Raw genomic sequence first — 53,245 nt, 5'->3', positions numbered from 1 at the left:
CGGCTGGTAAGCCATCGGCTCCTGCTGCTTTATTATTCTTCAGCCGGTTGATTGCTGTTTTTACCTCATCTTGGCCGGGCGGTATACATTCTGTACCATCTTCTGGGATTGGATCTGTGGTATCATCGTCTTCGCTACTATTGGATACCAGCAGATTGGAGAAATGTTCCTTCCATATCCTGAGCACGCGTCCTGTATCTGTTACCAGATTACCTTGCTGGTCTCTACAGGAGGATGTGCCTGTACCAAAGCTATCTGTTTGATGTTTCACTCTTTGGTAGAATTTTCGGACTTCATTCTGGCTCCTGTACATCTCGATTTTTTCACACTCCCGCTTTTCCATTTCTCTCTTTTTCTTGCGGAAAAGACGTTTCTCTTCTCTCCTTTTCTCCCGATATCTCTCTCGCGCGCTACGCGTTGCTACTGATTGCAAAGTAGCTCTATGTGCCGCATTTTTCTCTTCGGTAGCAGCACGACACTCCTGGTCATACCATGAATTCCTTTGTGGAGGTCTCTGGAATCCAAGTATGGATTTTGCGGCTGTTTGCATGGAGTGGGCAATATGTTGCCATTGTGTTGTTATGTTATCGGGACAAGGAGTGCTCGGGTTAAGCAATTGGGCTAGATGAGTGGAATATGATGTGGCTATCTGTTATTTTTGCAGCCTATCGATGTCCAACTTCCGCGTTGAGTCTGTTCGTGTTTTATTTGCAACGTTTAGACGGGTACGTACCTTTACTGCAACAAGGTAGTGGTCCGAATCAATGTTTGCGCCTCGGAACGATCGTACATCCAACACGCTGGATGAATGTCTTCCATCTATTACAACATGATCAATTTGATTACTTGTTCTTTGATCTGGAGACAGCCAGGTGCCCTTATGAATATCGAGATGATTAAATCTGGTACTGCTAACTACCATGTTTTTTGCAGCTGCAAAGTCTATCAGCCTCATACCATTGTCAGATGTTTCACTGTGGAGACTGAATTTCCCGACTGAGATTTTTCAGCATCCAAATATTCTACAAAAGTTGCTCAGAAGTACGGTTCTCTTTGACAACTTATCGATTTTGTCCCGTTTTCATTGTTTGGACTCATTTATTCGGACTTGGTTCAGAACTAAACTATGTTTTGCTTTCCTGTATATTCGTTATTTGTTATGTATAGGTATGTAGACATAACAATTGGTTATTGCTTATGTAGACATCTGGGGTGCTTCTGAAATATTTACGACAAATAGCATATATAGGAATGAAGAACTCACGATTCTGATTTATTTGATATATTTGTCGTGAATGTAGCCTACACAGCTTCAGAGAAATCTGTATCCAAATACGAAAATTTTGTGCGAACAAATTTCTAAAAATCATATATTTCGGGTCTAATTTGTACAATTGGCATTCGATTTACTCGTGCATGATTGCAAATTTTGGATTTTTACGTTGCGGATCTAATAAATCATTACTCGTTAAAATCCATCTACTAAAACGCGAGATAGGAGAAATTCCAAGGTAGGAAAATCACCTAATATTGTTTTTGAAAATATCGCGCATTTTATCGCGTATTCCGTCGGCCGTTTGCACTGCTATGAAAAAACTAGTGCAGCATCTTCCTTTTTGCGGAAACAGAGATTTAAAAACTTCACTGATAAGAGAACTACATTCATTTTATCCCAAAAATAGTGTGTGATGCTACATCCACGGTTCTTGACTGATTGCCTTGAAATAGGTATATGGGCAATATTATTGAAAATTTAACATCGTTGAAGCCAAGGTTTACCCCTTTATAACTCGCGAATAGTGGTTGTATATTGTACAATTTAAATGCTTTTGGATAAAATGAAATGTTTTTAGACTTGGCAAAAAATATTGGGTTTCAAAGTTGATTTGCGTGGAAGCTGTGGCTATATTTATGTTAAAAAATGGGTAAAAATGGGTTGAAACCAACGTGTCTTTTTTTATTTTCTCTCGATTTGTGATTAAACCACACTTTTCACGATTTTCCTGTTAAAGTAAAAGTAGAAGGCAACTAAATAAGGATCATCTCACTAGTGTATAACTTCTCAAAATTTGATCTGCGTCTACCATTAAATGATGCTGACATTTTGAAGCCAGATTTTAAGTGTTTTTTGAAATTTTCTTATAATTTCGTTCCGCAAACAGGTTTTTCAAAAAATCATATATAGGAATGAAGAACTCACGATTCTGATTTATTTGATATATGTGTCGTGAATGTAGCCTACACAGCTTCAGAGAAATCTGTATCCAAATACGAAAATTTTGTGCGAACAAATTTCTAAAAATCATATTTTTCGGGCCTAATTTTTACAATTGTCATTCGATTTACTCGTACTTGATTGCAAATTTTTGATTTTTACGTTGCGGATCTAATAAATGTATACTCGTGAAATTCCATCTACTAAAACGCGAGATACGAGAAATTCCAAGGTAGGAAAATCACCTAATATTGTTTTTGAAAATATCGCGCATTTTATCGCGTATTCTGTCGGCCGCTTGCACTGCTATGAAAAAACTAGTGCAGCATCTTCCTTTTTGCGGAAACAGAGATTTAAAAACTTCTCTGGTAAGGGAACTACATTCATTTTATCCCAAAAATAGTGTGTGATGCTACATCCACGGTTCTTGACTGATTGCCTTGAAATAGGTATATATCGATGCAGATTTTCATGGTGACACTAAAACCGGATGCGGAACGAAATTGTATGAACTTTGGGAAAATTAGCGATGTTTTATAGGTTTTTTAATGCTAAGATGCAGCCGATGCTACATCTTAGCGTCCAAATTATATTTCGAAAAATATATACAAATTACAAGATATGGTCTTGCTGTACATGAAAATCACATGCGGACAACACGATTTTGATAATTACGCGATTTACACATATTTTAATAATGCATATAAGTTAAAGCGGTTTATTTGAACTCTGTTTCCGTTTAAGAAGTCTAATGATTTATTTCAACAACCCGATAACTTTCCTCAATGGGAAACCTTCTATGTGAATGTAGATAAAGCAAAATCCACCCATTTTCTTGGGAGTTTCAAGAAAAATAAAAGAAGTACTCTTATAGAATTTTTCCAATATTTTCGACTTTGGAATGCGTGTGAAAACTATTATTCCAAACCAAAATTAGTTTTTTGTAACACAAATATGTGCTTATTTTGGCTATAATATCCTAACTACTATCCCGATGATTATAAGTTTGGTCTCAATTGATTCCCCGTGAAGTCTTTCTTTAAAACTGTTACTTTTTTGTAATTTTTGACGGGTAAATGGGCCTATATTTTCAAAAAATTCGGATTACATTTAAAATTTTGTCAATTTTTTGTAAATTCCGCGAATGCTGAGTAACATTTTACAAATATTATGCAAACTACTTAATGACGTCACTTCGTGACAACTTTTTAGTGACAATTGTGCTCAATAAAATAATTAGCGTTTTTATAATAATTTTTTCTTAAAAGCAGAAGTAAAACCGCGATAACATTTGTCCGCAACAACCAAAAATTTGCTCGCGAACGGATTTGTACTGGGGAATTTTTTCTTAACCTATGTACCAAAAATCGTTAATGTAGCGCGAAAAGAAAAAATTAAATTTTTTGGAAATGGAATATGAAATAATTGGCAGTTTTGCCCATATATCGATGCAGATTTTCATGGTGACACTAAAACCGGATGCGGAACGAAATTGTATGAACTTTGCACAAATTAGCGATGTTTTATAGGTTTTTTAATGCTTAGATGCAGCCGATGATACATCTTAGCGTCCAAATTATATTTCGAAAAATATATACAAATTAAAATATATGGTCTTGCTGTACATGAAAATCACTTGCGGACAAAACAATTTTGATAATTACGCGATTTACACATATTTTAATAATGCATATAAGTTAAAGCGGTTTATTTGAACTCTATTTTCGTTTAAGAAGTCTAATGATTTATTTCCACAACCCGATAACTTTCCTCAATGGGAAACCTTCTATGTGAATGTAGATAAAGCAAAATCCGCCCATTTTCTTGGGAGTTTCAAGAAAAATAAAAGAAGCACTCCAATAGAATTTTTCCAATATTTTCAACTCTAGAATGCATGTGAAAACTATTATTCCAAACCAAAATTTCTTTTTTGTAACACAAATATGTGCTTATTTTGGCTATAATAACCTAACTACTATCCCGATGATTATAAGTTTGGTCTCATTTGATTCCCCATGAAGTCTTTCTTTAAAACTGTTACTTTTTAGCAATTTTTCACGGGTAAATGGACCTATGTTTTCAAAAAATTCGGATTACATTTACAATTTTGACAATTTTTTGTAAATTCCGCGAATACTGAGTAACATTTTACAAATATTATGCAATCTACTTAATGACGTCACTTCGTGATAACTTTTTAGTGACAATTGTGCTCAATAAAATAATTAGGGTTTTTATAATAATTTTTTCTTAAAAGCAGAAGTAAAACCGCGATAACATTTGTCCGCAACAACCAAATATTTGCTCGCGAGCGGATTTGTACTGGGAAATTTTTTCTTAACCTATGTACCAAAAATCGTTAATGTAGCGCGAAAAGAAAAAAATAAATTTTTTGGAAATGGAATATGAAATAATTGGCAACATTTCCCATATACACTTTGATACGACCAAAAATGTGCCTCATCGAAATAATGGTTTTAAACCCCAAGTATGTTTGTACGATATCCGTTTCAGACAATTTTGAGTCGATCTAACAATGTCCGTCCGTCTGTCTGTCTGGCTGGTCCGCACTATATCTCTCGAACGGATCAATCGATTCGGTAAATTTTGGGTATCGAAAAATTTTGTCCAGATTTGATTTAAGTTCGAATCGGTCCACTCCTTCAGGTAACTCCCGCACAAAAGTTCAAAAATGTTCAGAAAAATTGTCCGCACGATAACTCTTGAAGGGAGTAACCGAATTAGTCCATACTCTGCACATCGTGACATTTCCACTCCTTCGGGTACCTCCCACACAAAATTTTGCTTAAGCGCAGTTTAAGGCCTGCTCTCGAATCGCTTTAATTTTTGTTGCGGCCACTTGTATTCACTACCCCGATTACGACGATATAATTTTTTTCAGGAACAAGTCCATACTTCTTCGGAAATCAGCACGAAATCTGAAAACAACCCATATAATACCATGTGTCGTAGTTGCAGCGCACGATAACTTTCGAACGGATCAACATATTTGGTTCAAATTTTGAGTCTTTCAATATTTGTCCAAACTTAGTTTAAGTTCGAAGATAGACCATATCGGTCCACTCCTTCCGGTACCTCCCCCACAAAGGTTCAAAATTTTTCGCCAAGATTGTGGGCGTGATAACTCTAGGAGGGAGTAACCGAATTGAGCCAAACTTTGCTATTGGTAATATTACTTTCAGGCATAGATCGGGTTCTAATATGGACTATATCGGTCCACTCATTTGGGTACCTCCCACACAAAATTTGGAAAAAGTATAGTAGAACAACTCCTCTCTGATCTTATTAATTTGTGATGCAACAGGTTGCACTTACGGCCTCTGTTACGACGTTGTAATTTTTTTTCGTGGGCAAGTCCATACTTCCTGAGATAATGACCCAAAAAGGTCCAGAAATCCAACAGGCACCACCTAAAGTGGCTAATGTGTAAAATAACCCTTTAAGAGAGGAATCGATTTAGCTCAAATTTTGTAAATCGTATTATTTCCTACAGATTTGTATTAGGTCCGAATATGTACTACATCGGATCACTCCTACAGGTACACCCTACCCAAAGTTTGGAAAAATGCAGTATAAACACTCGTCTTGGATCATTCTGAATTTTGTTACAATATGTAGTTTTTTGCGGCCATTTCCATCCTGGAAATTTTTCCCAACAGCTAAAAAACCTACAGAAGTATTGTATTAACTTTTTTTCTTCGGCTACGTGGCTGAGGGTATATCTCTGTCGGCTCAGCAGACTGATACTTTCTTACTTGTCTTAAACCGAGATCAAAGGCTGGGGAGTGAAAATTTCTTTTTGGCGATGAATGTCGATGAAGATAATGTGATGAACCCGGAAGGACAGTTATGCCGTAGGTCAAACTTCTGAGTTATAGCGAAATGAATTCTTTCTAGACAAACTATACATACCTACATGACAAAAAACCTAACGAAATTTGATCACATCATAGCTCAGAAGTTTGACCTACGGCCACCCTTGAAAATTATAAATTTCGGTAATCAGTGCAACAAGCCCAACCTTCGGACAAATTTTGAAAAAAAATCGGAAAGTTTTCGTTGGGGTCGTTCCCGTTGGGTTTTTGATTACACATGTAAATAAAACCCTTAAAATTTGACCTTTGACCCCGAATAACTTTTTTTGCACACATGGGATCGATGGGGACTTTTAGGACGTTGCTTCTAATGGCAAACCCTAGCTATCCACCAAAATTCAGCTCTGTGGGAATTTTTGCTATTTCAATGTCTATTTTGACTGTGCTAACTAGCAAAGAAGAAGAATGTGTGTGTTGCCAGGCGCCATTTAATTTTTTTTTTTTTTTTTTGGAAAGTTTGACAGTTTTTAGCCTTACTAGGCGTTTTCACACAGACAGCATTGGCAAGACAATAGCAAATTTACAAACCATTTTCACCAATACATTCATAATTTTCTCTATACATATTTAAAAATGTATAAATGTATTTGTTAAAAAGGTTTGTATTTTTGCTATTGTCTTGCCAGTACTGGCATTAGTAAACGTAGGGTTAACGTACTCAGGACAGTTTGACATAGGACCAAGTGTTGTGTTGTTTACAGTGACTTGAAAACATAAATTTTCAAAAAAAAAAATCAAAAGGACCATATATAGCACTATGCAAAACTGGTTGAATGAATGTCCAACTCTCGCTAAAAACGAAGGTCGTGAGGGTCGTCCAAAAACGGCAGTTATTCCAGAAAAAATTAAGCCGTGAGTGAACGGATTATGCAAGATCACCTTGTTATATACCGTGAGATAGTGTGCATTTCTTCCACCAACAAACATTTCACATTGCATGAATACCTAGCCCCAACAATGGGCTTTTCTCGTTCGATACAGCATAATTTGACACTCGCTCAAAAAAAGACTCTTATCCATTGCACAAGCGTCTTTTTGCAAAGAAATTGTGAATAAAAACGATCGCGGTGTCAAACGACGTTTATATGATCGTCACAGATGATGAATCTTGGATCTATGCGTATGAGCTCGAAACAAACAGCAATCGATCGTGTGGGTCTTCGAAGGCAAGCCAAATTCAACGAAAGTTGTTTATGGAAGAAACATTTCGGCAAAACCGACCCTGTGGCGACTATACGGCTGAAAGTAGTCGATTCAATTCACCGGTCAGATTACATCAAAAAATTTCAACGGTGTCAAAATACCCCTCAGTAATGTTGGCAAAATTTCCTAAGTATTTCTGCCATGTAAAACTTCTCTACAAGCGGTGTCTTAAGACACAGTATATCCCATATCATTGAGCTGATATGAATCGGCGTGCACTCATTGATATGAGAGATGTCTCCCTTGTCCCGTATGGGCTGTTTGTGGAATTATATATTGCACTACAATTTGTTTGCGTAAAGTCTCCAGATAAATTCGAAAAACGAACCGGAGAAGGCGAATCATTGTGCACCATCACAATGCGAGCTCACATCGGTTCAAAACAATGCCTTTTGACCGGACAAAACATGAAATTGATGAGCTCATTTGATTCCCGTATATCAACAAAAAAGGCGTCGTCAACGATTTTCGTCGCCATAATATGCTGTAAAAGCGTTTAAAACCCATGTTTTGGAGGTGTCTCAATCGGAGTGGAAGAAGTCCTTAACAATTGGGTTGAGCGCATGAAAAAGTGTATCATGCTGGAAAATACTTTAAAAACATTAAAACTATTTTTGATGTTAAATATTCTCGTTTTTATTGTTAGACCAGAAGGTTTTAGTGCAGCGCTCGTACGGGCACCTCTGAAGGAAAGGAGATTTGTTGAAATCGAAACATTTTTTACTGTCTGCACTCTTTGATGAAGCTTTACCAAGGACAGACACGGCAACATACACTCCGAAGGGAAAGGCCAAGAAACCACAGGAAGTATCCAAAATTGTTAGGCATCACTTAGGAAGAGCGGCAGAGAATCACCGAAGACATTTTAAGCTACGGAAATAATCCTGAAATATAAGAAACTTTGTTTTTTTTAAGCAACACCATCTGTCGAAAGCGGTGAAAGGTTTTGAAGCCAAGTTTGCACCTACATAAATATTGTGGACCCTATCAAGTGGTTTTGCCTGGGGCAGAGATAAGATCAGTCGCTGTAAGGGTTGACCTATGAGCGTTGTGCACAGTGCTGAGCGACGAGCTGGCTATAAATTTGGATCTCGCTTAGGGTATGGAACGTGCTAAGCACGGAGCGCTTGCTTAGATCTTGGAGCGTATTAAGCATCATGAGCATGCTAGGAAATGGTATTGAATGTGCTAAGCGCAGTGAGCTTGCAAAGAGCTGAGTTCGAAGTCTTGGATGATTTTACAACATTCGTGTTGCCGTTATTGTTCGCGTCCTCGACCCACTGGCGAACCCTATTCACACCACCCCCTAAAACCCTAACCCCCATTCCACCTTCGGTCATCTCACTAAAATTTGAATTAATCATGTATTTGTTGTTATAGTAGAATAGGTTTCATGCTGCGGGCTGGCAACCCCTTGCTGAAACACTTTTGATTTCAGGTCAATATGTTACAATATTATTATTATATATTACATATTTATGTATTTCTAAAAGGAGAGTTACACACAACTCGAGTGACAGAAACAATATCAGCCGAGTACGACGCACTATGTCGCGAGTTCATATAAAAGGTGGCCAAAAATAGGGACTTGGCGTAGGTGGAAAACATTTGGGAAGGTCGGTCCAAGTTTTGGTATAGCCCCCATATAACGGTAATTCCGAATATTCGATATTTGTAAATTTATGGACCAAATAGCCTGAATTTTGAGGAGCAAGGTTCCCAGTTGACACAAAAACTTTCCCGATAAAAATTGTGGACATAGGTCAACGTTCTGATATAGACCCCATAAAGCGGTACCTCCCTATTTTCGGTATTTTGAAGATTTTACCTAAGTTTCTCGACCAAATTGGCTAAATTTTTGCATTGAGGGTTCCCAGTGGAGAAAAAACTTTTTTGATAAAAAAATATGGGCATAGGTCCCCATTTTGATATAGCCCCCGTACCGCCCGATTTTCGATATTTTGAAGGTTTTTGCCACATTATCCGACCGAAGTAGCTGATATTTGGTATTAAGTCTTCGCCAGGACTACGAAATATTTCTACAGAGAATTGTTGGTAATGGACCACGTTTTGATATAGCCCCATGGAACGGTAGCGCCCGATTTTCGATATTTTGAAGGTTTTAGCCACATTACCCATCCGATATGACTGAAATTAGGTGTTCAGTCTTCATTAGAGCTCCGAATATTCGCTCGAATTCCACTCGCGAGTGAAACTCTTCTCGTCTTCCAGCAAGTTGAGGGGAGAAACTTGTCCCCTCCCCAACACCAAACAAAAACTGTTTCCACCCCAAAATAAACTTGCCCCAAAACCACCAAAAATATTACACCAACAATTTTTCATTCGCGAGTGAATCGGAGCTCTGGTCTTCATATGCTTTTGTGGGTTTATTGAATACATCAACATTTTGTCCTTAAATAAGAGATTTTTTTGACCAATTAATGGTCAAAAACTGTCCATTTTTGTTAAAAGTCGAAAATCCGATTTTGACTGTTCGCCATTTTTTTTAATTCCCTGATTTAAAGACAAGATTATTAGGTACATAATAGGCCTACAAAAATATATGAAGGTAGGTCCATTCGTTTTCGAGCTTTAGTCGACACCGCAAAACGCTTTGTTAAAAAATTGGGTAACCCTAATGAAATACATCTTTCGGACTGAAGATCCAATTTGTCAATGGTGTCGCCAGGGTGTGATGGCGTGATTGTGCACATCGACCACGATCCCAATCCACCTTTGTCCCAAATGACTACACATCTTTGTCAACAGACCGTACCCCTCACAGTCTACAATGAATGAAAACTCTACCTTAACGGAATTGACCCAAAGCTGGACCACTTCCGAGAAAGTGACAGATGAGACAAAATAGACGAGGTTTATTTCTGAGGGGCAGTTGCTCGAAAAAGTCAGGCGCGGAAGTCATGGGTACCGCCCTGACGGGTGAATACGTTGCTTACGGCAGGCAAATGATGGTTCCCCATCCACATTTCGCGGAAGGGAGCGGCCTTAGTACAACCCTGATGAGAAATGGTCTGTGTGAAGAGAAGGAATGGAGCATCGTATGGACATCAATATTGCAACACAAATTCCCTTACTCGATGAGCCACCTGGTTAAAGTAGCCGCAGAGAGGAGATGGCTGGAACTAGTCGTTAGTCACACGCGAACCTCTCATAGAAACCAGACGAAGTTCGTTGTTACACGGTCGGTCCAATTTTAACTGAGGTATGTGTATGCAAAAGGGTGTATACAAATTGAGACACAACATGGAATATCTGTGAAAGTACAGGGCTGTCGATGGTAATCCTACTATCGACAAAAATGTAATTATCGGTAATTTTAAGCCAATTTTTAATCCCCTTCTCTTACACTCAACGACATTCAATAGTGAGAAGCATCATTAAATTTTCATTAACTTTCACCACCTTTTTGTCCACTACAATAATTCAATATAAACAAGTGAGCCAAGGCTATAGTCGGGTCGGGGCCGACTATGTGATACCCTACACCACTTTCCCTGTGCATAAGCTTTTGACTGGAAAAATTCAAAATATTAAAATTGGGATAGCTTAGCGCCTTTGCTCTGAATGTCTTCATTAATACAGGTAAATTTTATTAAAAAGCGTTTAAGTGCATCGTCAGAATAACTCAAATAAAAACAATGGAAAAGTGGGATGTATGCCAACCATCAATCATCACATTACGACCCCTGAATAATATCCGACCATTACCAAAATCAATAGGTTTATTCCTCTGTGCTTTACATCATTGTAAAGATGGGATTTTCTACTTTCATAGTCGGACTTTGCTTCTGGAAGGTCCCCAACCAATGCTGTGCTATTCGTCATTATTATTAAAATCGCAAAAATGAGAAGTTGTGTTTTAATATCGGCTATTGCGATATCTTCATTGTTTTACCACCTACAACAACCTACGTTACATCGTTGCAAAGGTGATATTTTCTACTTTCATCAGCAGGCTTTTGATATACCCCTTATAGAAGCGGAGATATTCGCTTTGAAATAAAACGTTGACTTTTTCTCCAAATAAGTTGTTTGCCCATTCCGACCCCCTGAATATTATCCGACCATCACCAAAATCAATAGGCTTCTTCCTCTGTAGGACTCCCATTAACCCACAAAATTTCGTGACGATCCGATCAAAATTGCGACCTGTAGCGTGATTACAAAGAAATGGAAAAATGGGATGTATTAACGACTATTGTGATATCTCCGTTATTTGGCCACCTACGCCAACCTACTTTGCATCATTGTAAAGATGGGATTTTCTACTTTCATAGTCAGACTTTGGTTTTGGAAGGTCCCCAAACAAAGCTGTCATATTCGTCATTATTATTAAAATCGCAAAAATGAAAAAAATGTTCTATTAGCGGCTATTGCGATATCTTCGTTGTTTGACCACCTACAACAACCTACTTCACATCGTTGCAAAGGCGATATTTTCTACTTTTATTAGCATTTACTTTTGACATACCCCCTATAAAAGCTGAAATATTCGGTTTGAAAAAAAACATTGTCTTTTTCTCCAAAAAAGTTTTTTGCCCCTTCCGACCCCTAAATATTATCCGAACATCATCAAAATAAATAGACTTTTTCCCCTGCGGGACCCCCATCAACACCCAAAATTTGGTGACGATCAGATCAAAATTACGACCTGTAGCTTGATTTCTTTAAAAGGGGAAAAATGGGATGTATTACCGACTATTGTGATAACTCCGTTAGTTGGCCACCAACGCTAACCTACTTTGCATCATTGTAAAGACAGGATTTTCTACTTTCATAGCCAGGTTTTGTTTTTGGAAAGTGTCCAACAAAAGCTGTGTTATTCGTCATTAGAATTAAAATCGAATAAATGAAAAGTTGGGTTCTATAAGCGACTATTGCGATATCTTCGTTGTTTGACCACCTGCGACAACCTACCATACATCGCGGTAAAGGTGATATCTTCTGCTTTCATTAGCAGGCTTTGCCTTTAATATACCCCTTATAGATACGAAGATATTCGCTTTGAAATAAAACGTTGACTTTTTCCGCAAATAAGTTTTTTGCCCATTCCCTGAATATTATCCGACCATCACCAAAATCAATAGGCTTCTTCCCCTCTGGGACCCTGATCAACGTCCAAAATTTGGTGACGATCCGATCAAAATTGCGACCTGTAGCGTGATTACAAGGTTTAGATGGACAGACGGACAGACGGACAGACGGACGGACGGACGGACGGACGGACGGACTGACGGACGGACACACATAGCCAGATCGACTCAGCTCGTCGAGACATTCATTTTGATATATATAAGTATGGGTCTGCGATCATTATTTCGATGCGTTACAAACTTTTTGGCCAAAACCAACTTATAATACCCTCCCCACATAGTGGTGTAGGGTATAATTATGTCATTTGATACGGTTAATTGAATTCAACGGAAGTTCGAATAAACATTTCAATTTCATTGGCATGTCAAAGGTCCGAACAAAAAATACAATTTCCTTTAATGACATATTTATCCGGATCAATGGCAATGACAAATAAGTAGCAAGTCATCCTCCGGCATCGGTATCATCATCATTAAACCTCCCACTCCCAACGATTGCTCAGGTGCAGCAAGGACTAGCAAGCAGCTTTAATCGAGTAACAGTTCAGTATAATTAACATTTACTATTTCCTGGCTAATGACATTTTAATGGTATTCCCTATCAAAATGTACTTCCCCCCAATCACCACCCATTCACATTGCAACGCATTTTTGTTGAAGAGAGATGCACATCAGCTGCAGCTATAATGAACACAGCTTTACCCCTATTGCTTTTTGCCTCTTTCCCCTTGTACCACCCTCCCGTGGTTGTCATGGTTGAATGCACATCTTTTCTTCGGTCATAATTTAACAACTTTCATGGTAATTGAAGCACAACAATTTATCAAACCATCCTGAACTGAACTGAGTTGAATTATATTCTGCTCTGTTGCACTTGTTTGGCATGATGCTGCTGCTGTAAGGATGTGTTTGTTTGTATGCAACATTAACAATATCACAGCATGTTTCTGGTACTTCAATGGACTTATCATTAATATCATGGAATCATTTTAGATGATTTCACTTTCTATAAAGGAAGATAGCATCCACCCACACATGATATAATTGTGCCATACAACTCACATCAGTTGTTCGCATTAACCGATAAGCAAGACAAGTTAACAAATGATGGCCGATTATGTGGGATTTAGTTAACGTACAAACTCCTAGTCATTTTGGATTCTTAGGCAATCAACTTAGAGTTGATATTCTAATACAATTTTATGTAGCAATGGATGTCAGGATGTGATTTAAATTGGTAATCAAGGAGTGAAGAGATGCATGTAGAAATTGACAAGTGGTTGGCATATAAACTTTTGGATATCGGTCTAAAAGGGAAACGTAAGGGATAAAAGATAATTAGAGACTCTTGACACACGATTTTCGGGGCTAAAAGCCCAAGTATGTCACCACCGATTTCTAAATTATGTATACTAGCCGACCCGGTCCGCGTTGCTGGTCCTTGAAGCAGTTTTATGTTACCTTAAGTCAGCGATTGTATTTTTATAGCATCGCTAATTAGTCGGGATCTGCAAGTGATTATAAATAAAAAATCTTCAGATTTGTTTGTGTCGATATGTAATTTTAACATACAGCCAAAAAGCTGATGACTTCAGGCATGCATTTATTTCATCTGCAGGTTAAATTATTATGTGCTATTGTAAATTATATTTAATATTGCATATGTGCCCTTCATTCACATGAATGTTCAATGGCTTAAGGGCCAACTGTGTTGTCCTGCCACCTTCTTATGTACATCTTATATACCTGATGAAGCTATAGCTATCGATATGTTGCCTTCTAATTTAAATACTTGCTTTCCAATAAGACCAACGCTTCGCAATGCATAACATCTGGTATTTCCATTGATTTGTAACATATTTAAGAAAGTACGAGTGGTCGGGTCTTATGGTTTGTACATTTTACATATATAGCGCATTTAAAAAAATAACCAGCACCCCCGAAATTTAACAAAAATTTTTGGCATTTTTCCACCAAGGACCATCCCTGTACATCATCTGAAAATTACATGGAAATCGGTTTAGAAGTTTTGAGGATATAACGCATATAAAAAAGTGGGCGTGGCCGGGTCTTAAAGCCACAAATAAGTCCCTGGGGTCGGAGACACAACCACCATTGTCTATCGAATTAATTTTCAAACCACGCTCCGCCGAAATTCCACAAAATATATAGTTTATTTTCACCAAGCACCAGGTGACATATATGCAGCCTAATTTTACCAGGATTATCCCGGTATATTCCCTGAAATTTGTAGGAAAATCGGCTCCGAAGTTTCAGAGATAGAAATTGGGCGTGGTCGGGTCTTAAGGTCCCAAAATCAGTACCTAGGGTCGAAGAATCGAAGGGTGGAAGTTCGGAGCAGGGTTGTTCGTTGCAGAGTGGTTCGATATGTAGAAGTTCTGAGCGGGGTGGATGGGAGGGTGTGGTTCGGAGGGTGGAAATTCCGAGCGGGGTGGATCGGAGGGCGGAAGTTCAATGCGGGTTGGTTCGGAGGGTGGAAGTTCGAAACATGGTGAATCGGAGGGTGGAAGTCCGCAGCAGGGTGGAAGGTCGAAGCAGGGTGGATCGGAAGGTGGAAGTTCGAAGCGGGGTGGTTCGGATGGTGGAAGTTCGGAGCGGGGTGGTTCAGAGAGTGCAAGTCCGCAGCAGGGTGGTTCGGAACGGGGTGGTTCAGAGTGTGGTTGTTCGGAAGAATTAATTCAATCACTCGTTTCATTTTTGCTAAAATAGCGGTTTTATTAAATCAGACATAGTGGAGGTACCAAACCCCTCCGAAATTCACTTACTTACTTAGCTGGCCCATTACAGAACATTTGTTCCATAGGCCGAACTAAGAAAAGATCTCCAATTCTCTCTGCTTCGTGTTTCGCTTTTTGGAATACCGCGCCTTGTCATCTCTTCATCCACTTGTTTGCGCCATCTACTCTTTGGCCTGCCAATTCCGCGTGCACCGCCAAGCGGCTCATATATATACGCCTTTTTAGCGGGTTCATCATCGCTCTTTCTTATTATATGGCCTAGCCAACGCAATCGCTGCATCTCGATACGTTTAACTATACTGATGTCGTTGTATACCAGATACAGCTCGTGGTTCATACGACGTCGATATTCACCGTCAACGCAGATCGGTCCGCAGATCTTTCGAAGAATTTTTCTCTCAAACACGCCAAGCACCGCCTTATCTGCTTGCGCAAGTACCCAGGCTTCGGAACCATACATCAGCACGGGTAGTATCAGTGTTTTATAAAGCGTTATTTTTGTTCGACGAGTTGTGGCTTGGTTTCTAAAGTGCTTACTTAAGCCAAAGTAGCATCTGTTAGCCAATACAAGCCTCTTTTTATTTCACAACTGATGTCGTTTGTTGTGTTTACGGCGGTGCCGGGGTATACAAAGTCTTTTACTACTTCAAAATTATAGGAACCAACTTCCACAGTTGGTCCGAGCTCAATGGACACATTGCGCGTCGACACCATCAGCTTAGTCTCCTCGCCGTTTACCGCCAGACCCATTTTAGCAGATTCTCCTTCGACCTTCATAAAGGTATCGGTTACTTCTTTTACTGATCGTCCCATGATGTCTATATCATCAGCATAAGCAAGTAACATGTGGCTATTGGTGTAGATTGTGCCACTTCTTTTGACGTTTGCCTCTCGTATAACCTTTTCTAGCAGGATGTTGAAAAGATCACACGTCTTTTGGTACAAAACTCTTCGGAGAGGTTCTTTCCTACTTTAACTGAAGATCTTGTGTCAGTTAGAGTCATTTTACAAAGCCGAATGAGCTTTGCGGGGATACCAAATTCAGACATTGCTTGCAATACCTTTAAACGTAGCGGGCTGCCGAAGGCTGCTTTATAATCGACTAAAAGGTGGTATGTGTCGATCTGTTACCAGATTACCTTGCTGGTATCTACAGGAGGATGTGCCAGTTCCAAAGCCATCAGTTTGATGTTTCACTCTTTGGTAGAATTTTCGCACTTCATTCTGTCTCCTGTACATCTCGATTTGTTCACACTACCGCTTTTCCATCTGCCTCTTTTCCCTACGGAAAAGACGTTTCTCCTCTCTCTTCTTTTCTCCCCATACCTATCTCGTGCGCTACGATTTGCTCCTGATTGTAAAGTAGCTCTATATGCCGCATTTTTCTCTTCGGTAGCAGCACGACACTCCTGGTCATACCATGGATTCCTTGGTGGAGGTCTCTGGTATCCAAGTACTGATTTTTTTGTCATTGCCATTGTCCTGATATGCTATCGGGACGAGGAGTGCTTTGATTAAGCAGTTGGGCCAGTTGAGTGGAATATGCTGTGGCTATCTGTTGTGATTGCAGCTTACCGATGTCCAACTTCCGTGTTGTGTCTGTTCGCACTTTGCTTGCTACGTTTAATCTGGTACGTACCTTTGCTGCAACAAGGTAGTGGTCCGAGTCTATGTTTGCACCTCGGAACGATCGTACATCCAACACGCTTGATGCATGTCTTCCATCTATCACAAAGTGATCAATTTGATTTCTTGTTCTTTGATCTGGCGACAGCCAGGTGCCCTTAGGAATATCGAGATGCTTAAATCTGGTACTGCTAACTTCCATGTTTCTTGCAGCTGCAAAGCTTACCGATGTCCAACTTCCGTGTTGTGTCTGTTCGCACTTTGCTTGCTACGTTTAATCTGGTACATACCTTTGCTGCAACAAGGTAGTGGTCCGAGTCTATGTTTGCACCTCGGAACGATCGTACATCCAACACGCTTGATGCATGTCTTCCATCTATCACAAAGTGATCAATTTGATTTCTTGTTCTTTGATCTGGCGACAGCCAGGTGCCCTTAGGAATATCGAGATGCTTAAATCTGGTACTGCTAACTTCCATGTTTCTTGCAGTCTATAAGCCTCATGTCAGATGTTTCACTGTAGAGACTGAATTCACCGACTGTTGGGTCAAAGATATTCTCCTTTCTAATTTTGGCATTAAAATCGTCTAGTATAATTTTAATGTCATGGGCAGGGCAACGGTCATATGTTTCTTCTAAGTGCTCGTAAAATATATCTTTGGTCTGTTCGTCCTTGTCTTCAGTGGGAGCATGAGCGCAAATAAAGCTGATGTTGAAGAATTTATCTTTTATTCGAATTGCAGCAAGTCTTTCATTCACTGGGGTGAAGCTGGAGACCAGATGTTTTAACGCAACCAAACTCATGCTTTGTGTCATGGCAGCTATAATACAGTGCGTCACCTTTAAGTGTTGTTGTGACGCCTTTCCCGTTCCATCGTATTTCCTGTATGGCAGTAATGTCGGCCTTCTACTTTTCAAGTACATCTGCCAATGCGTAAACTGCACCTTCTCTATAAAGAGGGCGAACATTCCAGGTGCAGATTCGCTGATCATCGTCCTTAAAATGTTTTTCTTTTCTTTCGTTTTTTCATAGTATGCTGCTATTTCTAGGGGAGGCTTACTAGCCCGACGCCCAAACCCAAGTTTTTAACGTTCTTATGGGTGAACGCGCGGCACATGTTAGCTCACTACCTTTAACGGGTGTTAAAGGCAGTTCCCCAAATGACACCACGGGGAGGTCAGTGTCCAATTGAGATGAAAGAGGGACCAAGATAAATCCTGGGCTTTGCCATGTTAAAGCCGGTCCTTGGTATCTTCCATACCCTACGTTTTAAAAATTAGTTAAGTTAATTATAGTTACACTAAATTGTAATTGTATGATCGGGAACATCCGCATACGGATTGTCAAATAAAGAAGAAGTACTTTTGTTATTCAAGATGGATTTTGTCGGTCCATGTTTTAAAATAGACTCCATAGAGCAATATCATATTTTCGGTATTTTGAAGGTTCGGAAATTAGATGTATACCACTATGTTGTTGAAATTTGTCGGTGTAGGTACATAGTACCGTAGAACAATACCGTCATATTTTCGATATTTTGTTGGTTTTAGGCACATTGTACAATAGAAACGTATGCAATTTTGATCTTGGTCTTCGGTCCAGGTACAAACATTTCTTGTGAAGCTCCAGATTTCGGTATAGCACCCATTGAACGACACCATCCGATATCGGTATTTTTGAAGTTCAGCCTCCAAAAATGTTGATATTTGGTCTTTTATACATTTCTTACAGAAACAAATTGGTATAGGTCCATATTTTGAAGCACGAACTCTGTAAAATTTGTCACGGCGTTGCACTGTGGTTCCGCCGGTGGACAAAAATCGAAAAATTTATGGCGACAAATTACATTAAATTTTTAATATCCAATATTATTTTTGCCAATTGACAGCGGTAATATGTCATGCTAAGTCGAAGAAGTTGAGATTTGTATGCGGTGCCTTAAAAACGAAAAATAGATCCGCAAAGCATTCGTAGCTTATGAGTGAAATTATAAAAAATTGAAGAGGTAAATGTACAATTTCCAAAATGAAACTTATAGTTGATGGCATTGACTATGTTTTTACAAAGAAACATATTGAAAATTCGTTTTCTAACTTCCTTAAAAATAAATTCTTTGTAAATGACGTTTTGTGCTATTTTTAATATCATTACTATAAATTTATGTTGAGTTTTACTAATGTTGGCCCCGAGAGTCCATATTTTTTGTTTAAAATACAGGAGAAAGTCTCTATTTTACGATAAAATAAGATCCAGCTGCCACCCTGTAAGTTATTAACCTTATACCACGCCTGTAAAATCGCCAAAAAATCCGAAAATCGGGAGGTACGTTTATATGGGAGCAATACCTGAACGTGGACCTATATTGAAAATTTTTTGCACGGAGGTATGGCGTTCCCTCCGAAGTCCAAATACAAAATTACAGCCAACTCGGTTAGAAAATTTGGCTAAAATCGTCAAAATACTGAATATCGGGAGGTACGTTTATATGGGACCTATATCTAAACATGGACTTATAATGAACATTTCTTGCAAAGAGGTATGTTGTTCCCTCAGAACACAAAATGCAAAATTACAGTCAAATCAATTGGAAAATTTGGCTAAAATCGTCAAAATATAAAAAAATCGGGCGGTACCTTTATATGGGGGCTACACCCAAATGTGGACCTACATTCATTAAGATTGTTTTTCTCTTCTTTGGGTTCGTTATAAAACTATGTTTAAAATGTCGAGGCGGTAGCTCGATTATAATTTATTTTGGCACTCCTTTCCATACAAGAGGGACCACTGTACGTTGTATGTATTCTTGATCACGTATATACCATTGAATAGCGCAATTTTGAATATTCTGACTGGCGGCATTGGAATATGATAGAACATATCATAACTACATTAAATGCATTTTTGTCGTTACTTACGGTCACAAAATTAACACCGAAATGTATTTACTTTCCCAAATAATAAACGAAAAATAATTGCATCACTCGAAACCACTAATAACACTGTACAACACAAAAAATAATTACAAGATAACTCGGCCAGATTATGAAAGAGGACCGAAAAAAAGAAGACACGTGTATCGGTGTTCTGAAAGTTTACGTCGGGAAGTAACCTAAATAGGCATGCCAAGTTCCGCCCATTTATACCGGTTTTGAAATATTCGACATCAGATTCCTTGGAATTCTTGCCTTTTAGGTATAAAGTGTCTTTAGCAATATTACTGACAAAAATGCGGGGTATCTTTTTATGAAAAAAATTAACCCTCATGCGAGATATTTTATATTTCATATTTTATATTTTGTACCTTACATATTATTCTTTATGTGTAATAGTCTCCACTCCACTGTAAATAAAAAACCTTTCTACCTACATACAATATAAATATAAATAAATATAAAAATATAAAAATCAATTCATTTACGTACATATCTACGAAAATGCGTTATTTGTTCAGAAGCCATTGGACAGAATTTTTACATTTCTTTTATAAATGTTTCCAAACATTTTTACTTGTTTCCGTATTGATAGTTTAATATTGGCAGCGTAATGTAAACATTTTATCCGCAATTTCAGTATTATTTTTTTACCAAAAAATTCTGTAGCGAAAGAATGAACGGAATAAAATGGTAAAAAAAGGAAAAACATCAACTCGGTATTGAGTTTCCATTTTGGCCATAGCACAAAGAAGCGGATATAAATCGCATTTATACAAACACTCAATATCTACATCAGTGTATACATATATATTTTATACGTCCATACGTTCATATCGTCACCATAAATGCCGGAAGACGTAACCGACATGGAAATCGAAATTCGTTTTTTGATGGAATCTGATATATTAATCTAATATACATGCTCTGGCAAAATTTCAAGCTTCTACGTTTAAAAATAACGATCCTATTCAAGAAATGCCAATAGACGTAACAGCATACTGTAATTTTCATAGAACACAAAAGGCACAACCCACATTTTTAAAAAATAAACAGCAGTACAAACCATGTATTCTTTGATTTTTGCAGCAATTATAATGCCAGAGGGAGGGCTTATTGAGTTAATGTATAATTTCCACGGGGGCGGATTCGGTTAACCGGTTATTTGACCCGAAAGTCCAGGTTCAAAACCGGGTTAGACCCGGTTCTATTGAACCGATCACTACAAAATGGCACAGTGGATCCACTTGTATGGAGAAAGTGGCCAAAAATATTTAGAGTGTAAAAATCAAGCCATTGTGCCGTTCACAGCTTTGTGCTGCTGCGAAGAGTGTTTTAAGAAACCAGGAGCGTAACATTCTCCCCCCTTTCCCCTCTGGAGGGGGTATACGGTAAGAATTGCTTTATGCTGTTAATACAAAATGACATGAACAAAGGTCCCGATTATCTTGTAATGCAAAAATAGGCTTAGGGAAACAAAACCGTCTCCAAAACAACATAAAATCCAACCAATTTAGCGGATTAAAAAAAATCAACATTTTAGTCTGAAAATGTGTAAACTTTTTAAAATTGAACTTATAGCGTTCTTCCTGGAAGGCACGTATCGCCAACCTAAGACAAATTAGGAAGAAGATTTCTTCAGCTAGCCACTGATGCCAATTATGTTAATGTACGTGGTCAGATAACAGAGTTACACGCTAATATTTCCATAGAAACCCTATTCTAGGGCAGCTTTAGTCAGCGACCCACCATTTATAGTCTGGCACTAGATGGCAGCTGATTTTAATACTGAATAATCTTAAACCCATGACCTACTTTGGAAAATTATTCCCGAGGTGGGCACTGGTGGGCATCATGACTAAAACCTTAGGTCAAATTTAAGTATATAATCGAATTGGCATTACAAAATACACCAAGAAAATATGCAGATAACTAGAATTCCACAACACGCTAAAACACTATTTTTTAATGAAAATTACGCTATTACCTCCTCCTTCAATATTTTGAATATATTTACTTGCACTTAAAATAAAGGTTGTACTCACCAAAAAAATATTAGTCAAATGTTCAGACTTTTGAAGCTATTCTTAAGAAGATCGCGTTCGAATGAAACAAAAAGCAATATATATTTAAAAAGGTCCATGTCATAGCTGTCAAAGTTGCCATATGTTGTACCAAAATTTTGACATTCATTTTTTATTTTTGGCCAATGGGTGGATCCACTGTGAATGGGTAACGTATGAAAGCTTATGGAAATACCTATCACATGGAAATACCTCGGCTTATTTCTCCATATGTGTAATTTGACTCTTAGGTGACGATATCTCAAGAATGGTAGCTTTTTTCAAAAATCACAAAGACCATTCTTTTAGTTAATTTTTAAAGCAATAATTTTGACTTTGGAAGGTCTTTACTGGTCTTACAGAAAAAATCCATAATTGAAATAATTAAAGATGATGACAGAAGACCTATCTATGCCCTCATTTAGCATCTAAAAGCACATATGGAAAACAGTATGTTAACCGGACAAAAGGAAGTGGTTATTAGGAAAGCAATGCTCGTCTCGATATTGTTCATTTTTCCAAGAGAAAGAACGAACGGAGATATTCAAAATTTGAGGCATTGATACGAAAACATGTAAATGCTCAAAATTCACGTCTTTCTAGTAAAAAGATGTATTCTTTAAAGACGGATACGATTAGGCTGTACGTTTGCAAAAGATGGTCTTGTCAACCAACCCATGGTTTAATAGAGATCAACTGATTGTAGTTATCAAATAGGTCCAGAGAAAAACGCAAATTTTCTGTATTGGTTTACTTATACAGAAAGACAGGAGATCCTACAGTCACTGCGAGCATTGGCTTTTGATCCTATCAGTATAATCTTTTTTAAAATTGATATCAAAGACGACTGCCAGATTCTACCATAGAGAAGTTCCGGAAATGTTGAGGCAGTGGATCCTCCTCAGATGTACACACACAGGCTAAAAGTTTCAAAAAAGAAATTTCAACACCTGCAAGACTTAAAATGCTTAATTCCAAGTGATTGTCATTACTTTTATGACAACATTCCTTATGACAATTAAAAGTTACAGTTAAACTGTTACAGATCACTTAATTTATATGAACTATATTTTGTCCATAAATTGACTTAAATACAACAATAAATATAATATTCCAGATTTAATATCGTCTAATACAATTAAAATTATAAGTAATTATAGTGATGGTTGGAATAGACAGTTCACCTAATTGTGGTCCATTGAAATATTAACGTCAAGACTGGGAATTGAACCCAACACCGTCAGATTGCTAGTTTAAAGTTCGCTTAGCCGCGTAGGCCAATAAAATAATTCTAATTAAATTATAATTTTTCATTTATACTACTTTCTTCAAATGTATACTCAATAAATTGTGGGTTACGTCGTTTGGCATTTCAGAAAAATACAATACCAAAGACGTAACCCACACAGCTTCTAACATTCTGAAAAAAAAATATTTTTTTTCCGAAAATATATTTCTTCCCTGTGTTAAAACACGATACTAAAAATTTTCGATATTTTATAAAACCGTTTTCATTTTATAACGTTTTTTGCTTCTCCTGTAAAGTTTTATTTTTGTGGGTTACGTCTTCCGGCATTTATGGTGACGATATATACACTCCACGTCAGTAGAATAGAACACCTAAATTTTTGTTAATGTTAGCTTATTTATCCCAAAACGAATGAATCTACGTTTTTAATCTTGTAGATATTTAAAGTCTATGATTTTCCGTATCAAACACAGAAAAAAATTATGTTTCTAGCTCTTTGCGAAATGATTTTCTGATCCATTTTCCGATAGTACTATGAAAAATAGGCATTTATTTTTGGTCATCAGGATAGAACAGTCATTTTATTTTCGCGAATCTTTGAGATATTGACGCCGAATTTTCTTTCAGTCGATAAAACAAGGCTTTATAATTATTTCTCACAAAAGAAAACCCATCAATAATTCCGCGGACACCGAAATAACAGTGTAAAAGTGTTTAAAATGACAGATAATTGAAACATCTCGGAATATCAATAGGAGTCGCGCAGTAATGTCATACTTCTGCACAATAAGATAGATTATGACACGGACAAGCTCGACGGATGCAATCGAGTGCTTTGGATGCTGATAATATGGAATTTTTTCAAGATAATTATGAAAAACATCAAAATTTCTTATAAAAACTTAGATGTTTTGTTCAATAAAATGATTTTTCCGCGAAGAAGTCTGCCGTTTAAAGGCTTGGAAATATGCTCCACTTTTATAGGAAGATAATCTGATATGAAAACAACCGCTTTTTTAAAACACTGAGGGAAATTTTAGTACTTTTTAAAAGCAACATATGAAACATAAAACCTCAATTTTCATGACTGTGTTTTCCGCGAAAACGGGGCTTTTACCTATGCGAGTTCAGTTAAAAAAATACTAAATCGTAAAATCCGGTATGGTGAGCATAACCTGGTCCATTTATATTATAACATAACACTGTTGAGAACTGTCGCGGACACCGAAATAAGAACACATATAAAATTCAAAGTCCAAAAGTTGTGTTCAATTTGAAAAATATGCTAAAATTTCCCTCAGTGTAGCGGTTGTTTTCATGTCAGATTATCTTCCTCTAAATGTGGAGCATATTTCCAAGCCTTTAAACGGCAGTCTTCTTCGCGGAAAAATCATTTTATTGAACAAAACATCTAAGTTTTTATAAGAAATTTTGATGTTTTTCATAATTATCTTGAAAAAATTCCATATTATCAGCATCCAAAGCACTCGATTGCATCCGTCGAGCTTGTCCGTGTCATAATCTATCTTATTGTGCAGAAGTATGACATTACTGCGCGACACCTATTGATATTCCGAGATGTTTCAATTATCTGTCATTTTAAACTCTTTTACGCTGTTATTTCGGTGTCCGCGGAATTATTGATAGGTTTTCTTTTGTGAGAAATAATGATAAAGCCTTGTTTTATCGACTGAAAGAAAATTCGGCGTCAATATCTCAAAGATTCGCGAAAATAAAATGACTGTTCTATCCTGATGACCAAAAATAAATGCCTATTTTTCATAGTACTATCGGAAAATGGATCAGAAAATCATTTCGCGAAGAGCTAGAAACATAATTTTTTCTGTGTTTGATACGGAAAATCATAGACTTTAAATATCTACAAGATTAAAAACGTAGATTCATTCGTTTTGGGATAAATAAGCTAACATTAACAAAAATTTAGGTGTTCTATTCTACTGACGTGGAGTGTATGAAGGCGTATTTTTAATAAAAAAAATAAAGACCTTTAGGGCGATTTTTTTACAAACTTGGTTACTGCTACTGTTTTGGAACACTTTTTGTGCATTTTTTAAGGTTCACCAATTGTCGAAGTACTGTTTGTTTATGTGAAGTGAAGTTTAATTAACTTTGTAATTGGTTATACAAAACCCCAGTGCAATGTTCGGAAATGTATCATTGTATATTTGGAAATTCAGTGAAACACAGGTGTTACCATTTTGAAGGGTGAAACGCGAATACCTTTTAAAATTAAACTCGTAGCCAAATTTATCACAGCTGCTTGACGTAGGGGATGAAAGATACCAGGGAACGGTCCTGACCGGCTTTAACGTGGCAAAGCCCAGGATTTATCTTGGTCCCTCGTTTATCTCAAGTGGACACTGAACTCCCCGTGTTGTCACCTGGGGAACTGCCTTTAACACCCGTTAAAGGTAGTGAGCTAACATGTTCCGCGTTTACCCATAAGAACGTTAAAAACTTGGGTTTTGGCGTCGGTTAAAATTATATTAGGCGATTTTAATACCAAAATTGGAAAGGAGAATTTCTTTGGCCCAACAGTCGGGAAATTCAGTCTCCACAGTCAAACATCTGACAATGGTATGAGGCTGATAGACTTCGCAGCGGCAAAAAACATGGTAGTTATCAGTACCAGATTTAAGCATCTCGATATTCATAAGGGCACCTGGCTGTCGCCAGCTCAAAGAACAAGAAATCAAATTGATCACGTTGTGATACATGGAAGACATACATCAAGCGTGTTGGATGTACATTCGTTCTAGGTGCAAACATAGACTCGGACCACTACCTTGATGCAACTAAGGTACGTACCAGATTAAACGTAGCAAACAAAGTGCGAACAGACACAACACGGAAGTTGGACATTGGTAAGCTGCAATCACAACAGATACTCGTAGTCACAGCATATTCCACTCAACTGGCCCAACTGCTTAATCAAAGCACTCCTAGTCCCCATAACTTATCAGGACAATGGCAAAACATTGCCCACTCCATGCAAACAGCCGCAAAATCAGTACTTGGATACCAGAGACCTCCACCAAGGAATCCATGGTATAACCAGGAGTGTCGTGCTGCTACCGAAGAGAAAAATTCGGCATATAGGGCTACTTTACAATCAGTAGCAACGCGTAGCGCACGAGAGAGGTATCGGGAGAAAAGGAGAGAGGAGAAACATCTTTTCCGCAGGAAAAAGAGAGAGATGGAAAAGCGGGAGTGTGAACAAATCGAGATGTACAGGAGACAGAATGAAGTGCGAATATTCCACCAAAAAGTAAAACATCAAACTGATGGCTTTGGAACTGGCACATCCTCCTGTAGAGACAAACAAGGTAATCTGGTAACTGATACAGATAGTGTGCTAAGGATATGGAAAGAGCATTTTTCCAAACTGTTGGTATCCAATAGTAGCGAAATCGACGAAGATACCACAGATCCAATCCCAGAAGATGGTATTGAATGTATACCACCCGGCCAAAATGAGGTAAAGACAGCAATAAACCGGCTGAAGAATAATAAGGCAGCAGGAGCTGATGGCCTACCAGCCGAGCTGTTTAAAACCGAAATGGAACCCGCTGATAAGGTGTATGCATCAGCTAGTAAGATCCATCTGGCAGGAAGAACGCATTCCCGACGATTCGAACCTGAGCATCCTGTGTCCCGTCCATAAGAAAGGAGATAAGACTTTCTGCTCCAACTATAGGGGCATAAGTCTTCTCCCTATCGCCTACAAGATAGTGTCAGGGATATTGTGCGAACGACTAAAGCCCATGGTCAACGAAATAATTGGACCATACCAATGCGGCTTTAGACCTGGCAAGTCCACCATTGACCATATATTTACCGCAAAGCTCATTCAGCTTTGTAAAATGACTCTAACTGACACAAGATCTTCAGTTAAAATAGGAAAGAACCTCTCCGAAGAGATTTGTACCAAAAGAGGTTTCAGGCAAGGAGACAGCCTTTCGTGTGATCTTTTCAACATCCTGCTAGAAAAGGTTATACGAGAGGCAAACGTCAAAAGAAGTGGCACAATCTACACCAATAGCCACATGTTACTTGCTTATGCTGATGATATAGACATCATGGGACGATCAGTAAAAGAAGTAACCGATACCTTTATGAAGGTCGAATGAGAATCTGCCAAAGTGGGTCTGGCGGTAAACGGCGAGAAGACCAAGCTGATGGTGTTGACGCGTCCATTGAGATCGGACCAACTGTTGAAGTTGGTTCCTATAATTTTGAGGTAGTAAAAAACTTCGTATGCCTCGTCACCGCCGTAAACACAACAAACGACATCAGTTGTGAAATAAAAAGAAGAATTGTATTGGCTTAAGTAAGCACTTTAAAAACAAAGCCACAACTCGTCAAACAAAAATAACGCTTTACAACACACTGATACTACCCGTGCTGATGTATGGTTCCGAAGCCTGGGTACTTGCGCAAGCAGATAAGGCAGTGCTTGGCGTGTTTGAGAGAAAAATTCTTCGAAAGATCTACGGACCAATCTGCGTTGGCGGTGAATATCGACGTCGTATGAACCACGATCTGTATCTCCTATACAACGACATCAATATAGTTAAACGTATCGAAATGCAGCGATAGCGTTGGCTAGGCCATATAATAAGAATGAGCGATGATGAACCCGCTAAAAAGGCATATAAATTCAAGCCACATGGCGGTGCACGCAGAATTGACAGGCCAAAGAGTAGATGGCGCAAACAAGTGGATGAATAGATGACAAGGCGCGGTATTCCAAAAAGCGAAGCACGAAACAGAGAGAATTGGAGATTTTTTCTCAGTTCGGTCTATGGAACAAATGTTATGTAATGGGCCAGCTAACTATGTAAGTAAGCTTCACACATATACCGTTCTATTTTATTCATGCTGAGAGTATACAAATATGAGAATAAAGGATGTTATGTGCAGGATACTTAAAAAAAAACAAATGAAAAAAAAATACAAGCCACGTGTTGGCAATCGTCCTGTCAATTTGCGACCAGTAATTTGTGATTCAGTTTTTGACAGACATGTTTGAATAGGGTGTGTAATATTATGTACAGATCCCCTACTATAAAAATAAATATAATTTTTGTTGGTAACTAAAAAGTTTTGGAAGCTGTCTGTTATGATTGCAGCATTCTCTTCTTGAATTTTGTTATTAGAATAGCATAGAACAAATTCAATGCCACGGTCCGGACAGCGCTATTTTCTGCTATTGAAGATCAGGCCTATAAAAGATTGATGTTGAAAAATTGATGCAAGCCTTTATTCAGCGGAGTGAATCTTCAGACAAAATGTTTTAGCCTTGGGGTAACCCCAAACCCAAGACCAAACTCTAATCTTACATCATGGCAGCTAGCAAGTAGCATATCGTTACTTTAATGTAGAAAGGTCCTAAGGTTTTTCTTTCATATCGTTTTTTAGCCCAAGCGAGATAGGTGCTTTCCTTCTAGATTGTCTCTTGCATTTCTTTTCCATCCACCCAATCCTCCTAGCAAAACAAAATATTCACATAGTTCTTTGTAATATGTCTTGCATTTTATTGTCACGGAATTCTTGTGTCGTTTCCATTTGATTGCATACCTCCGTAAAACATTTCATTAAAGATTCTTACTCACAAAAAAAACTAAATAATAAGAAAATATTGGAAATGTTGTAATGTAAAATAAATGCATGTGCGTTGGTGGAAACACAAACACAATTCTGACAAAGATACAGATATGCAGCTGTATCTAACATAAAATATCTGACATACTTACATACAGCTAGCGAACTAAATGTATGCAAAGCTATAATAAACAAGTAAAAAAGTATCAGTAGGCTTTGTCGACATAGATGTACCCTCAGCCTGTGTGGACTGAAATACTTTTTTCCCAAAAAAAAAACGTATGTATTTGTATAACCCGATAAAAGTATGGATAGGATTAAATCTCAAAAATTTGCGGGGATATCGATAGATAGAGCTTTTTTATCACACTAGCCTATGAAAAACATAATATCGCTGTAAACAGGGCCACTAGGAAAACCTTCGGTAAAAATTTCCAAAGCATCCTCAAACAGACCCTTAACCACACAAAAATGTTGAACATTTGGGCTCAAATTTGAACATAAACTAAGTTTCGACAATATTTAGAGATCCAAAGTTTGGACCAAATTGGTTGATACGTCTATGAGAAATGGCGCGTACCATTTTAGCGAATATTTTCGAACTTGGCGGAGGTACCGGAAGGAGTGCACCTATAAGCACCACCTTCGTATTTCATCTAATATTCGAAGAAATATTACAATATCCAAAGTGTGGACGAGCGGTTCGGTTCGAGCTCTCAGGCCACTACATATGGTGCCATAGGGGTTTTTTTCAACTTTCGGGCTGTTTTCTAAAGAAGTATGGACTTGCCCCCGAAAAAAACGTTTACTGTCGTAATTGAGGCACCGAATGCAAGTTGCTTCAACAAAAATTTAAGTGATTCGAGAGCAGGTCTTAAACTGAATTTATCCAAAATTTTGTGTGGGAGGAACCCGAAGGAGTGGACAAATATAGTCCATATTCGAACCTGATCTATATATTGTAGATATATTAGAATGTGGACCGAATCGGTCACTCTCATCAAGAGTTATCGTGTGCACAATTTTTCCGATCATTTTTGAACTTTTGTGGGGGAGGTACCTGAAGGAGTGGACCGATATGGCTTATATTCGAACTTAAACTAAGTTTGCACAAAATAGTACGAAGGTCACATTTTGGACCGAATCGTCAGATCCGTTCGACAGTTATCTTGCGCTCCAAACACTACACACGGTGTCATAAGGGTTTTTTGTACCTTTCAGGATATTTTCTCAGGAAGTATGGACTTGCCCCTGATGAAACTTATACCGTCGTATGGGGGGCAGTGAATACAAGTTGCTACAACAAACATCAAAGCGATTCTAGAGCAGGTCCTAAACTGAACTTTTCCGAAATTTTGTGTGGGAGGTACCCGAAGGAGTGGACCGACTGAGTCCATATTGGAACATCATCTAAGTCTGGTAGACATTTCACGATGCGCAAAGTATGGGCCAAATTGGTTCCTTCCTTCAAGAGTTATCGTGCGCACAAATTTTCCGAGCATTTCCGAACTTTTGTGAGGAAGGTACCGGAAGGAATGGACCGATATAACCTATCTTCGAGCTTAAACTAAGTTTGGACAAAATATTACGAAAGCCAAATTTTCTATCTTAATAATAAAAAATATAAAGATTTATAATGGCTTAATTCTAGGTGATGGCACCCAACACTTTCAGCAGCCAGCTAGGACGTGGATCTCTCTTCCATCGATGAAAGACGTGCTATACACATTTTCTGTTTGTAGGATACTGCTTTCCACTAAGACAACTGCTGGCAACAGTTCCGGTTGTACTATGACATGATACACGACGTATAAATGTACGATTGGCACCATGTACACCGGCAACTTCTTCATCATAGACATTAAATCGCGATGTCTTTTTGCTATCGCCACTTTGCCATTTCTGTGATGTAATAAATATTATGGTTGATGGTTTATGTGTTGCACTCAAAATCAATTTTTGTACATCGCCCTCAACTTTTACTGAGCGATGGTAATTGACGTCATTCTCTTTATCATCGGCATTACGCTTGATTTGACGACCACAGATATGTACTTCTTTGGTACCTTTCGTCCAGCCATGATATAAATCTTGAAACTAAATGTAGATTTATAAATGCATATATATGGTCAACCTTACTATACGCTATGGAGGCATGGACAATAAAATCATTAGACGTGAAGAAATTAGAATCCTTCGAAATGTGGATCTATCGCCGAATTTTAAAAATACAATGAAGTGCTTCGAAAAATGAATCGAAATAGAGAGATAATGATAAACATCAAAAGACGAAAAACTGCCTACCTTGGACATATCATGAATAATTCAAATTCAAAATACAAGCTCTTGCAGGATATCATAAAATTAAGAATAGAAGGAAAAACTCCTAAAGGCCGAAAGGAATTGAATTGGATTGCGAATATTCAAGAATGGACTGGAATACGAGACTTGGGACACCTACCTAGTGCTGCCAGAAGCAGAGACATATTTGCCGATATTGTGAAAAATCTATGAATTTATTTGAATTTTTTTATTCAAAATCCATTTTTTCTTTGTAATTGTAATGGTCGCCAACATTCGTATGACGAATAGGCAAATAAAGAAGAAGAAGGTACCTTCCGTTTGTACTCTACCTCAGGATCACCTTTGAAAATGTTGATGTCACCCTACCCTCGGCTGATTTGGCTAATATCTTCTTCTTCGCCGCGCAATAGTTTTTCATAGGCAGCAAGCTCTTGTAGCTGTTGTGCCTATCATTACGGCATAGTTGCAATTGAGCTTCCAAATTGTCAGCATCAAAAGCATGATGTCTACGTTCATTGGCGAGCAATTTCTCCAAATCACAATTGCGGCCATTCAATGCAGCATTTGTAGATTCCAATTCTCGAATGTAACTCTTCAAGCCATCAATACGTGTACGAGTGGCACGTAATTCTTCAATAGCACTTGAAGCAGCAACGGACCCACGATTGGCTTAAAGATCCTTCATTTTTTGCTTATACATCATTTTAATGCCATCACGAATAGCACGCATTTGTCCTTCGTGTTGTTCACGCAATTTTCGTAAAGGCTGCTGCCAATTGTCCTCGTACTGTTTAGAGAGGCGACCATTTATCTCACTTATCTCAACTTGGCATCGAGAGCGAAGTTCATGCATTTCATGTAAATGATTTTGCTCCTTGTGCGTAAGTTTTACAACTCTTTTCTTAGTTCATTAAAGTCATCAACGGCCTTTTTACCATCAGTATCTGCTGCTTGATATTTTACGTTAAGGTCAGCAGCTCGTGACTCATACTTTTGAGCCTTTTCTTCAGCAACTTCCCAACTTCAGCTTTTTATTTTCCTCCAATAGTTCATTTATTTAAATTTCCATCTTCCGCGAAACATCAGCGCGAACGTTTTCATTTTCAGTTTCTGTATTTTCCTCAACAACTTTCCCTATACTACCTGAACCATTTACTATCTTTTTGCCTACATTGTTATCAGGACTAACATAATCTTGTTTTCCCCTAATGTCTGAATGCCTAATATCGTACCTGGGAACCCATTTCCCATTGATTTCTTCATAATATTTTACTTTCATCTCTTTAGGTGCTACTCTAGAAAATTTCCCACTTCGCACTATTTGATAACATATTTTTAAAAAATTGAAATATTCCTCGAGATTATCCTCTTTAGGAAACTCCCTCAAATATTCCATCAATATTGACGATGCAGTATTGTATCTTTCTTTGATATATTCTACCTTTGGAGACTCATTCCTTATCTCAGTCTCCAGCTCATTTAATATATATATATATATATATATATATATATATATATATATATATATATATATATCTTTTTTCATATTGTTCCAATGGACTTAAGCTGTCCATCTCAGCTATATATTTATATCTAGAAAGAATTCGTGTATCTAACGAATCCTTCTTTGATTCGACCACAAAATCTATCCTTACTTGACGATTTAAGAAGTGGAACTTTTTTATTGCATACCGCACACCTGAGGCGAATATGCTATGTATTTCATATGGTAATTTCTTCATATCGCGGAGCTCCCTATCATTGTCTAAAAATCCCTTTTTGCTTCCGTAAAGGAACTAACAATTTTATACAAATTTTCCCTTGTTTCCCTGGATACACTTTTCTGAGCAATTTTGCTTATTTCTAAATATAGCAACACTATAAACTCCTTTGATGTTGGATGAATTCTTCGAAATTCATTTTCGCTAGCTATATTTTGTCACTTTTCTTTTATTTTTCGCTATAAAAATTGGCCTAACACAATCTTTGCTTCGACTGTGCGCCTGTCTGTAACCTAACGCAGTCACTTTTCACTACGCGTCTAATATGTTATCACACTGACGGATAAACTAACACATTTCACTAAACAGGTGCAGTTTATGCACTGTCTCCTGTAGAGACCAGCAAGGTAATTTTGTAACTGATACATATAGTGTGCTCAGGATAGCGAATTTTTTCAAACTGTTGGTGTCCAATAGTAGCGAAAACAAAGACACCACAGATCCAGTCCCAGAAGATGGTATTGAATGTATACCGCCCAAACAATATGAGGTAAAGGCAGAAATAAACCGGCTAGAGAATAATAAGGCAGCAGGAGCCGATGGCTTACCAGCTGAGATGTTCAAAACCGGAAGAGACACGCTGATAAGGTGTATGGATCAGCTAGTTTGTACCATCTGACAGAAAGAAAGCGCACTCGACGATAGGAACCTGAGTATCCTGCGTGGTTTTAGACCCCAAGTATGTTTGGACGAAATCCGTTTCAGACTATTTGGAGTCGATTTAGCAATGTCCGTTTGTCTGTCTGGCTGGTGCGCACGATAACTCTCGAACGGATGAACCGATTTGGTCCACAATTTGGCCTTCCTAGTATTTTGTCCAAACTTAGTTTGAGTTCGAAGATGGGTCAGATCGGTCCACTACTTCAGGTACCTCCACCACAAAAGTTCGAAAATGTTCCGAACATCTGTGAGAACGATAACTCTTGAAGAGAGTAACCGATTTGGTCCATACTTTGTACATCGTAAAATTTCTAACAGACTTAGATGAGGCTCCAATATGGACTCTATTGGTCCACTCCTTCGGGTACCTCCCAAACAAAATTTCGGAAAAGTTCAGTTTTCGACCTGCTCTCGAATCGCTTTGATTGTTGTTGTAACAATTTGTATTCACCGCCTCCCATACGACGGTACAAGTTTTATTTGGGGCAAGTCCATACTTCCTGAGCAAATAGCCTGAAAGGTTCAAAAACCCCCTATGACACCGTGTGTAGTGGTTGGAGCTCAATAAAACTCTCGAATGGATCTGCCGATTCGGTCCAAAATTTGGCCTTCATAATATTTTGTCCAATGTTAGTTTTAGTTCGAAGATAAGCCATATCGGTCCACACCTTAAGGTACCTCCCCCACAAAATTTCAAAAATGTTCGGAAAAATTGTGCGCACTATAACTCTTGTGGGTCTATCTTGTATTGCCACTAAACTTGAGTTGCGTTGTCAGTTGTCTGCGCGACTGAGATGAAATGTTGTACCATTAATGTCAACTCAACTGGGTGGTCGATAAACATGTTATCGATCAGTGTTTTTTCAAACTTGTGACCTCTATTCGCAAAAAAAAAAATTTTTTAAATAATTGCGCTTTGGATAACTCTTTTGTGTATTCTGGACAATATTTTATTATTTTGGCTGAGTTTTCGAGTAAATTTGGAAAACAACCCAAGATTGGAATATAACCTGCCCATTGAATCTTCGGATCGTCAAGTTTTATTTGCTGTCCCAAAAAATGATAAGTTCGGTGGAATTATTTTTTGATGATAAGAAAATGTACAGGACATTGCATCTATTAGAAGAAAATTGAGGGACAAGTCGAATCCATTGGAATTGCCATCTGCACTGTAAGCTGATGATCATGTGGAAAGATCTGAGTAAATTATTTCAGGTTTAAGGCGTATTTTCGATTTCCAAAGGATGCCGTAGTTTACGTTGTGGAAACGTTAAAGGATGACTTCAAAGTAAGTTACAGGTCAACAGCAATACCCCCACTTTTAAAAGTATGCGCAGCGTTGCGATTCTTGGAGAACGGAAGTTTCCAAAAGTCCCATGGCCCCATGGCAATGATTTCAACAATTGCATGGCTCAATCTACATTGTCGAGAGTATTGAAGGAAGTTGTCCACTTGATAGAGGACAAATTGTGTCAAAATTGGATCGTTTCGAAGTTGACAGAGGAGGAAAAAAGGCAAAATAAAAACCATTTTTATTCAAAAACGAAATTCCCTGGTGTAGTTGGCTATATAGATGGAGGATGTTCGTTATTATTTGTACTTAAACCGAACCTACTGTATCTGTCACCAAATTCATTTGCAAAAGATTTGCTGCTGTCCGCTCCAAAGGCGATAAATTCACTTATTGTGATGGACCACCACCAGTGTTTATGTTTATTTTATTTTGAGGCATTTTCTTTTTCAACTTTTCTTTAAAGGGAATCCAGACTCTGCCACTCTTCAGGTGTTCGTGTTGGAGGTTCATGGCTGTTTAAACTGTCCGAAATGGACCTCCACGCTTCATCCGCTGTGGCTTTGGTTTCACCAAAACTCCCGAACTCCTCGGGCTAAGTTTGGATTTTCACTCAGTTTATCAATTAATATTTCGAACTGTTGCTTTGTCGTTATTTTTACCATATTGATACACAAAATTAATTAATGATGCAAAGAATCAATAATTGTTAACAAAATGTTTATTTTTCCTTCTATTTTACTTCTTGTTTCTTCAAAAATGTTCACTGCAACTGAAAATTAGTAGTTGCTGAAAAACAGCCGCTTCGTCAACTGAGATTCGCAACTTCAGTTGAGAGTTGCCATACGTGGATCAATTTTGACAACTGTCAACGCCACTCAACGATAATTGTTATCGATGATAGACCCCTTGAAAGGGGTGATCGATTTGGTCCATACTTTACACATCCTAATAGGTCTGTCATATGTATATCAGGCTAGAATATGCTTGCCCACTCCTTCGGGTACCTCCCACACAAACATTTTGGATAAATTCACTTTAAGACCTGCTCTCGAATCACTTTGATTTCTTTATTAATTATGGATTAATCGAGCTAACATGGCCTAAGGAGTTTTGTATTGAAAAATTAATTCTAGCGTTATACCACAACACACATTCAACCAATTACCCTACGGACCGTTTCGCTTGGTGGTTGCCAAAGCTCGTCAGGGGTATTTTGAATGTTAATTAATGGCTAGAAGACAAAGGCTGATTTTGATAACTTCTATTTATACACACATTTTTACAAATTTGTAAATATGAAGTATTTAATTGAAGTATTTTTTCTTATCAAGTCACCCTAGTGTCTTGTCCAGAAATCAATTTCTCAATACATACACATGTACAATCGAAGGGGGTTTTCCTTCATGAATTGCAATGCCTACTTGTTCAGTAGTTAGATTGGCTGTGGCCTAGAGCTTGGCCTGAAGCTTGCATTCCCTGCCTCAATTACGACGGTAAATTCTTTTGCAGTGGCAAGTCCATACCTCTTGAGAAAGCAGCCCAAAAGGTGTACAAACTTAGTTTCAGTTCGAAGATTGGCAACAACTTCCTGTACTTCCATCCAATATCTAAAAAATGTCACTAAAATGGTATGCACGATATCCCTTGAACGGGGCAAACAAATTTATCCAAACGTTGGATCTTTTAATATTTTGTCCAAATTTAGTTTAAATTCTAAAATGACCGATATCGATATCGATCTTCTCTTTATGTTACCTCCCCCACAAAAGTCCGTAGATGAAAGTTTTAATTCACGTAGGCTGAGGGTATATCTCTGTCGGCAAAGCCGGCATCAACGGCCAACATTGTAACAATGGCCCAAACAACTTATTCTGTTTTCAGTTTTGGTTGTTGTAATTTTTAATACAAAATCTGTTTATTAAAAACATCATCGTTTGTAAACATTTAATTGACTAACTGTACATATTTTTGATGCGATATGCCACAAAAAGTATTTTTTCGTTGAAGGGAATTTCGTTCCACCTTCCTTGCAAAGTTCCTGACATTTTTTTTTTTATTTTTTGCTCTTCACCAATTTTCCTGGTAAGTTTCATTTCCTATTTCATTACGCTTAGTTGGAACTATTCAATGGTGTAATTTTACAAACAACTGCAATAACAACACAAAATCAATTAAAATGATTCTCAGATATATTTTTCTTTGAAATGAAAGACAGATACAAAACGAAAGAACATCGTTTCTATACCGCCTTTGACATTTTGAAATATTTACCACAAAAAGTGCAAGGCTTAAAACGTCATTAGATGATGCTTTACAAAAGTAAAACTACTGTACAAACGTTTGAACGTTGGATGCGTTCACGGAAATTTGTAACAAATATCAGACATTGTACGCATTGAAAAAGAAAAGAATGCAATTATCTTTCGACATTAAATGTTGGTGGCTACTGAAATTGAAATTCTTTAGTATAGAAAAATAATTACAATTAAAATTTTTTGTTTGTTTGCTTATTGTTGAAGATTCAATCATACGAAAGCTTAATAATAAATTAGAATATATTAGGTATGTTCGCTTACTCAACAATTTGTACAAATTTGTAAAAGTCCAGTAACTTCTTGTAATCGACTAAGGTCTTTTGCATTGTACTGTAGAGTAAACGAACAACATCCAGTAAAAATTCGTACAAATTTTAAGTAAACGAACACACAAATTGTTTTGAAACATAACGGAGTAAATGTTTTATGTGTAATAAGATATTCTTGGGGATGGGGTCGTCATAATTTGGGGAGTTTTTTTTAAACTCAGACACTTGACCGTTTCCACCGAGACTCTGCCACTATGTGCTGAACATTCACTCCAACACCCTCACAGGTCCAATGCATGTCTTTCCATTGCAGGTAGGTGCACTACACCTTCTCTCTAAAGGTTCCGGGATTTTCAGAGACAATTTAACATATAATGATCCTGGAAACATTAGTGAAAGTCATCAACATTAGCAGTTTAGGTATCTTCTTATTTAATGAGTTTTAAATATCATCAGAAAAGCAGAGTTGTGTTGATGCAAGTACAAAAACTATTACGAACTTTAATTACATTTTGTTTTTCATTTCGCATTCCAACATGAAACACATTGTTCTGCTATACAAATATTCGATGCCAGAGCTAGTTAGATGCTTACACTTTCACCTTCAATGCAGGCAGCATCATTTGATGTTATGAACTTTAATGAAAAATGGAACGTGTGTTGAATTTGTTTTGAAATTTCATAGCAAAAGAAAATTAAAAGTATTTTTTTTTTTTTGGATTTAGACACAATGGAATTAATCTTAACTACAACGGTTCACGTTAAGCTATTAAGTTATTCTCATTATCTGTTAAAGAAATAAATATATTTAATAGGGCGACCCAACAAAAACGTATATCACGAAAAATGTCTAAAATTGTCTTTTCCATTTCAAAAAAATTAAAAAAACATTTTGATACTACGTCAATGATTTTTGGTACATACATTAATTTAAAATCGGCATTCCAAATCTGTTTTTTTAACTGACTTTGATCGTTGCGCGCAAAAGATATAGGCGTTTTAATTTTGATAATTAGAAAAAATTCTAAAAAATCGCGTCTTAATATAATAAGCTGCTATATCCGATTACTTACTTACTTAGCTGGCCTTTTACAGAACATTTGTTCCATAAGCCGAACTAAGAAAAAAAATCTCCAATCCTCTCTGTTTGCTGCTGTATTTTCCCAATCTGGGATATGTAGCTTACTGATATCTCGTTTCACTTGTTCGCTCCAACGAAGCTTTGGCCTTCCAGATCTGCGAGAACCTCCATGCGGCCCGTATTTATACGCCTTTTTAGCGGGTTCATCATCACTCATTCTTATAACATGGCCTAGCCATCGCAATCGTTGTATCTCGATTTGTTCAACTACATTGATGTCATTGTATAGTTGGTACAGCTCGTTGTTCATACGACGCCGATATTCGCCGTCAACACAGATTGGCCCGTAGATCTTTCAAAGAATTTTTCTCTCGAACACACCAAGCACTGCCTTATCTGCTTGAGCAAGTACCCATGCTTCGGAACCATACATTAGCACGGGTAGTATCAGTGTTTTGTAAAGTGTTACTTTTGTTTGACGAGAGGTGGCTTTATTCCTAAACTGCTTACTCAGCCCAAAGTAGCATCTGTTAGCCAACACTATTCTTCTTCGTATTTCATAACTGATGTTATTTGTTGTGTTTATGGCGGTGCCGAGGTAGACAAAGTCCTTTACTACCTCAAAATTGTAGGTACCAACATTCACAAATGGTGCGGGGTTTGTGGTAATATTTCGCGTCGATACCATCAACTTGGTTTTTTCGCCGTTTACTGCCAGACCAACTTTAGCAGATTCTCTTTCGACTTTTGTAAAGGTGTCAGTTACTTCCTTTACCGATCGACTCATGATGTCAATGTCGTCGGCATAAGCCAGTAACATATGGCTGTTCGTGTATATCGTTCCATTTCTTCTGACCTTCGCGTCTCGTATGACCTTTTCCAGCAGGATGTTGAATAGATCACACGACAGGCCGTCTCCTTGTCTGAAACCTCTTTTGGCAATAAACTCTTCGGAGAGGTTCTTTCCTATTTTAACTGAGGATCTCGTCTCAGTTAATGTCATTCTACAAAGCCGAATGAGCTTTGCAGGAATACCAAAATCAGACATGGCTTGGAACACCTTTGAACGTATAGGGCTGTCGAATGCTGCTTTGTAATCGACGAAAATATGGAAGGTGTCGATCTGCATTTCTTGGGTCTTTTCCAGGATTTGTCTCAAGGTAAATATCTGGTCAATGGTGGATTTGCCAGGTCTAAAGCCGCACTGATAGGGTCCAATAATTTCATTGACCATAGGCTTTAGTCTCTCACACAATATGCCAGATACTATCTTATATGCAATAGGGAGCAGACTTATGCCCCTGTAATTGGAGCACACAGTCTTATCACCCTTCTTGTGGACTAGACATAGGATGCTCACGTTCCAATCGTCGGGTACGCGTTCTTCCTGCCAGACGGTGCTAACTAGCTGATGCTCGGCTGGTAGGCCATCTGCTCCTGCCGCCTTATTATTCTTTAGCCGGTTTATTGCTGTCCTTACCTCATCTTGGCTGGGCGGTATACATTCAATACCATCTTCTGTGATTGGATCTGTGGTATCTTCGCCGTCTTCACTGCTATCGGATACCAACAGTTTGGAAAAATGTTCTTTCCATATCCTGAGCACACTATCTGTATCAGTTACCAAATTACCTTGTTGGTCTCTACAGGAGGATATGCCTGTACCAAAGCCATCAGTTTGATGCTTCACTCTTTGGTAGAATTTTCTGACTTCGTTCTGTCTCCTGTACATCTCTATTTGTTCACACTCACTCTTTTCCATCTCTCTCTCTTTTTCCTGCGGAAAAGACGTTTCTCCTCTCTCCTTTTTTCCCGATACCTCTCTCGTGCGCTACGTGTTGCTACTGATTGTAAAGTAGCCATATATGCCGCATTTTTTTCTTCGGTAGCAGCACGGCACTCCTGGTCATACCATGGATTCTTTGGTGGAGGTCTCTGGTATCCAAGTACTGATTTTGCGGCAGTTAGCATGGAGTGGGCAATATTTTGCCATTGTGTTGTTATGTTATCGGGACAAGGAGTGCTCGCGTTAAGCAATTGGGCAAGTTGAGTGGAATATGCTGTGGCTATCTGTTGTGTTTGCCTATCGATGTCCAACTTCCGCGTTGTGTCTGTTCATGCTTTATTTGCAACGTTTATACGGGTACGTACCTTTGCTGCAACAAGGTAGTGGTCCGAATCAATGTTTGCGCCTCGGAACGATCGTACATCCAACACGCTCGATGAATGTCTTCCATCTATCACAACGTGATCAATTTGATTTATTGTTCTTTGGTCTGGAGACAGCCAAGTGCCCTTATGAATATCGAGATGCTTAAATCTGGTACTGCTAACTACCATGTTTTTTGCCGCTGCGAAGTCTATCAGCCTCATTCCATTGTCTGATGTTTCACTATGTAGACTGAATTTCCCGACTGTTTGTCCAAAGATATTCTCCTTTCCAATTTTGGCATTAAAATCGCCTAGAACAATTTTAATGTCATGGGCAGGACAACGGTCATATGTTTCTTCTAAGCGCTCGTAGAATATATCTTTGGTCTGTTCGTCCTTGTCTTCGGTTGGAGCATGAGCGCAGATAAAGCTGATGTTGAAGAATTTTGCTTTTAATCGAATTGTAGCAAGTCTTTCATTCACTGGGGTGAAGCTGGATACCAGATGTTTTAACCTCTGACCAACTACAAAACCGCAACCAAACTCATGCTTTGTGTCATGGCAGCTATAATACAGTGCGTCACCTTTAGGTGTTGTTGTGACATCTTTCCCAGTCCATCGTATTTCCTGTATGGCAGTAATGTCGGCCTTGTACTTTTCAAGTACATCTGCCAGCGCGTACACTGCACCTTCTCTATAAAGAGTGCGAACATTCCAGGTGCAGATTCGCAGATCATGGTCCTTAAAACGTTTGCGGGGGTCGTCAACTTTAGAGGGGTTTGTTTTTCTTTTCTTTTGTTTTTTCATAGTAGGCTGCTTTTTTCTAGGGGGGGTTACTAGCCCGACGCCCAAACCCAAGTTTTTAACGTTCTTATGGGTGAACGCGCGGCACATGTTAGCTCACTACCTTTAACGGGTGTTAAAGGCAGTTCCCCAGGTGACACCACGGGGAGGTCAGTGTCCACTTGGGATGAAAGAGGGACCAAGATAAATCCTGGGCTTTGCCATGTTAAAACCGGTCAGGACCGTTGCTTGGTATCTTCCATCCCCTACGTCACCCTGTTTACAAAATTGTTACCCTCTGCGATGATGGAAAATACTTATGAAAAGTCTCAACGGATTCGCGAAAAATCGAATTTCTTACAAAATTTTACGTATTTTCAAACATATTTTTTAAAATAATAGCGCTTGTACTTACAAAAAATATATTAAAAAATTACAACAGCATCCATACACTGTGAGAAATAAAATGATGCCTAAGTCATGCAGCTAGGAGCTATAATATTCATATTATTTGCAAAAAAACGAAGAAGATATGAATTTTATGGTTTTATAGGAAAAAAAAAATGTTTGAGTTCTTTGTCTATTTCGTCAAAATTTAACCCAATAGTGAAAATATTCCGTTGCAACTAAATGTTGGCTTATAGTTTTCTTATTAGCGAACATTTTTATATCATTATATTAAATCACAAGGACTTCCAATTGGGATATGAAATTAAAATAAAGTAGAAGTAAATATTACAAAACTTGAAACGCATAGAATACGCGGTTTCTATGCGGAAATTACAAGATGCACATCTGATTTTCCAAAACAGCGAATCAATCCCTCTTTTTTGACATACACTTTGTGAAATTCCATTGGCGACCACGATGTAGCATCAGTTGCATATTAGGGCGCAAAAAACAGTAAAATGCCCATAATTTCCACGAAGTACATTTGTATTTAATGCGCATCCGATTTCAATGATCACCATTAAAAAAAACATCATCCTATGTCATTTTAATGCGATCCGTCAAGGATCGTGGATGTAGCATCGCATTTAGTTCTTAGAAAAAATCTATTATATCTCCGGATTCGCGAACGTTTTTCAATATCTGTTTTCGCACATTTTATATACGCGTTTCGCTCTATTTCTCTAAGTAGGAATAACACATCTAAAACGCGTTTAAATTCGCGATATTTTCAAAAACATTTTTTTGCAGATTTTCGAAATTTGAGGGGTATCATATCCGCCGATCTAGTGAATGGATTTAGACGCGCAAAGGCTTGTTAGATTCAGAACGTAAAAAAACTAAATTCACGCGAGTCTCCACTGAAATCGAATAGCATTTCTACTTTGGGCGCAGATTGACGTGGTCCTTTGAAGGTTACACGCCCAAGTTATACATTAACAAGTAAAAAAGCGTTAAGTTTGGCCGGGCCGAACTTTTTATACCCTCCACCATAAAATATTCTGAACTAAAATGGAATAATTTTTTTTCATTCCTGTCCCCAACTTTACGTGGGTACGTTAAAATGTCAGATAATGTACATAAAATGCTTCATTCGGGAGGCCCTTTTTTATGGTGCCTAAATCTAACTATGTATGTTGACAATTTTTGGCGGCTAGAAATTGGGAGGTACCGTTATATAGGGGTTATAATAAAACATGGACCTATATTGACACTTTTTGATGGGAGTCTTTAATGTCAAATAACTCCTAATTCGGTTAAAAATTTTAGCTAAAATCCTCAAAATACCGAAAATCGGTACGTAACGTGGGAACTTCAAATGTCATTAACAGCTAGTTCGGAGGTACCCCTATATATATGTACGAAAATATGAACTTAAATGACAAATTTTTGTTGCAGAATTTTTGTTGGCTCTTAAATTTGAAATTACAGAAAGTTCGTCCAAAAAATAAAGCTAAGGTACGGAAAATCGGGAGGTTTGTTTTGGGGCTATACCAAAACTTGGACCTACGTTCGGTTAAACATTTTAAGTAAAATCCTCAAAGTACCGAAAATCGGGAGGTATCGTTATATTGGCGGTATGTTGAAAATTGTTGATGCAGATGTGTGGTCACCACTACAACCTTCAAATGTCAAATTACAGTTAGTTCGGTTAAAACTTGTAGCTAAAATTGCCAAATTACTGAAAATTGGGAGGTACCGTTATATGGGGCTATACCAAAACATGGACCTATGTTCATAATTTTTTCGAATATAAGTTTTTTGGTCACTAAGAACCCTAAATATCAAATTATAGCTAATTCGGTCTAGAAATGTGACTTAAAACGTCAAAATACCTGAAATCGGGCGTTAACGTTATATGGGGGCTATTCCAAAACATGGACCTTTGTCCACAAGTTTTGTTATATAAGTTTATTGACACTTAAGAACCCTAAATGTCAATTTATAGCTAAATCGGTCTGAAAATGTAGCTAAAAACTTCAAAATACCGTAAATCGGGGGGTACCATTATATGGGGGCTATACCAAAACGTGGACCTATGTTCACAGGTATCATTATATAAGTTTATTGACACTTAAGAACCCTAAATTCACAAGTTTTGTTATATAAGTTTATTGACACTTAAGAACCCTAACTGTCAAATTATAGCTAAATCGGTCTAAAAAGGTAGCTAAAAACGTCAAAATACCGTAAATCGGGGGGTACCGTTATATGGGGGCTATACCAAAACGTGGACCTATGTTCACAAGTTTCGTTATATAAGTTTATTGACACTTAAGAACCCTAAATGTCAAATTATAGCTAAATCGGTCTGAAAATGTAGCTAAAAACGTCAAAATACCGTAAATCGGGGGGTACCGTTATATGAGGGCTATACCAAAACGTGGACCTATGTCCACAAGTTTTGTTATATAAGTTTATTGACACTTAAGAACCCTAAATGTCAAATTATAGGTAAATCGGTCTGAAAATGTAGCTAAAAACGTCAAAATACCGTAAATCGGGGGGTACCGTTATATGGGGGCTATACCAAAACGTGGACCGATATAGCCCATCATCGAACTTGACCTGCCTGCAAACAAAAGAAGCCTTTTCCCAAAATTTCAGCGTCCTATCTCTATTTTTGTGGATGCTAGAGTGATTACCACAGACGGACGGACGTGCACAGATCGACTCAGAATTTTACCCTGATCAAGAATATATATACTTTATAGGGTCGCAAATGAGTATTTCAATGCGTTACAAACGGAAAAACAAACTTAATATACCCTCCATACTATGGTGGAGGGTATAAAAATTGCGAAATTGCAAGTACAATCACATAATAAGGTTTTAGAAAACTCCGGCTGCGATTAGAGCAAAAAGTCCAAAAACCCCATTTTTCAGTCTTTAAAATGTCAGCATCCGTTTGAGCTAAATAAAGTGGATATATTTAAAAATCATACATTAGAAACCTCATCTCTGAAGTGCATTCTTTAACTTCTTCTTTGAGCATTAAGTTCTACATTGTGTTATAAAGCCACTAATAGGAAATTAACACAAAAAAACTCGTTTCATTCAACGATTTATTCATATTTTTTTACACTAAAACGGCCACAGCTTCCGCTCAAATTATTATTTTAAGAAACCCATCGGTGAATCGGTCTAAAACAGTTTATTTGACCGAAATGCGTTCAAAAGTTATGGTATAGTACAACTGTTTCCGAGTTACAGTACCCCATATCTCAGTTTCAACATAAGTTATTTTTTTACAAAAAGGTTGATATATGGTATTTTATGGCGATCGGACAGGTTAGGTTAGGTTAAAGGATGCGCGGCTGTCATGGTTGAAAGCCACTTGACTCGGAGACCTTGTGGTCCATTGGGTCACATGCATAAAAACGAGTAAAAGCGATGAGTTGAGTCAAGTAAGCAATTGCTCGTAAGTTGAGTTAGATCGAACAGCAACAGCTTTTGCTCAATTTCGTATGCATAAAAATGAGTTCAAACCAATTGCAATTACTTGAGTAAATTGAGATCAAACGTCTAATTGTTATTGAAGTGCAAACATGTCGTCAAGTGGAAGTGAAGTAGAAGCAAGTAATAATAATAAAACAGAAACTGACGATATATCTACATTTTTAGTACAAAAAAATTAAAGAAAATAAATATTTACTTGAAAAAAGTCAGTTACCAAAACACCGTTCTATAATGACACGTCCCCTTGTAAACACTTTCTTGAAGGTTTTTTTCTGTATCAGTTGTTGGGTTTGAGAATGGTGTCATTAGCCATTGGCATATTCCATAACCCTCATCTCCCAGAAGTAATGCATCGTTCGTTGTATTTTGCATTATTCTGCATACCTCGCTATTTCGTAAGATGCGTGAGTCATGTACTGAACCAGGCCACGATATGTCGACGCTTTTAAAAAGTTCATTTCCATCACAAGTTGCCTGCACATTTATAGAGTGAAAGCCTTTTCTGCAAATGCACTCATCGCTTTGATTTGTGGGTTTTTTAATTTTTATGTGAGTACAATCAATAACTCCAATTGCAAATGGAAAGCAATAATTTCCCTGCCATTTCCTTTGACAATCTTTTATTTGATCTGCATCTTTCGGGAATGGGTGCCACCGTGGTGCAATGGTATGCACACCCGCCTTGCACACATAAGGTCGTGGGTTCGATTCCCCGGCCAGGCAACATCTAAACACTTTTCAACGGTGGCAAAATACCCCTCAGTAATGTTGGCGACATTTCCTGAGTATTTCAGCCATGTAAAACTTCTCTACAAAAGTGGTGTCTTAGACACGCCGTTCGGACTCGGCGATAAACTGTAGGTCCCATATCATTGAGCTAATATGAATCGGGGTGCACTCATTGATATGAGAGAAGTCTCCCTTGTCCCCTATGGGATGTTTGTGGAACAATTATTATTATATTATTATTATTATATCTTTCGGGAATTTTATCCATTCGCTTGCTTTGGCAGATAAAAGTTATGCAACTTCCGCAATTGTTCGCGACACAGTTGATTGATGGACTCCAATATCTGTGTCTATACCATTTTGGAATCCAAATAGAGTCGAATTTTATCAATGTTGCTGAGGGCACCAACAAGTCTTTCTGCTGACTCCTCAAAAAAATAATTCGCTAACCTGCAAATGCTACTACCATCAAACCTATGTATCATTTTATTATTAATTATATAAAAAATAATAATTAAGATTACAAACCTGTATAATTTTTTATCCTCACTTGCTAAATTTGTCTTACGCTGTTAATAACATTTTTTATTTATTTGTGGTACAAAACATTCAGCCATGATTCCTTTTTAGTGTACGCGAGTCAACTAAAAGGCATGCTCCACAAAATTTAAGCAAGAGCTCACAAAAGTAAGCAAGTCCTTGTTTTTATGCATATGAAAATGAGAACAATCTCATCTAACTTCAACTTCTATGTTCAAACTGAGCAAGAAGAGATCAAACGTGAGCAGTGAGTAAAAGCAAATACATCAAATTTTATTATGCATACGACAAGCACCTTTTACTTAAAAAATCGAGTCCGAGCTCAAGCTCACGTTTTATGCATGAGACCCATTGTGTTCATCATGTTAAAGTACTGTAAATAAGATAAGGTAAAATAAATAGTGTAACGTGACAAGTGTCACATACATACAACAACACCTACGGTCTTCCCTTACCACCATAGTAGCAATGAGTCGATATGCACTCAACAGCATCTCCATCTACGCCAGTCATTGCTTGCATTGAAGTCATTTGCTTGCTGTACTCAATACACAATAATTCGCATTCACTTCATTCCAGTTTATACTTTAGTATTCCAGTTTTCGCCGTTGAAGGCAGCTTGCTACTGCTGGGGGCTTGCTATCCACCAAGGCATTCCTGGGTTGCTTGTTGCGTTGGCAAATTTTGGAAGGGACTACCCATTGTTGCTGTCCCATTAATAAATTGCACACAGTGAATTCTGTTTACTGTCCCCCACAGAGACTTCGGTTTCCTGTTCCACACAGAGACTTCGGTTTTCTGTCTCACACGGAGGCTTCGGTTTCCCGTCCCACACGGAGACTTCGGTTTCCCGTCCCACACGGAGACTTCGGTTTCCCGTCTCCCACAGAGACTTCGGTTTCCCGTACCACACGGAGACTTCGGTTTCCCGTACCACACGGAGACTTCGGTTTCCCGTCCCACACGGAGACTTCGGTTTCCCGTACCACACGGAGACTTCGGTTTCCCGTCCCACACAGGGACCTTGGTTCTTTGTTCCTGGATATACGCAGTAGTCTGTATGAGTTCGTAGCTGTAATTAGTGTTGTATAGTAGTCGTTCCGAACAGAACAGCAGATCGTCGTCAACCAGCCCGACATCAATCAACACGTTCCCGATCAATACTGAAACGAATCAGCAACCAGGATCGTCGCTTCCTATCATCGATAACTATCGTTATCAGCCAGCATCGTCATCACCGATCCCCGCTAACCATCGGCGTTCCCGAACACCCCCGAAACGTCATCACCGAGCGTCGTCACCCGTCGCCGTTCCCGAACAACTTCGGACGAGTTACCGAACATCACCGAATCGTCGTCAACGAGCTTCGTCAAGCGTCGTCGTTGCCGAACAGCATTAGCCGAGTTGCCGAATCGTCGTCACCGATCTTCGTCAACCATTTCCGTTCCCGAACATCACCGAGCTTCATCAACCATCGTCGTTCCCGAACAGCTTTTGCCGAGTTGCCGAACACCAACACATACGAGTTGATAAAGTTCCCGATCACCTATAAATCGTCATCATCTGTCCTATCAGCATCCTCCCCTCCGAAGAAGGGCCAAAGTAATAATATCGCATTTCATTGAAGTAGAACATACTAGTATTTAGATCAATAAATATCCGATTGAACCCCTAGAAGGGATAAAACTAGTCTTTTATTTCGTAAGGTTTAGTGGGTCCTTATGGAGACCCTGGACGCGACTGGACTTAGCCCAGCCGACGAGAAAACCACGTTACAATAGAAATGTGGACAGAAGGAAAAATATGTGCATGGGGATTTGAGGGAGATAATAAAGATTTAGGTGCAATGGAGAAATAATTTTAGTTCTTTTATGCTACAATATGTTGTTCTCGCTGAAGCCATTTTAGACCTTTGCCAAAATGCAGCAGACTTGTTGGCTCGATGTGGCAGAAGGTTGTCAGAGATTAGATCGTTTGCTCACCCATGGTTCGCAGTCTCCGCGTCGTGAGCATTGGACAGCGACATAATAAGTGTTTGATTGTTCATACCTTCAGCATTTATGCTAACGAGGGTATATATACTTTCATACGAGCAAAATGTGCCTCATCCAAATAATGGTGTTTGGACGAAATCCGTTTCAGACAATTTGAAGTTGATTTAGCCATGTCCGTCCGTCTGTCTGGCTGGCTGGAGCGCGCAGTAACTCTCGAACGGATCAACCGATTCGGACCAAACATTGGCTTTCGCAATATTATGTTCAAACTTAGTCTAAGTTGGAAGATGGGTTATATGGGTCCACTCCTTTCGGTACCTCCCCCACAAAAGTTCGAAAATGTTGGGAAAATTTGTGCGCACGATAACTCTTGAAGGGAGTAACCGATTTGGTTCATACTTTGCATATCGTGATATTTCTACCAAACTTAAGTAAACTTCCAATATAGGCTCAATCGGTTCATTCCTTCGGGTAACTCCCACACAAAATTTCGGAAAAGTTCAGTTTGGGAGCTGCTCTCTAATCGCTTTGATTTTTGTTGTAACAACTTGTATTCACTGCCCCCCATACGACGGTATAAGTTTCATCAGGGGCAAGTCCACAATTCCCGAGAAAATAGCCTGAAAGGTGCAAAAAGCCCCTGTTACACCGTGTGTAGTGTTTGGAGCGCAAAATGAGTCTCTAACGGTTTTGCCGATTCAGTCCAAATTTTGGGCCTTCGTAATATTTTGTTTAAAATTGGTTTAAGTTCGAAGATAAGCCATATCGGTCCACTCCTTCAGGTACCTCCCCCACAAAATTTAAAAAAATGTTCGGAAAAATTGTTGCCAAGATAACTCTTGAAGGGAGTGACCGATTTGGTCCATAATTTACAAATCCTAATATATTTACCAGATATAGATCAGATTTGAATATGGACTATATTTGTCCACTCCTTCGGGTACCTCCCACACAAAATTTCGGATAAGTTCACTTTAAGACATGCTCTCGAAATTTTTGTTGAAGCAACTTGAATTTTCTTCCTCAATTACGACGGTAAAAGTTTTTTTCAGTCCATATTTCTTTAGAAAAAAGTCCATACTTCTTTAGAAAACAGCCCGCAAAGGGTACCTCAACGGTTCAACGTTTGTGCCTAATTGCAGTTAAGGCTCTGTTCGAAGATCGTTTGTAAATGTATACCGATGGTGTTCGTTATGGTCCTGTTTAGAACGACATTATGTTATCCGTGGACAAGTCCATGCTTCCTGGCATACTGGTCAAAAATTTATACGATGACCCACTGAAATGACTAGCGGGCGCGATATCTATCGAAAAGATATGTCCCCTTAATAAGATCCACTCCCATAATGGACTATGTCGGTCCATTCCTTCAAGTACCTTCTCCGCAACACTTTTTAACTTTAATCCTAATCAACATTGTTGTCTGCAAGTTCAAATGTCCAAAAAGGGCCACAAATTTCTGAAAAGACCACACACATAGGCTGAGGGCATATCTCTGTCTACAAAGCCGACTGATGCTTTTTTACTTGTTTTATTTCCTCTTCATCTTCGCAAAGCCTGCAGTAGTCAACATCATTGTCCATTTCCCATTTGCAGGACATAGATCTTATTCTGCAATGATGCGTGATGATTCTAACCGTTAGTTTCAGGTCGGATTTGTTCATGGAGAGTAGGGATGTAATTCTTCGCTTGGAGAGGATGGGCCAGATTGCATTGGAAACCTTACAACTAGGTTCATGGTGCCAAATCTAGTTAGCATTGTCTCGGTATTTTTGTTCCAGTTGCCGTATGAAATGACGCAAGGGTGGCTTGATCGAGTTGTCGACTTCAATGTCGGTTGACCCTGATAGATAGATAGTTACCGGTCCAACTATATCCCTTTTCATGTTTCTTATCAGTTTTGCAGCCTTTCTGACCACAAAGATCTCAGCCTAGAAGACACTACTATTTTCGTTCAACCTGTATGAGAGACGTACATTGAGGGCAGCGCTGTACAGCGCCTGGGGAGTTGTGGGCCCAGACATCTCTGCAGGGTTTTTGTACCTTAACCTCGTCGAAGTGTAGTTGTGGTGATATGTTATCGCTGATTACCTCCGATCCCGATCGTCGTAAGATTGCAGCGTGACCATACTCGAAGATGCGCCATGAGTTTGTCTCCTTTAGTCGGAGAGCCAGCCATACCAGAGAACCATAGGTAAGAAACTGAAATGCAGAAACAGGGTCCTCAAGTCTCTAGCCGGCAGCAATTGGGGTGCAGATAAAGAAACCTTTTTGACCACATATAACGCGATAGTCTGTGGTAAGCTATGCGACGCCAGTTTAGTCCCCGAATTTAGTTGATATACATTGTAAAGAGATTCCAAGTTGTCAGAATGCCGCCCTGAGAACAGCAACAGGGTGCCTCCTCAAGTCTTCAGTGGACCATATACATGAGGAGGCAAAGATTCTTCCAGTACATCAACACAATGAGATGCTTTCGTTGCAGTACGTGCTCGGGTGTTACCGTAAGAGCCATCCCAATCACCATCTGCTGGCTAGGCCCGACAAACCCAGGAATATCAGGATACTCATGCTCTAGAGAGGGAGGTCCAACAATATAGGAGAGAACCCCTATATCAACATGCATATCAGCCAGGTCCGCGGAGTACATCCCCCATCTATCGCAGCTGAGGAGCGTCAGCTGAAACGACGAACCAGAGTAGTTTTGGATCAACTACGCTCAGGATATTGCAGTCGATTAAATTCCTATTGTGCAAGTATCGATAGCACAGTGAAAAATATCTGCCCAATATGCGCCATGCGCCCTCACAACACACTGCACCTTTTCAACTGCCCTGCTTACTCATCTAACTCCAGTGGGGTAACAGTCGGTCATCTGTAGAACTTCCGAGATAGAGTTGCTGAACGAATACACCCGGCCGATAAATATGTGTACTCCAGCTTATAGCTCCAACATTAGTCCGCCTTTGGAAGGTCATAACCGTCTGGTCCTCAATGCTTATTACTCATCATGAGTAGTGTCATTCGGTCCTCAGAAACGATCAGAGGGGTATAGTGCTGGCTGAGCAGATTGATATCTCTACGTTTTGCACGGTCAATTAGGATTATCAGAATTAGCGGAGAGTGTCACAGTAACCAGTCGTTTTTCGTGGAGCAGACCCGCCCGATTTCATCACCTCTGAACGCCGTATTTTCGTCAATCATGGGATAATCTAATTGGTCTAGTTTCAGAGAGTTCACTAATCACCGTTTCAGAGATCTGCGCAATCCTTCTGATGTTCGGGTAGCGGAAAGGACGTTTCGAGCTGGTCGAATACCCGAAGTGAGGTCAAACTTCCCAGCAAAGGCGACGGGTCTAGCAAATGAGCGTGATAAGCTTCGTCGTGCCAACCCCAGTGACCCCAGAGTCAAAGAGCTTAAACGGAACAAGTGATTAAATCATCTGAAGAGTTGCAACACTGTAGCCGCAATAAGTGAATTGTGGACAACGGTTAAGTCACTCTTGAAGCCTGGAAAGAAGGAAGATAGGACCTCAGTCACGTTTAGCGACGTTACGCTGACTAATACGAAGAGGTGCAAGTTATTTCAATCGTCGTTATTTCACGTAAAATTCAGGAACAAAAAGTCCTTGATGTCATTTGTGAAGGGCTGAACAAGTACGTAGTGGCAGATGCCATAAAAAACTATCGTGTGGATGCGTTGTCGTGGGAGAACGTCTTCCATCTATGGCAGGTGTGGAGCGTCAGCTGCCACGAAGAACCACGAAGTAGTTTTGATCAACTATACTCGGTAAGGTGCAGCCGTCTAAATTCCTATAGGGCAAAGATCGATGACACCTTGCAAAACATCTGCCAAGCATGTGGCCCGCATGATATACTGCACCTGTTCAACTACCCTGCCAAACCTACTCAACTAACTCCAGTAGATATGTGGTTACATCCCATCGAAGCATCCACATTCCCACAACTGGAGATAGAGCAAGATTAAGCAGAAAATGAACTTATTAACATAAAATAAAGCACTGTTACAACAACACAACCAAAAACTGTCGACCTATTTTGGGGAATAACCCCCATGAACGGTATCTCCCGATTTTCGGTATTTTGAGGGTTTAAGCTACATTTTGAGACTGAACTACCGGTAACCTAACATTTGATGTTCCCTGCAGTCACTAAACTTCTCCGCCAAAAATTATCAACATAGGTACCTCCCGATTTTCGACATTTTGAAGATTTTTAACTAAATTTTTGATTGAGAGTTTTAACTACATTTTTTGACTGAACTACCCGTAATTTGACAATTGAGGTTCCTTCCCTGCAGTTACGAACCTTCTCCACCAAAAATTGTCAACATAAGTCCATGTTTTGGTAAAGACCCCATATAATAGTAACTCCCAATTTGCAGTATTTTGAGGGTTTTACCCACATTTTTTGACTGACTATGACATTAGATGTTCCCTGCATTCACCGAACTTGTTCACCAAAAATGTTCAATCTATGTTCGTGCTTAGGTATAGCTCCCATATAACGATTCCCTGCAGTCAAGAAAATTCTCCACCAAAAATTTTGGACATAGGTGCATGTTTCTTTAAAGCACCCATACAACGATACCTCCCGATTTTGGGTAATTTCAGTATTTTAGCTACATTTGTTGTAATTTGGCATTTAAATAACCCAGTGGTCACAAAACTTCTCAAAACAAGTAAGAACGGCGTTAAGACCACGCCAGGCCGAACTTGTTATACCATCCACCAC

The 53,245-nt window shown here is 38.6% G+C and overlaps 1 protein-coding gene across 1 annotated transcript; it reads right to left on the bottom strand.

Annotated features, from left to right (window-relative positions):
* Positions 1-30,400: 30,400 nt before the first annotated feature.
* Positions 30,401-31,838, bottom strand: LOC141391919 (lamin Dm0-like). The gene is made up of 3 exons (XM_073964654.1): positions 31,684-31,838; positions 31,347-31,626; positions 30,401-30,778 (listed from the first exon to the last, which is right to left on the bottom strand). Exons 1-3 carry the CDS (start codon positions 31,836-31,838, stop codon positions 30,401-30,403), a joined length of 813 nt encoding a protein of 270 aa, XP_073820755.1.
* Positions 31,839-53,245: the final 21,407 nt, after the last annotated feature.

Source organism: Musca autumnalis, unplaced genomic scaffold (assembly GCF_047663935.1).
Source record: "Musca autumnalis isolate F117 unplaced genomic scaffold, ASM4766393v1 scaffold_1, whole genome shotgun sequence".
Classification (NCBI taxonomy): Eukaryota; Metazoa; Arthropoda; class Insecta; order Diptera; family Muscidae; genus Musca; species Musca autumnalis.
Note: the sequence above shows the minus strand (reverse complement) of the source record. Positions and strands in the feature narration are given on the sequence as shown.

Excerpts from the sequence above, each read along its gene's own strand:
- LOC141391919 (XM_073964654.1), bottom strand. The coding sequence starts at position 31,838 with ATGCATGAACTTCGCTCTCGATGCCAAGTTGAGATAAGTGAGATAAAT. Across the intron at positions 31,627-31,683 it reads CGTGATGGCATTAAAATGAT|TGCTATTGAAGAATTACGTG; the intron begins GTATAAGCAAAA and ends TGCTGCTTCAAG. Across the intron at positions 30,779-31,346 it reads CCAAATCAGCCGAGGGTAGG|TTTCAAGATTTATATCATGG; the intron begins GTGACATCAACA and ends ATCTACATTTAG.